This window comes from Armigeres subalbatus, chromosome 1, assembly GCF_024139115.2.
Source record: "Armigeres subalbatus isolate Guangzhou_Male chromosome 1, GZ_Asu_2, whole genome shotgun sequence".
In the NCBI taxonomy this organism is placed as follows: Eukaryota; Metazoa; Arthropoda; class Insecta; order Diptera; family Culicidae; genus Armigeres; species Armigeres subalbatus.
In genome coordinates this window covers 156,030,108-156,102,196 of record NC_085139.1, presented here as the reverse complement: position 1 = coordinate 156,102,196, position 72,089 = coordinate 156,030,108, and the positions used below count along the sequence as shown (strand labels likewise).

The 72,089-nt window shown below is 39.3% G+C and overlaps 2 protein-coding genes across 6 annotated transcripts; both read right to left on the bottom strand.

The window, feature by feature from the left end:
* Positions 1-2,026: 2,026 nt before the first annotated feature.
* LOC134206653 (uncharacterized) lies at positions 2,027-4,459 on the bottom strand. The gene has a single exon (XM_062682380.1). The coding sequence runs from the start codon at positions 4,457-4,459 to the stop codon at positions 2,027-2,029; it is 2,433 nt and encodes an 810-aa protein (XP_062538364.1).
* An 11,060-nt stretch (positions 4,460-15,519) lies between these two features.
* Positions 15,520-66,144, bottom strand: LOC134205358 (uncharacterized). Of its 5 annotated transcripts, XM_062680541.1 has the most exons (10): positions 65,962-66,144; positions 65,346-65,389; positions 28,556-28,984; positions 28,033-28,233; positions 27,858-27,977; positions 27,601-27,786; positions 18,007-18,115; positions 17,680-17,939; positions 17,457-17,519; positions 15,520-16,633 (listed from the first exon to the last, which is right to left on the bottom strand). In XM_062680541.1, exons 3-10 carry the CDS (start codon positions 28,932-28,934, stop codon positions 15,774-15,776), a joined length of 2,178 nt encoding a protein of 725 aa, XP_062536525.1. In that variant the 5' UTR covers positions 28,935-28,984; positions 65,346-65,389; positions 65,962-66,144; the 3' UTR covers positions 15,520-15,773. The 5 variants fall into 5 exon arrangements, with proteins under 5 accessions (XP_062536525.1, XP_062536524.1, XP_062536526.1 ...); XM_062680540.1 differs by lacking the exon at positions 65,346-65,389 and having other exon boundaries at positions 65,962-66,143; XM_062680542.1 differs by lacking the exons at positions 17,457-17,519; positions 65,346-65,389 and having other exon boundaries at positions 65,962-66,143.
* Positions 66,145-72,089: the final 5,945 nt, after the last annotated feature.

The window sequence follows — 72,089 nt, the reverse complement described above, 5'->3', positions numbered from 1 at the left end:
TGGTTCTATGAAAATATGGAAAGCCGATTGGACTGATTACGATGCACGTAAGCGTCGTCGACTGAACCAGCAACGATTATCTGAGAAAGCTAAGGCAAACAAAAAGAGGTGTCAACGACGTTATGCTGAGCAATTTAAGAATGATGGCAAGAATGATCGTAATAAAACTAATAAATTTACGACACCAAGTCCACACATCAGAGTGCCTCATTTTATTAGAACCAGTAATAATAAAATGACAACACAACGAAGCCACTTCGCCCTTCGTGATGACGATAACCATTCTTTTAACCTACCGATGGACAGAGAGTTACTTGCAGCTGCTAAGGAACGTTTTTCACATCCGCCTCCAACACTGTATCGACCAATTGCATTCCAGAGAGGAGAAATTCTGAACCCGTATCCTGCTTCTGACCGTCCAACGACATCCAATACTCCTAATCAATCACCAATGCGCTTGGTTGGGACCTGTGCTTGCCAGTGTTTTTGCCAGAATTGACGAACTCCTTAGAGGAAGGTATTGAATCTACATGTATTAAATGTAATATTCATAGCATAAGTGACGATGTTGGCCTTGCCAACTAATTGCACGAGATGATTTCCGATATAATAACACCAAAGAGAACAACCGAATGAATGGGTATTACGTTCATTGATCAGAGTATTATTATATTCCTGTAACATTTTACAATATACGTATAGTTAGGTCCAAGATAGTTACTTTTACAATTAGTTTCAGTTCATTAAGTTATTTTGGCCAATTATCACTTACGTTTAGTTCCACCATGCAGGGTTCACGGAATAGGTACAGTCACAGTGTGTCGAATAGGCTAGGCGGTTACGGAATTCCTACTGATGATGCTTATGCATTAATATCTGTAACTAAATATCCGTACTAAACAACATCGTGGAGTACTTGTACATATTATTCAACTATTTTTAATTACCTTTGCATGTAGGTCTAGTGTATCGTAGGTTTAAGGTTAGAGATAATTCAGCTGTATACTTTTACTATTTAAGAGAAGAAAGTTTTCAATAATTTCAATTTAGCACTAATTCATAATAGACTATTATTACCTTTAACTTGAGCTATGTAAGTCAACCGAAGATGTAGAATATATAGATTAAGTAGATTTCACTTTTTAGTTCGAGCTAACATTAAATGCCCCGAGACGTTTCTATTGACGAGTGATGTTTTAATTGTACAATACCTCCCCAACCTGTGACATCTATCCAACGATCTCGGGCGTGAGGTACGAAATATACCTACGTACGTTGGTGTGAGCAAATGGTGCATATTGGATGAGAAGGTGCGCATGTACGGCAGGGCCGTACTCAACACTCCCAGGTACGACGATCCTCTGGTCGGCTTACAGTTCTTCGCGCCGTACATCCAGTACAGCCAGCTTGGCTACCGGACGCTCGAAAACTCCATTGGCAGTTCGTACGGTTGCTGATCTGATCTGGTTGTCCTTCTGATTAACGCTGGTTCCGATTACCTTACCCTTGGGCCAGCAATTACGGGGAAATTTCGGATCGACGATGATCACTATGTCGCCAATTGTGATCGGCTTTGTGTTCTCGTACCATCGTGTTCGTCGGGTGATCTCTGGCAAGTAGTCGGTGAGCCAGCGTTTCCAAAACTTGTTGGCCAGCTGCTGAGACATTCGCCAGGTTCTTCGTAGTGCGGCCACACTGTCGTCGAGGTCGCAAAATGGCTTAGTACCGTCTGATGACCCCAAAAGGAAGTGATTTGGGGTGAGAGCGGGTGCGGATTCGTCGTCGACCGGAACGTGTGTCAGTGGTCGAGAGTTGACGGTATGCTCAACCTCGGTCAACAGACTGCGTAGCACCTCATCGTTCGGTTTGTGTGGAGGGCGGATTGCCAGAAGATTTCGCTTAACTATACCGACCAGGCGCTCCCAGCTACCGCCCATATGTGGGGAAACTGGAGGGATGAACTTCCAGGTTGTCTCGCTGAACTCCTTCATCAATTTTTCATGGTTCAATACCGCCGCTGTTTCTCTCATATCTCGCGACTCGCACCGATGAAACAGGTTCCTCGGTCACTATAAATCGTTTTAGGCGTACCTCGGCGTGCCACACAGCTTCGAAGACTCATGATGCATGAGTCGGTACTTAATGTGTGTACCACTTCTATGTGGATTGCACGAGTAGTCAAACATGTCACCAGCATTCCCCAACGTTTCTCTACTCGGCGGCCTACAACGACTTCCATCGGTCCGAAATAATCAACACCAATATGGGTGAATGGTCGAGCGAAGGCGTCGAGTCGCTCTGGAGGAAGATCGGCCATTATAGGTGGCTGTGGAGCAGCACGGAGATTCTTGCACTGTTGACAGTCATGACGTACCTTTGCATAGGTCGCTCGTAGTCGAGGTATGGAATATCTTTGTCGTAATTCATTGATAGCGGTCTCGTGATTTTGGTGGTTATATTTATTATGATAGTGGGCAATAATAAGTTTGGTGGTGTGGTGGTCACGTGGTAGGATTATCGGGTTCTTGGCCTCTTCGATGGCCGAAGCACAGGCACTAATTCTTCCGCGCATCCTCATCAATCCTTGGTTGTCTATCCATGGGGTCAGCTTAAACAGTGAACTATTCTTGGGAATGTTTGCCGCTTTATGTAATGCAGCTATCTCGTCCGGGTAAGCCTCTCGTTGGGCTTGGCATATCAAGTAGCGTTCAGCAGCCTGCGTTTCGTCCGTGGACAATGGTCCGCAACGGATTGGGATTTTGTCAATCTTCAGGCGACAGTTTGTTGCGAAGCGATAAATAAATGCAGCTATTTTGGTCATTCGTTTCCAGCTGGAGACGTTGATTACTGGATCTGACACGGTAAAGTGGGTTAGCACACAGGGTCGCAGTTCGGTATCTGTCGTGCTACCTTTTGCAAGTTGACACGGCCAAGTTTCTTCTCGTTTCCGTAGAAAGTCCGGACCGTTGAACCATCTGGATTCAGGGGTCATGTCTGGGAGCTTCTCCCATTTCGTGCCGTCGTCAGCGACGTTCATCTTTGTCGGAACCCAACGCCATTGGTTTTGATTTGTTGTTTCCAGAATCTCGCTGACTCGGCAGGCGACAAATGGAGTATACCGCCGATGATCCGAGTTTATCCAGCAAATTACATCTCTGGAATCTGTATGATAGATCCGCTTGGTTACAGTGAAAGACAGAGAATTAAGGACCGCCTGGGAAAGTCTTGTACCAATAACTGCAGCCATGAGCTCGAGCCGAGGAATCGATAGATATTTTAAGGGAGCGACTCTTGTTTTGGCGGCGATCAAACAACATTGAACTGATTCATTTTGTATGATGCGTAGGTAGCACGCTGCAGCCATACCGTTTTCGCTCGAATCAACGAATGTGTGCAATTGTGCATTATTATACCCGTATTCAGATCGAGAGAGAAAGCACCGAGGTATTTGTACCTGTTCAACCTGAGGCAAGATTTGCAACCAGCTTCGCCACTTAGCAAAGGTATTGTTGTCGATCTTTTCGTCCCACTGAATACCACTACGCCAGATTTCCTGCAGCAAAATCTTCAAGAACATAAGGAGCGGCGCGATGAGTCCAAGCGGGTCGAAGATCGTCATTAGGACCCGGAGAACCTCTCGTTTTGTAGGGTGGATGCTTCCTCGCCACAGGTCTCGATCGTAGCGGTTCCAGTTGATTTTAAAGGTGAATGCATCATCAGCTGTACTCCACCACATTCCCAAAACCTTTTCAGTCTCCATTTCTAAACAAAGGTTTAGGTTCTTTTCCTCGACGTTACTTCCACGTAGAGTTTTTAGGACACGTTGCGAATTGCTGGTCCAGTTACGGATTTCAAACCCACCCTGCGAGTGCACAAACTTGACGTCCTGGGCGAGATTGATGGCTTGCTCTTCCGTTTCCACACTCACCAACATATCATCTACGTAGTGTTGCTTCTTAATAACCTCTACGGCTGCGGGATAATCCTGGGTAAAGCGTTTTGCATTCGAGGTCATTACATAATGGGCGCTACTAGGGGAGCAGCAAGCACCGAATGTCATGACGCACATGACGTATATTGCTATCGTTCCGCTCTCGTCTCTCCAGTAGAACCGCTGACATTGTTGGTCTTCACTGCGAATCAACACTTGGTGAAACATTTCACGTATGTCACCTGTTAGGGCTATGTGATGCTCACGGAAACGGATGAATATAGTAAACAAGGAAGATAGATGATCTGAACCTTTCAGCAGAACAGAATTCAGCGATGTTCCGAATGCTTTGGCAGCCGTGTCCCTCACGATTCTTACTTTTGCTGGCTTATTTGGATTTGACACTGGGAATACTGGAAGATACCAAAGACGTGGGAATGATTGACGCAACTCTTCATCGGATAGCTTCCGTATGTAGCCATTATTCAGATAGTCGGCCATTTTCTTCCACAAGGTTTGAGCAATCATTTCATCTTTCTACGTGCTTTTATCGAGACTTAGGAACCGCCGTGGAGCTATTGCTTTGCTATCCGGCAGCTCAATTGTATCGAAACGCCACAGTAACCCGGTTTCGTAGCGTTCGCCTGTAAACTTGGTTTGCGATTGGAGAAGAGATCGCGCTCGTTGATCGTCGACGGAGAGGATTGCATCATTTGTTTTCATGATTCCTAGGCTATCGATAGCAAAGTATTCTTTGACAACCTGATGTAGATCCTCATCTGCTTTGTGATATTCCTCACAGGAACCGATGTGGTAGACGGAGTGCACTGGGCTGGTTGCAGCTTCTGAAATGCCTCCTCCACACACCGTCCAGCCTAGCCGCGTCTTAATAGCAATAGGGTCGTTGGGCTTGCCTTCGCGGCATTTGAGGGCAAGGCTGAGATGTTGGTTCTTTAGCCCGATTAGAATCCGTGGTCGAACGTTGAAGTATGAATCGACCGGAAGTCCTTTCAGGTGTGGGTACAACGATGATAACTCCTCAATGCTCATCGTCTGATACGGAAGTAGAAGCTCATTTACTGTACGCACGCCACTGATGGTGAAACTCTTGGATCCTTGTTGTACGCCGGCTATCTCCAACTCGATAACTCTTGACTTAACTTCTTGGCGCTGCGCACCACCGGTCCAATGCAGACACAGTGATTTAACTGCGCCTCCCAGTTCTAATTCATCGGCTAACTCTTCGTCGAGCAACGTCAAATCGGAGCCGTCGTCGAGAAATGCATGAGTACGAATCGAACTGCTTTTCCCACGCAGCACTACTGGTAGGTAGCGGAACAATATATCGCTTGACTTGGCTTGATGCGTGTGGCAACCGTAAGCTGTACAATTGGTTCCTGTACTGGGGGGTTGTGAGCTGTCGACTATCGGAGGCGCTATTGCACGAGGTAAGGGCATCTCTGACGCACGCGATGTTGGTCGTTGTGCAGCAAAGCATGGTGCTTGAACTGACATCCATTCTTACCGCATAATTTGGCTCGGCATACGCCATGGTGACGGCAGAGACAACGGCGACATAGTGCAAACTCTCGTATTATAGCCCAACGTGAATCCTGACCAAGTTCCAGGAAGCGCTTGCATTTTTCAATTGTTCTGCAGGTTCCTGCACAAACGAGGCACTGCTCACTAGGAGTGAAACCTTTCCGCTAGGGTCATTAGCTGTCAACGATGATGACGAATTGCTAACGACGTGTGCGTTTACGAATGCATTCCTTTCTTTATTCCGCTTCTGTCACTTCGCACCGGTCTGGGATTTGAGATGCTCGATAGTCACTGTGCTAGCGGCCTCCGCGAGAGAGTAAATCCAGGTACTGAAAGCTGCTAAGTTTACTCCGGTTAGGGAAACCCTGTACTGTGCCCAATTCAGCTTGATTGTTGGAGGTAACTTGCCAACAAGCTGATGCAAGAAGGGTTTTGTTGTACAAGTATTCATCCAGTCCGCAGGCGTCCACGGTCGCACAAAAGTTTTCCACGTTTACGGCAAAGTCTACTAGTGTCTCCAGTCTTTCTTCTCTAATGGCCGGCAGGGAGTGAATTTTCTCAATAAGCGTGTGAACAATAGCTTCTGGCTGTCCAAACATCATTCTTAGAGTCCTTAGCACGCCGGGAACGTTGGAAGGGTGTACCAATCGGCTTTTCACGGCTTCGAAGGCTCGTCCCCGCAGACTCCTCTGCAACCGAAAAATGTTTTCATCGTTCGTGTATCCGCACATGGTCGTTGTATTGTTGAACGTCGCTATGAAAAGAGGCCAATCTTCAGGATTGCCGGAAAACTGGGGCAGATCCTTGGAAATTGCTTGGCGCGCCGCTAACTGTTTCTTGGTTAGCAAGCAGTTGTCTTCCTCGCGCTCCGGTAGGCGGTTGATTTGATGCGGGATGCCACGATGAATGCCACGTAGTTCGTTGTTGCTTTCACTGGGATGGCGGTAACCTTGGTTGACGGAGAGATTAGAGATGAGTTGCGGTAGATCAACGTTGCGATGAACGAGGTCCGGAATTGAACGAGGGGGATTAACGGTGAGATGAAAGGATTGGTGATCAGCGATGGGCTCAGCTGCTAATTGTGAGTGGTTACTGGATTGCGCTTGAGGAAGCCATCCTTCCGTTATGTCCACTTCACTATTCGCATCCGATCCGCGTTCGCTAGCGATCTGCTCCAGTAGTTCGTACTTTTCTTCTAGGTAAGCACGCTCCTGCTCCAGACGTTTCTCGTTCAGAGCCCGTTCTTCTTCCAGCTTCTGTAGCTTCAGCTTGGCGAGTGAACTATTAGACGCTCGACTATTGTGCGATAACACCGAATTCGCCTTTCCTGGTGGCTTCACCAGTATTCGCTCGCGGTCCTTCTGCATGCCTGTATTGACGATAACATTCACAGGCTTCTCTACTCCTCCTGGCAACTGCTGTTGGTCTTGATGGACTTGTTTGTACTCCTGGCCTTTCCCTTTCAACGATTTCTTTTTTCCGTCCTTCTTGTGCTCCTGTTGTCCTGTCTTGGCTGGATTCGACGACTTCGGGGTCAGCAGGTCACTTGGCTGGATGGAAGGGTCACCTTCTACTGCAACGCACTGTTTCTTCTTGGCTCCACCGCGGGAGTTACCGCCGTCGCTTGGATTCGGTTGCTTTTCAGGCGCTTGAACCAGATTCATACAGTTTTCACAGCTCCACGGTTCACTTTCGATGGCTTGAGTCACTCCAACGCAGACAAAATGCGACCACTTAAGGCACTTGTCACATCTTACCATCTCCTCGTTGTCTTCTCCGCGGCATATTCGGCACGAACGTCCAGGAAATGAAGCCTCCGGTTCTACCGTTTCGTCGGTGACCACCACTCTAACACCACCAATTGCACCACTTTCACTACCGCCGGCATTACTGCCTTTATTTGACCGAGCTTTGTTCGACATGACCGTATGCGACCGATTAGATTCGTTATTAAATTAAACGAATATAATAAAATGTTGGCCTTGCCAACTAATTGCACGAGATGATTTCCGATATAATAACACCAAAGAGAACAACCGAATGAATGGGTATTACGTTCATTGATCAGAGTATTATTATATTCCTGTAACATTTTACAATATACGTATAGTTAGGTCCAAGATAGTTACTTTTACAATTAGTTTCAGTTCATTAAGTTATTTTGGCCAATTATCACTTACGTTTAGTTCCACCATGCAGGGTTCACGGAATAGGTACAGTCACAGTGCGTCGAATAGGCTGAAGCGGTTACGGAATTCCTACTGATGATGCTTATGCATTAATATCTGTAACTAAATATCCGTACTAAACAACATCGTGGAGTACTTGTACATATTATTCAACTATTTTTAATTACCTTTGCATGTAGGTCTAGTGTATCGTAGGTTTAAGGTTAGAGATAATTCAGCTGTATACTTTTACTATTTAAGAGAAGAAAGTTTTCAATAATTTCAATTTAGCACTAATTCATAATAGACTATTATTACCTTTAACTTGAGCTATGTAAGTCAACCGAAGATGTAGAATATATAGATTAAGTAGATTTCACTTTTTAGTTCGAGCTAACATTAAATGCCACGAGACGTTTCTATTGACGAGTGATGTTTTCAATTATACAATACCTCCCCAACCTGTGACATCTATCCAACGATCTCGGGTGTGAGGTACGAAATATACCTACGTACGTTGGTGTGAGCAAATGGTGCATATTGGATGAGAAGGTGCGCATGTACGGCAGGGCCGTACTCAACAGACGATGACAGAATCACTGACATGACTGTGGTAGCAAGTAAAAATGATCACGAAGTCCCTAATGAAATTTTAATATACTGTCAAAATTTTAACCGCATGCGAGGTGCTGGCAAAATTAATGAAATTCACAATAAAGTATGTACATGCGCTTACAATATTATAATTGGTACTGAAACTAGTTGGACAGAAAGTATAAAAAATGAGGAAGTGTTCGGTAATAAATACAATGTTTTTAGATGTGATCGAGACCTAATTTTAACTGATAAAAAACCGGTTGGGTTGTACTAATTGCTGTAAATACCGCATTTGATTCCGACTTAATTGAAACGGAAAAATTTAAAGAGTTTGACGACGTTTGGGTAAAGGTTTTGATTGGCCATGAGACACATATATTTGTGTCAGTTTATTTTTCTTCCCTCATTTGCAAAGAAACAATCTTATGAAAAGTTTTTTAATACAGCAGAACAAGTTATGAGTGACATGGATTCAGAAAATAGAATTCACATATACGGTGACTTTAATCAAAACTCAATTGAATTTATTGCAGATGAAGATAATATGTCTTTGCTACTTCCTATCATTGGTGAAAATGAAACTTTACAGTCACTTTTTGATAAATCTAGTCAGTTGGGATTAAATCAAGTGAATCATGTCAGTAACGACCGTAATGTCCATTTAGATCTTCTCTTCACTAACTGTACGGAAGATTTCAATGTTGATAAGGCCCAGCATCTTTTGTGGAAAAACGAACAATACCACACAGCAATTGAATACTCATTAATAATAAATTCTGCCAGCACTCGCTTGAATAAATGTGCATTTGAAATGGTGAATGACTTCAACAATTGTGACTTTGATAAAATGAGAAATGAACTTGACGCAGTTGAGTGGCAAACAATACTCAATAGTAACTTAGATATAAACAGCAGTCTACATTTTTAATCAAACACTGTTTGCGTTAGTAGATGAGCTAGTACCTAAGAAACGCAAAAAGTTTTCAACAATTCTAAGAATCCGGTCTGGTTCACTCGTGAGATAAGAAATCTAAGAAGTCGTTAACAAAAATTCATAAAACATATGAGAAGAATCGAACTTCTGATAATCTGAAACAATATATTGAAATATGCAGGAGCTTGACGATCAAATATCAGAAGCATACGAAAATTATAATAGGATTTTAGAAAATAATATAAAAAAGGATCCTAAAACCTTCTTTAACTTTGTCAAAGAGAAAAGAAATCGGATACTTTTCCATCATGCATGAAATTTAAAGAATTGGTTAGCCATGATAGCCAGGAAATTTGCAATTATTTCATGAATTTTTTCCAAAGCACTTACAAACCTCTTGGTGCTGTTTATGATCGTGATTATTTTCATTATTTACCTGATCAGACAAATGATATTTCAATATCCGGTATTACTGTACATGAAATTGTAACAGCATTAGAAGCATTAGATGCGTCCAAGGGTCCTGGACCGGATGGAATTCCCCCTTTATTACTAAAACAATTAGCTACTTCATTTGTAAAACCATTATTTTGGCTTTTTAATAAATCATTAGCTCATGGAGTATTCCCACATTTATGAAAAAATCTTATCTTCTTCCAATTTTCAAATCAGGCAAACGCTCAGACGTACAAAATTATCGGGGCATTGCAATTATATCATGTATACCGAAATTGTTTGAATCTATTGTGAACATGAAACTCTTTGAACAGGTTAAGCACTTGATCACAAATCGCCAACATGGTTTCTTTAAAGGCAGATCCACTGCCACTAATCTCTTAGACTTCGTGACATTTTCACTTGCTGCAATGGATAGAGGTAACTCTGTTGAAACTTTGTACACGGATTTCAGTAAGGCTTTCGATAGAGTTGACATCTCTTTATTACTCTTTAAGCTTCAGCGATTAGGTTTTCAGAATATTTGGTTAGATGGATTGAATCATATCTTAGAGATAGAACACAGTTAGTGCGCTTCCATAATAAATTGTCTTCGCCAATTAAAGTTACTTCTGGTGTACCACAAGGATCACACTTAGGTCCATTATTGTTCATTCTTTTTGTTAATGATATAACACTCATATTAAAACGCCTTAAGGTCCTTATTTATGCCGATGACATGAAATTGTACATGGAAATTTGTGATGATGCTGACTTAGCCGTATTTCAACAAGAAATTGACGATTTTATAACTGATGCTCAAAAACCTTCTCGATATAAACGTGAAAAAATGTAGCATAATTTCATTTACTAGAAAGCAGATATTACAAAACATTACCTGTAAGCTAGGCCAGGAACGAATTATACGATGCACAAAAGTGAGAGACTTAGGGTTATTATTAGACTCCAAGTTGACCTTTGTAGAACATTATAACGTCATTATTCATAAAGCACATAACATGCTTGGATTCATTAAACGTTTCAGTTATCATTTCAATGACCCTTACACGATAAAAACACTCTATGTGTCCTACGTCAGATCAATATTAGAATACTGTAGCATTGTCTGGTCACCCTATCAAGAAGTCCACTCAAATCGAATCGAATCAGTACAAAAACAGTTTTTGCTTTTTGCTCTTAGAAAGTTAGGTTGGTCAACCCTTCCGCTTCCGTCATATGAATCTCGGTGCCTACTAATTAATATCGAAACACTTAAGAAAAGAAGAGAAGTTGGTTGTGTAACATTCGTTAATGGTTTAATCTCACATCAGATAAAAGCAGAAAGCCTTCTGTCAGGCTTGAACTTTTATGCACCTACGCGTTCCTTGAGAAATCGTGACTTATTTCAACTAAATCTGCAACGCACATCCTATGCTAAAATGGACCGCTCAACTCTATGATGAACATATATAATAAATATTGTGAGGTCATCGACATATCAATGTCTAACACGCTAGTGAGGAAAACAATGAATAGTATTGCATAATAGTTGTCTAGTGATTAAAACAGATAGTGTTTAAGTGAAACAATGTGTTTGTAGTCTACAATGCTTGACGAAATAAATAAATAAACATTTTGCATTTCCAAAGAATAGACAACTTCATATTAGTTATATGAAAACAATAACTACTTGGAATGCTAATATATCAAGATGAGGTTTCACATTTTGTTTATTCTTCAATTACTGCCCAGAGCTAATGACAACAACTTGAACTACTTTAAATGCAAACATATACCAATAGCCTTCCGTTCGTAGGTTGATCTGCAGATCATTCCTATATGGAGTTCATAGACTACCTAGTACCATGGCAAAAACAAAAACTACAACAGACGGTCGATAACTGCAAGTCATTTAACTGCAATTCGATAGTTGCAACAGTTTTACAGTTATTGGACCGCTAAACTTCAAACCGATGACAGACTCAATGACAGCTGCATTGCGCTGTACATTTAGATGCACTTTTATTGCATCTGACGTCGATTGACAACCGTTTGACGTCTAGAGTGCGTTGCAGTTATCGAACGGCATTCGATAACTGAAAAGTAAACATTTTGCAGTTATAGAACGGCTACTGTACTAGGAATGCGTACATTCATTCACATGAGGTTGACCCGATTTTATCACTCCCAGATTTTGTCTACCCCTGATTTTGCCTAATTCGATTTTATCACGTTTTTGACCCAATTTGCCGCAAACAATAAAGATTTTCATGAAATAACTTTCACTGCTTGTAGCTTATTATGAATCATTTATGAGTACCTGTTAATAAGTTTGTAAGTCTCTTCGACAAAAAAATACGGATTCCATTCAGGTATTTTGCCTTGCCTTCATTACGGAGCCCACGACAATGAAAATAACTACTTAAAATACAAACATATACCAAGAAGGAGTCTCACAACTTGCTTATTTTCAAAAAACTGCCTCCATTAAGGAGGTTGATTCATCGACCTTGGCTCTATTTCATAGACTACTTGGAGCACAAGACAACAACAAGAACTACTTGGAATACAAACATATACCAAGATGGAGTCACAGAACTTGTTTATTCTGCGAAAACTGCCTCCATTAAGGTGATTGATCTACAGAACTTCGGTGAGGTTTAATCCCACGAAACCAGTACGCTAGACAGGTGTTTCCCTACTAAGCTACGAAGGACCTCCGTCGTCCTCCGCAGCTTAGCGGGTACTGATGAAACCAAATTCACAGCACCGGGCATGTAGCCGAACTCTCGCAATACATTCTCAGAACTAACTCTCTCATATATGTTTTTGTACAATGCCAACCACGTAGGATGAGTATTTAGTATTATCTGGCTCCTACACACTTACTTCATCACCAACGGCGCTCGATGAAGTAGGGTTGTGTGAGATTGTGCCAGTTGGTCGTCAGATCCCAACCCGACCACATAAGCGAAGAGAGATCGCCTTTCGAGTTCAGTACATTCAAAGTTAATTGCCTATGTTCCGGGTATTGAGCCACCCGGAGTGGAAATTAAATACTATGTCTGAAACTCGATTATGCATATGCATAACATGTGATAGATTAAGTTCGAAAAAGGTATTGGAGGAAAACCGCTACCTTGCGTCCCTCCCAGTTGTTCTTCAATAACTGCCTACAATAACAAGAACTACATGGAATACAAACATATACCAAGAAGCGGTCACACAACTTGTTTATTATTCAATAACTGCCTCCATTACGGAGGTTGATCCACAGACCTTGAATCTATGGAGTTCGTCGACTACCTGTAGTCCTCGACAACAACAAGAACTACTTGGAATACACACATATACCAAGAAGGGGTCACGAAACTTGTTTATTCTTCGATAACTGCCTCCATTACGGAGATAGATCCGTAGATCTTGACTGTATGGTGTTCGTAGACTACCTGGAACTCACGACAACAACAAGAACTACATGAAATACAAACATATACCAAGAAGATGTCACGCAACTTCTTTATTCTTCGATAAACGCCTCCATTACGGAGATTGTTCCGAAGACCTTGACTATATGGAGTTCGTAAACTACCTGGAACTCACGACAACAAGAACTACATGAAAAACAAACATATGCCAAGAAGGGGTCACAAAACATGTTTATTCTCCAATAACTCCCTCCATTACGGAGGTTGATCCACCGACCTTGAATCTATGAAGTTCGTAGACTACCTAGAGCCCACGACAACAACCAGAACTACTTGGAATACAAACATATGCCAAGAAGGGGTCACACAACTTGTTTATTCTTCGATAACCGCTCCATTACGGAGATTGATTTGAAGACCTTGACTGTGTGGAGCTCGTAGACTACCTGGAACTCACGACAACAACGAGAACTACATGAAAAACAGATATATGTATATATATATATATATATATATATATATATATATATATATATAGAAGGTGTCACACAACTTGTTTGTTCCTCATTAACTGCCTCCATTACGGAGGTTGATCCACAGACCTTGAATTTATAGAGCTTGTAGACTACCTGCAACCAATGACAACAACAAGAATTACTTGGAATACAAACAAATACCAAGAAGGGGTCACACAACATGTTTATTCTTCAATAACTGCCTCCGTTACTGAGGTTGATCCACAGATCTTGACTCTATGGAGTTCGTAGACTACCTGGAGCCCACGACAACAACAAGAACTACTTAGAATACAATCATATACCAAGAAGGGGTCACGCAACTTGTTTATTATTCGTTAACTGCCCCCATTACGGAGATTGATCCGAAGACCTTGACTGTATGGAGTTCGAAGACTACTTGGAATCAATGACAGCAACAAGAACTACTTGGAATGCAAACATGTTTTAAGAAAAGGTCATTGGATGACCCAGAATATATACTGTGAAAGCATTATATGCTAAGCACCATAAAGAGCATGTACCGTTTTTGAATTTACACGATAGACCTTTGGTTACGTTAGCAGACCATAAGATCTTATTCCAGGGATTTTTTGGATGACTTAGGCCTTACTCCAGGGGTTTTTGGAGACCCAGAATATATACTGTGAACACCGACTATTCTAAGAAGCGCAATGAGCATGTAATACATTTGAAACTGGTTGATAGTCCTTCGGTTACGTGTGTAGACTCTTAAGCCTTACTTCAAAGATTTTTTGTATAACCATGAACAAAAGCTGTAAACCTTGACAATGGGCAAAAAGTATATGAGCTTCTGTTTCCAAAACTGTCAAAATTATCTAAATCGGTTGAAAATTGTTAAAGTTATGAAAATATCAATTTATGGGAACACGGGTAAATTTATAAGCTCACTACACACTGAGCTCCTCCTCGCCGAACAATTCCTCCTGGCCCAATCCGTTGCCAGTACAAATGGCCTCTATCCGACGTTTACACAGCACCCTCTGTTGACCAGCTCCTGAATGTTCCGACGCTTCTCCTGGACTCCTGCTGACTAGCCAGCATCCTACCGAACGTTCCAACCTCCTGATGAATTCCGTGCGGCGCTACCCAAGACTTACGTGGCCGATTCATGATCCCACTGCGATAATGTCGACGGCCATAACATCCCACTAAGATGGAGAACGGGAATCGTTCCTGGGCCCATAACATGTTGGCAGAGCAAGGGAACCCCCTCACTAAGAATAACAATACTAGAGTTCCCTTTCACTCCACGGCAGGCTACTGACTGATACTCTGCCAGCAGCTGCAGCTCTCTTTTATTCAATATACAATACATCCATAACAATATTCCTTAATCTACCAAAGAGCAACTACAACCAACTGGCGCTTACTGCTTCCTAACCATCTACAATCTGCAGCGAAGCGTCGCACACTACCTGATATTCCAACACGGTGAACCTTATCAAACGTGTTAAGATCAACATTTCTGGTGCCGCCCATTTTGAGCAAACATTCTACGGAGGAGACGTTAAGGGCGAATATTCTACGGAGTTTTTGCAGATTATTAACTACCTGTATAGTGTAGGTGAGTGTATTGAAATGGTGTGGGAAAAATTATTAACTGTCGATCACATATATAATATCATGAGGATATCTCAATTAACCAATTACTCAACACACACTATTTAAACCGAGACCTAAAATCTCCAATTTGTTTTTTTAAGTACCTTTTACCGCAAATCAATGTATCCCGACCAAACAGAATGTGACCGAGCCACTTGCAATTAGATAATCAGCGCATCAATCAATATCATGGTTCTTGCAGATATTTCTTAAATTTGCAAAAAAATGTCTTCTTGGTCTCTAATAAGAGATCTTGAAAAGTTCTCGACGTTCTCAAATCTTTCATCTGAACTGGGGTGTCCGGGCACAGTTCGGTATGCTTTAGCAAAATCAAGACCTGATGTGTTTGTAGGTTCATCTATTACGAATAAATAAAATCATGATACATCTAATATGATAGTTGGTCATAGTCTTCCTCACTTGTATCACTTGAATGCCGGTGATAAGTAATAAGTTACGATAAAACATATAAAAACACTTACGCCGTAAAAATAAAAAAATAGGATTTTGGTACTTTCGTGTCACAAAACTAGATCGGTTGCGAATTACAGCTTGCTTGCATATTCAGAAGACTCGCGCGAGTTACAATGTCATTACTTACACGTTGGTCGGTGCATCCATTGCACAGATTATCGTTTTCATCACGGCTGCTGCGGCCAGCGAAGCGTAGTTTTGCCATTTCTTCGACGTCGTACCGTCCTTATAGTCGGACACACCTTTAACCAGAATGAAACTGTCCCGGCAGTTTCCAACGATGCTATCCAGAACCGAATTCATTTCGACGTCGGTGGCCACGAGTCCATACTCCTGTGAGTACTGTGTTCTAAGACTATCGGATTTGATGACATCATAACCTGATCCGATGGGACCCATATGGAGTCTCGTTTGGGGTAATCCGTCGACGTCATCCTGATCTACCGGGTGCGCTACCTCAATGACATCCTTATTACCGATGTTCATGTACAGTTTGTCTGTATTGGGTGCCGGTCGCGAGAAATCGTTATCGCTCCTATTGCTGAGGTTGGCCACACCTTCTTTGATGTAAACCTCCCAGGGTTTCTTGCCATCATCGTTCACCTGCAGCGATTTTCCAATGGTCTGCAGACAATCGTCGACTGGGTAGTAAGTTTTCAGATCTCCTTGGCCGTTATAGACGTAACAGTACGGCTTGGCATTGATTCTGCCCTGAGCATCCAACGAGCTCTTGATTTGATCGGAAATCGAAGCGATGACGACGTCTCCTAGACGCACGTGCTTTCTGTAATCGGTGTAATGTGGAATACCACCGGCTAAGCCTACGATGAAGACGTAGTCAACCTTTTGGAATGTTCCGAGAAGACGAGTGGTCGTATTGCCTGCGGCTGTCATGGCCTCGCGTGTGCTACCAATCGAAGGCAACTTGGTGCTAACGATACGATGGGCGCCAATGTTGCCCAAAGTGTAGACGTTAGATTCACCTGAAAAAAATATGATTGGGCGTTAGTGATCATGGTAATAATAATTCATTTGACAAAATGTTCATAAATAGTAGATGACCGCCACCAATTTCCAAAACAGAAATGAAAAAAAAATATGTGAATTGTCCAAAGGAACGTGAGCTATGCTCAACCAGTTAGGCTTTGGCGATAATGGTCAACTTGATTTATTTCTTTAGGAAATCTACGCCGCCAAAAGCATTTGGATCTGCCTTTGTTGTAATGTCTCATTCGACAGCAGGAGATCATGGCCTGATTAATCATTATGTTCCGCTGCAAATCGTACTCCGTTCTGGATAATGGCTCTGTTAATTGAGATCCAGCCTACAATAACCATGCAAAAGGAATCTAAACTGTTCTATGTCGACTACTTAGACATCATTGTTTAGTAGAATAGCTTGAAGCTATTTCGCTTTACGATATGTTGATTCTAAGAGCTTTGACGCAACAGACTATGGATCAAACAGATTTAAAAGTTCATACTCTCGGAATCACTGCATATCTTCAACAGAGTAGGTAGCATCGTTGTTTATCGTGCGGGACACGTTAAGCAGAGGGTTCCATCATTCTCGGCCTGCGGAGCGTAGAATGATAGACTAGTAGATAGACTAATGATAGACGAGTTCCAATGAACAAGTCGACAACAATAAGTAGATTGTTAATGTGCACAAGTGAACAATGGGTTGGAAGGACAAACATGTGTAATGAGAAACACACACAACGAAAAACATTTTTTTTTTGCTTTGAGCGTGATTTTGCCAGTAGCGAAGAAAACAGCAACACTATGGTATGCTTGACATCTTACCAAAACGTTTTCTACTTCGCCTCTGTCTTTGCAGGCCATTGATTGGAGATTCGGGGGATGTTCCTGTCAGTATTGATTTGTTAGTATTTCTCTAGTGCTGATAATTGCATCTTATGACACAGCAGTGGCATAACTGATGGTACAACATAATGCTTTTTCATGCTTTCCAATAAATTTGTAGTAGCCCGTAATATGGACAATGCGAAAAGAGATAGGTACTTACCCACGGTAGTGTATCGGACGAAAGTTTCCTTATTCTCCAACATGGCATCGACGGCAAGTTTCTCGCAGTATTGCGCTGTGATTATGGCAATTGTCGGTTGCTTATTGGAAGCGATGGTAGGCATCTGTTTGACGATTTTTATCTCCTTATCGTCGTGGTGGATACGCGTAAACGAATTGTACTCCATCGACTTGATGAGGCCTCGCTCCTTCAGAAGCAGCATAATCTGAAGAACTTCCTCCTCGTCCCAGCCGTTATCCCTAAGATAATTTAAAAACGAAATTTGTATAGACTACTCTGTCTTAGGTTATTGAACGTTGTTCTTACTTGGCTAAATCTTCGGGAGTGATGGGATTAGGGTAGGCCTGTTCAATCATCTCCAGAATCTTTTCTGGGGTCAGCGGAATCACCTCGAATTGTGAATCTTCAAAAGATACTGAAAGAGAGATGGTAGGACCGATTAATATAATGATATACAAAATTACTTTCTCTATTCGTGAGTAAAAAAGTTTTTTTTTTACAATAATGAACAAACACACATTAAGTACATTATGGTGGTTATAAGTTACGAACAAATTCGATGATTTTCTTTATTCTACGAGTGAAAAATGTTCGTCATTGCATTATTCATCGTTGCATCGTTCAAACATAAAGAAATGTATTTATCAGAAAGCCCTTTAGCATACACAACGCACCTTCAGGGCACTGATGAACTCTGTAGAAACTCAAAAGGGGGTAATATGGTCTTATAAGGGAAGATCCATTAATTACGCAAAAATCGACCATTTTCAAACTTCCCTCCCCCCTATGTCACACTTTTTGTTTGAATCATGAAAACTTTTTGTATGGACTGTCACACTTCATTCAACCCTCCCTCCCCCATCTAAGCGTTACGTTAATTTATGAATGTTCCCTAAGGACTCGTTTTTCAATCGTTATTTTGTGGTGGTAGATTTTTGCAAGAAGCAAAATGCTCAAGGCTCCTTAAAAATCATCCCAAGAAGGGGTCTAAGGTATATGTACATATCCTTTGAAGAAGCTGACGAACCTGGAGCTGAAGAAAAGCGACAATACGGAGCATCATTTGCTAACGCTTTCGGATCTGGTGCTGCAGATATCGAATGTTGACGATCCCATCTCGGCGAAGCTACAAATGGAAATGTTGATGAGTTCTTCACTGAACCCCTATTACTACCTGGCGACGGTATTGGAGCAGCGGCAATGGGATTAGGTGCCAATTCAACTGGTCAAGTCAAAGTTGCAGCTGGTGGAAGTAAACAAACGGAGACGCGTTCTTGCTTTCAATCTAAACAACCAGGATACCCGAATGCTGCAGCAGCGGAGTTAACAATGAAACCGAAAACAAGAACCAGCAGTATGCGAAAGAAGCCTTTTTGTGCAAACGATGATTAGTGTCCAGACGTCGCACACGTCACATTGTCTGCATACGTGGCACCGAGATCCGGCCAAGGTCCGAGCATGGTCGAGTGGAAACCAATATTTCCTTTGCTTGGTTGGCAGTTGACGAATCGACGAAATACGTCTGCGCATTGCGCGGATTCGACGGCAGGAGGAGAGAGTTGGACGACGATTCAACACAAGCCGACTGGAGACGCGTGCTGCCGATATTCCGGAAGGTGGCAGCGTGGAAGAACAATGGACCGCCATCAAGAATGCCTTCATCTCCACCAGCGAGAATAATATGGGCGGGCGAACTGCGGACCCAAAGAAAACAATGGATCACCGATGAGACCTGAATGAAGATAGAGGAGCGAAGAGAAGCCAAAGCTGCGATAGAGCGAACAAAAACCAGAGGAGCCAAAGTCTTAGCCCGTCAACGATAATCGGCTCTGGAGAAGGAAGAGAAACGTTCATGTCGACGGGACAAGCGAGCGTGGGCGGACTCTCTGACCGACGAAAAAGAGAGAGCCGCAGCAACCGGGGGCATCCGCCTCCTCTACGATTCTCGTGACGCTTAAGCGGGACGAAGATGAATACAACGATGCCTGTGAAAGACGCGAATGGTCAGTTATTGATCGACCCAACTGACCAGCTGAAACACTGGTTCGAGCACTTTGAACAACTTTTCCAAATGTCAGCCAGGCCACCATCTCCTCGACATGATCTGCCTCTTACGCATCTTACCGCACGGCTAAGGAGGGCCCCTTTTATTGTCTATCCGGAACAAATTTATACCGCTTTTTATACCGAATTGGATTTTTCTCCAGATACAGGCAACTTTCCCAACTTCGGAAGTAGTGCGCTGGATTCGCCTAAAAATGCGCTAAACAACGTATCAACTAGTTTGACAGATAAAACTTCGGAAGAAAGTTCGGTTCAGAAGTCCCGACTTCCGAATTCTAAGTTGTTGCTACGCCGACAATATTTCATAATATCTGGGACACCGCAACTTTCCCGGTCGATTGGATGCAAGGTATCATAATGAAGGAGCTCAAAAAGGGTGACCTGACTGTATGCGATAACTTGCGAGGCATTATGTTGCTAAGTACCGTTCTCAAAGTTATCCTATCCCAGATTCAGGAGAAGATCGTTGCGACTCTCCATTGGCAGCAGGCCGGATTCCATGTCGGAAAATCCTGTGTGGACCATATTATCACGCTCCGTACCATCTACATTATTGTTGCATCGTAATCGACGAGATTGTGGTAGGTGCGATTGACCGTGAACCAAACCGCGGGCTGCTACGACTAGATATGTGCACCGGTCCGATATTCAGCGGCGGCGGCGTTTGGCAGAATTTTGGTCGGCAGCGCCAGCGGCGGTGTTTTCGGCGTAACGTCAAATGCCATTTTTACCGGCGGCGGCATGAATTGGAGTGGCAATTTTTTTTTATTACGTTTCTTTAAGATTTTTTTTGCCTTTTACGGGATATTTTCGAGAAATTAACGGAAGAATCTTTCGAATTTCGCCTGAAAAATTTGATGAACTTTTCCTGATAATTCATTAAGTTTTTCTAAAATTTTCATTTGAAGTTTGTTTCTTCGAAGTCTTCAGAATTCTTTGGAATTACCAACAGAAGCTCTTAGGAAATCCCAAAGAAAATTCTTTAGAAATTCAGCAGATAATTCGTCGGAATTTACATGGGAAATTCTTCAGAAATTTCACGAGAAAATGTTGCAAATTTCTATAGGAACATGTCCGGAACATCCACGGAAAGTTCTTGTTGAGTTGCGAAGAGTATTTTTTGAAATTCACATAGAAAACTATTTATAATTGTAGAAGAAAGCGGCTGGTTAAATTGGCATTTTAACGTTGGCTCGCTCAGTTCTAAATAATTGGGACGGATAGTTTGGCATAGCCAACGTTAAAACAGAAAGTTCTTCAAAATATTCGCGGAAGATTCTAAAGAATTCTCAAGGAAAATTCTTTGGAATTTCCACGAGTAGTTCTCCGGTACTTCAACGGAAAGTTCTTTAGAAGATTGTTCAAAATTTAGATTTCCGTAGAAAAAATCTTTGGATTTCAACGGAAAATAGCTAGCAATTTATTGAATTAATCTTTGGATTCCTACGAGACATTTTTTGCACAGTACACGTTCGATAACTGCAAAGGTTTTCAACTGCAATTCGATAGTTGCAACAGTTTTGCAGTTATCGGACCGCTGAACTTCAAAACCATGTCAAAGTCGATGAGAGCTGCATTACGCTGCACAATCAGGTGTATTTCTATTGCATCTGAAGTCAACTAACAACCGTTTGACTCCTAGAATACGCAGTTATCTTATCGAACGAGATTCGCTAAGTGAAACGTTAACATGTTGCTGTTTTCTAACGAATAGTGTATTGTCCAATGTCCATAAGAAGTTCTTGGAAAACTCCATGGGCTGAAATCAAAATACGGCCGAACTGGTAATTTGGTCGAAAAAGTCGTTTTTCCTAACAGGTCGTTTAACCGAAATGGTCGTTTGGCCGAATAGGTCATCACCCCGAAAATGCCATTTGGCAGAAATGGACGTTTGACAGAATCGCCCAACGGCCAAAGGTCAATTAAGATACTGGGATTCAACCCAAAAATCGTCTAACCAAATCACGTCAAGCCGAATTGAACGTATAATCGAAATTGTTATCAGGTCGAAAATGATTTGTCCGAAAATATATTTTGACCGAAAGCCACATATAGCCAAAAGTGACATTCGGCCGAACTGGTAATTTGGCCGAAAAAATCAATAGACCGAAATGATCAATTGACCGAAAATGCCGTTTGGTAGGAATGGTCATTTGGCAGAAAGAGCCATTTGGCCCAAAAATGTCCTATCTCCAAAACAATCATTTCGGCCAAACGGAATTTTCTGACAAATGACCTTATCGACTAAACGACTCTTTGGCAAAATAATCAATTAAGCCGAAGGACACTTTTTGCAGAAAATGCCATTTTGATCAAAATGGTTGTTTGGCAGAAAGGACATTTTTGGACGCCAATTGGTCTTTCTGCCAAATGACCATTCTTACCAAATTGCATTTTTGGTCAAATGATCTATTCGGTCATACGACTTTTTCGGCCGAACGGCATTTTCAGTCAAATCACCTGTAAGGGCAAACAACTGTTTCAGTCAAATTACCAGTTCGGCTGTATGTCGCTTTCGGTCAAACCATCTTCGACCTAATGATAGTTTCAAATAAACGTCCAGTTTGGCTCGGCTAAATGGAATGAAGTCCTAAAGCCCTGCCTCGTTTATGGTTGCAAACGATAGGTCGAAAATTCATGAATCGATCTCATAAAAAAATCTATAAATAGCATAAGTTCGTAAAAAAAATATATTTTTGTGCTTAAAACATTTTAAGAAATATTTTAGCCTGAGCAACTACGGCTTGAAGCAAGTCCCGTGCGTCTATCAAGACACTAATGGGCGTTTTGAAGTAGTTTGGATTTGAACAGTGTAGTACGTCTCCAGTAGCCTTGCGAGCAAAGGCGTAGGATTGCCTTTCCGAAGATGGCGATTTTGATTATCGGTACGGTTTAGGATGTTTTCGGGTTGGAAACTTTCCCGACACCCTGGGCATAGTGTATCCATTGTACTTGCCACACAAGATACGGCCGGGCAGCAGGCAGGCCAAGTTCTAGTTGGAATGTGGAGCCATTAAAGAAAAAGAAGAAGTTCCGCTTTCAACATGTACCGGAAGCGTTATCCATTAGAAGAGTAGTCAACCGGTTTGGTTTGCAGAAGGTTAAGAGGTCGAAGTATCCTATGGACCCGGGATACTGCAAAGTAGCTGTTGCATCCGGCTTACAGTTAACCAGAACCAGTAGTCAACACCTTGGATTCGGGTGGTACGAATTCAGTACCCATGTCGTCCAGTATACGATTTTCGCCTGGAAATCAATCCATCTACACAGCATAGCAGTGCAGGTGTACTTAGTAACCTACATGCGCACATTGCAACAATTTTGGAAACAGAGGAGCTTCCGTATCCACATCAGCTAACTCCCTGTGGTCAAGTGGCAGTTGCTGTCTTCAGGTCCACCAACACTTGTGACTTGTGATGATTCGGGACGCTTCATGATTTAGAACGATTCGAAGCCAGCGTTGGGCGAGTCTCTCACGTCAGTCATCTAACGGTTGAGATCTGTGAAGAAAGCTTTACGTCTCCTTTTTCTCAACGACTGATTCTTAGGCGGACCGAATGTAAATCATGACCTTTTTGACGTTCATTTGCGCTTCCGGTCAGATGAAGACGCATTTACTGTAGACTTTTGATTTTTTTTGTATTCAGTAGGTGCTCTGAAGATAGTGCTCGACATCTACACTGGAACAAGAACCAACAGTGATGAAGATTTCCGAGCATTAAGTGGCTGCCTACCGAAGATGTGTTTTCCTTCGAGTTCAGCCTTTCAGTGGACAGCGTAAACACCAAAAGACGATTGCTCTCGGACTCATGGCCGTTCCTCGATCCTTACGGGTCTACCTGTTGCTAGAATGATGGCCATAAGGGCATTTACACACGTTGGCGTCGATAATTTACAAAAGACAACAAATCTTACAAGAAAATGTTGTATGGGTGACTATCGCAAAATCAGTTAAAAAAAATAATAAAAGACGAGCCAGCCGCGAGTTGCAAGTCTCTTTAATAAAGACTATAACTATGAATAAAAACAAAACATTGAAATTTTTCAAAATTTAGTTCTACACTAGAAAACCCAGATTAATCCATCTAGCGGTGATAGAGCCTTTCTCGTGTGTAATAAAAATAGTATTTTGGCCATAACTTTTGAGCCCATAGTCCGATCTGGCCAATTGTCAATAGGAAACAATGGAACTGAATTCTGCGTTGAATGCAAATTGTTGCGAGCAATTCGAGTGAGAATAAGTGCTTGATAAATCGCGATTTTTCTTATAAAAAATGTTATTTTGGTAATAACTTCCGAGCTCATAGTACGATCGAGCCATTATTTAATAGGAAACAATGTGACAGGATTCTGCGTCGAATGCAACTTGCGAGCAAATCGGTTGAGGGTAAGTTCCTGAAAAATGAATGATATTTTTGCGCACAGGCACACACACAGACATCGCCTCAATTCGTCGAACTGAGTCGATTGGTATATACCACTAAGGGGCTCCTTTAAAAAGTATGTTTACGTATACTTAGTATACTTCTTCTTCATCTTCTTATTGGCATTACATCCCCACACTGGGAAAGAGCCGCCTCGCAGCTTAGTGTTCATTAAGCACTTCCACAGATATTAACTGCGAGGTTTCTAAGCCTATTTGCCATTTCTGCATTCGTACACTCAAAATAATCCAAACGTCAATATTACGTGAAAACATATGTGGTTTTTTCCCATAACCTTTTTCACGTAACAGCTACGTGAAACGCATGTAAACAAAAAATGAACTCATGAACACCCTGTTTACCAGAGTGCCACGTGATAGCTACGTGATTTTTAGGTGGCATCCACGATATGATGCGGTAGGCTTCAAATGATGTTTCAGTGGAATTTATATTTATTTTGAGCAAAAGACACGCGTTTTTTCGTTGACTATTATTCTCGATATTATCCTATTATTACCCCAAATTTTCTTTCGAATGAAAAATATCATTGAAATAACATAAAATAAACTATTTGTACATAAAGTTATTTCTTTACAATACCAGTAGGTTCTGAAAGAACATTGCGCACTGAATAGTTGATACAGCGTAAATAAAAAAGGTGTAGTTTGTTGCCTGGTAATTATTTTCTCGATTCGATTCAATAAAGTTCCAGCAAATTTATAAAACATTATATTTATTCCATTTAAAAGTACAGTAGAAAAAAATCTCCTTTCACTTGCGTCCTAATTTTGTTTTGCGTCGCCATCCCGGGTTCCCGGAGTTTCCACAATCGATATTATTTAACTACTACAGCAACAACAAAACAATTATTAAACATTCACGCTTAACATAAAAGTAGCTATATCAATTACTTTAGTAAGCTTTTGGCAATAAATTATAATGTATTACAATATAATAAATTCCCAAATTAGAGAGCAACAACTCTTTCCGTCTAAATATTTAGAGTGAATGACGGCATCTGGTGTCAAAATGAACTTCAGACGTGTACGTGATTTTCACGTAGGGTATCCAATCATGGTTTGAACTAGTGAAAATCGTATCATGGTTTGAACCATTTTGAAATCAGTAGAAATTACCATCTCATTGGCAGGAAATGAACCTAAAACAGTATGAATGGCATATTTAGGTATACTGGAAGTGATAGAGTTCATTAAAACATTCGTACATATTGTTTAAGTAATAAAATAAAGCGATTTAGAAACGTCCTGAATTTGCGCTAAATCCCCCCACCAGTGGCATCATTTCAGAAAGCTCATAAAGGACGCATTTTATGACACAGGAGTGAGATCAATATATCAAAAGAACGCTATTTTTATCTGTAATCGATTGACATCATCATACAATTGAGAAACAGTTTTAAATAGTTAAAATAGTAATATTTATACAAGGTAAAAACTGATCATGGTTTGAACTAAATTCGTACCATGGTTTGAACTTGTAAATGCAGTCATGTTCTGCTGCTGTCCGCTAGGAGCGCTGCATGCGCCTAGCTGCAGCATTTTGTTTACATTTCCAATATGAAAAATCGCAATTTTCATATCGATAATTTAGACGATTTTCACTCGTTTCGAGTTACTAATCGAATGCGAGAAGATGAATAGTAAAACAAATTTGCTTTTCTATAGATTTCCTTAGCGTTTCATGCATGTGATTAGTATTATATTTAGGAGCTGCTGGCTGCTGCAGTAGTTCAAACCATGGTACGAATCAAAGTTATGTAATTATTAAGTTTTTTCAATAAAACTAAGCATAAATATGTGCTCCCCGGATGTTTTTAGAAAGATAATGAACTAAGCTTCCATATAAACTAGAAATCGCAGTTCTAACATGTCCCTTTAATGAAATAAATCAACTTTGTTTTGGCGGCTCATCTGAAACCCGCCATTTGGTTCAAACCATGATTGGATACCCTAGAAGTGATGAAGCAATAGGAGTAATAGCGACGGGATGTTTTTTAGATGCTATCTGATGTTCAATAATAGCTACCTTCGTCAGATGAAACTGTCAAGAAGTTCTTTCTAGCAATCTACGTGATTTTCCACGTACCATTAACGTGTGGATTATTTTGAGTGTATATCATGAGGCTAACACGATGATACTTTTATGCCCAGGGAAGTCGAGACAATTTCCAATCCGAAAATTGTATAGACCGGCACCGGGAATCGAACCCAGCCACCCTCAGCAGGGTCTTGCTTTGTAGCTGTGCGTCTTACCGCACGGCTAAAGAGGGCCCACTTAGTATACGAGAAAGGCAAAAACAGTTTTAAAAATAGAAGGTCGATTTGTAACAAACTCCCTTTGGACGATATTTTGCCTCACAATAGGTAACAATGTTCCCTACTAAATAAAGAAACAATATATTATTTCTAAATCAATTTTTTTTAGTGTAAGACTCAATTTGAAACTTTTCTAAAAATTTTTTGTAGGACTTGTCATTTTTCGATCATATTTATTAAAAAAAAAACCCAGATTAATCCACCTAGCGTTGGTGGTGCCTTTCTCGCATTTAGTTAAGACACCAACCTTATATGGGGCTTTTATGGTTCGATGTACCATTTTCTTCATAACTTTTAAACGCAATGACCGATCGTTATGAAATTCAATAGTGATCAACAAGGCTTTGTCCCCTGTCGAATAAAACTTGTTGCGAGAAAATCGGTTAAGGATTACTATACAATAAGTTGTCTAATGTTTTTTTAAGCTTTTGTGCACACACATACACACATACATACACACGGACAGACAGACATGTGCTCAGTTCGTCGAGCTGAGTCGATTGGTATATAACTTAATGGGTCTCAGAGGCTTCTATAAAAAGTTTGTTTTCGGAGTGAAATGATAGCCAAAAAATGGTAAAGGTAGGTTGTCTAGATAAATTTTGGAAAACTGGAATAATTCTGCCACATTCGAATACGATATGGCGCGAAATACGTCTTTGAAATAATAATAAATTTTGTAATTATATTGAGAAAAATATAAATAACTAACTGAAAGTGAATGAAAGTTCAAAACATTATCGTACTTAACATATTTATTCATCTCACATATTAATAAAATGGAAGAATAATTCAGCTAAGAACAATACTTGAAGCATTGTATATTCCGGTATTGCATTGCAGCTTTCAAATGAAGACGAACACAGTTTAACAGCAAACAAACAAAATGCGTCAAGAATTTTTGCCAAACACGCTAACAACAAACACAATTAGACGCACACAGGGGTTGGTAATAAGGGAAGGTTAGCCAAAAGGTCATTAGGATTGGACGGATACAACTCCACGCCGTACATTATCGGTTAGACTGTTGCTGTTGTTATACATTTCGAGCCAAAGATTCTTCATCATGACCTCACCGGTTGGATCAATCGGGTCTGATTCAGCTGGTTGGTGAACTGGAGAAGGATGTATGCTATTGGAATGACTTGTGCAACTACCACCACCACCACCGTCGTGACCAAGCGCTCTACTACAATCGCTATGGTTGGAGTCAAAAGCTTTGTTACAATTGCCATAGCAAAATATCACATGTCCGGGACGAGCTTTGCGTTGGAAGTTTTGTCATTAAAAATAGGAATACATAGAGAGTTAACAGAAGTATCATATATCTTACGTGGTCGCGATGGCGGCGCTGACGTTTGCTCCAGTATTCGAAGTTCCACTTCGACGGCCTGGATCTCGTTGTAGCCTCTCTGTAGTTGCTTCATTATTTTCTTGATGAATCCGACGTAGTCTGCAAGTGGGGCGCTGTGAGATAAATAAATTATTCAAATCTATGGACTGTATACCTCGAGGAAACTCTTTCGGGCTGACAAGCTCACGGAAGAAGTCCTGTGCCACGTGAGCTTGTACGTCGCCATCATGAAGCCAATCCCGGAACCAGAAGCGAATTTTGCGGGATTCCTGCGAATGCTGGCCGGTGTTGGCACTGACTAGAAACACTCGGAACTCGAGACTCAGCTGTGCGGGAGTACGTTCTGCATTTTGACCTAGAAGTGCAAGAAGAAAACGAATAAATGATCAAGCCATTGTGTTTGTCGTTATTTTTTTAAATGCTTTGGAGGTCTCTTTTCCTGCTATTAGTATATAATCACGCAACAAATGGTTTATTCAGACCACCCTATTTATACCTATTACCTATTTATTTGACGGGAAACTTGAAATGATCAACTATACAACAGTTTATTATTTGTTGATTTTTTCAAATTTTATAAGAGAATTTGTTATGCAATCCTAAATTTGAAACGATGCGTTTCTCCCGGGCAGCTACCCCATATTTAAAATAACATTAGTCGAAAAATCGGTACCCACCTGCAACGGCATCCTTATTGATGATGATTCCTCGATGGTCACCACCGGCCACGTGAGTCCTCTCGCCGACCTGCTGCACTAGCTTCCGCTCAATGAGCAGCACCGTCGAGTTGGCCGTTTTTCCACGTGGTGTCATCACGACTTGTTCATCCGCAGGCGGCAGCGTCGGAGGACTGGCACTGAATGGCACTGTCTGACTAATTTTGCCACCGTTCTGAATCGGTTCACCGTTGTTGTTGTTAGTATTATTATTATGGATATTGATATTGTTGTTGTTCTGGTAAATGTGTCCCCTGTCGGCCCCATTTAGCGTCGGTGACTTTTGCGGCTTTGGTGGAGGAGGCGGAGGCATGGTCCTCGTTGGAAGTGGAGATGCCATGGCCGGGACTGCGGGGTTGTGGTGAGACGAAAGATGTTTTATCTATATATCTGCAAGGAATAGAAAAGGGGAAAATGTAAACCCGATCTGCAGAAAAATCATAGAATTAACACTAATAGATGATTGAAAGTCATATTAAATTAAAAAAAATCCAAAACGGTTAAGAACTTAAGAACAAATTTGATGTTGAATTTTGGTGAAAAATCATGTTCATCATGTTCAAATATGACCAAGTTCCTGTTACATGAGTAAAGACATCATTAAGAACGGTAATATTTTTCATATGCTTTAAATTGTAGATATTGAAATGTGTTAGTAGAGCTTACTTGACTCTATAGCTAAATTTCTTACATTCTACTCCAAATTCCCACCTTTTTTAATGACATCTTCATTTTTGTTTCTGCTTAATTGCTGTGGCTTTCTGATATCTTAACAAGAAGAAACAATTTTATTGAAGTAAGCTTAACAAAAGATGTGTAAAGAATGGCTATTTGATTACATATATGAAAAATCTAACTGTCTGGACCCGGGGGATAGCTACCGGTTACAGAAGTTGATTATCCACCTCAGTTTCATTATATATCTAATTTAATGATCGTTTTTTTAAACTCTAGCTAATATTAACCATCTCCACATAGTCAGAATGCATTCGATTGACTTTAATATTGTCGATCCAAACCTTCTAAAGTAAGGCGAAACATGATGGAATTTTTGTTGAATTGTACAAAGTTTTCAACAAGTGAATCTGACATTCCATGCAGGTAAAGGACTTTTCAATAGCTTTCTTTTGTACTACATAAAATGATGTAGGGACCTCTGAAAACTGTGGATCTCCCCCTATTCTTAAAATACCTAAAAATGTGGCATGATTTTTTAAAAATATTATATTGGAATTTTTTCGTTTTTCAACTGATATTCTACTGGCCTGCCAAATCGAAAGAAGAAGGGGTAGATATTAAAGATGAATTTCACGGTTAGTTTCGGAGTTACGACCGCTTGTCACGAATGGTCCCGTACCAGTGAAATACACGTCCTATCGCTTGACAATCGGATACGGTGCATGTTTACACCCGTAAACAGAGGCATTTCGTACAACCCCCTTCTCTACTTTAGTAGCAGGCGAAAAATCGATGTCTCTTGAAATGGAACTGTTTCGTGTACGCTTTCTTCCGAAAAATATGCCACGACTTGGAGGGATTAACGATTAACCTTCAACCTTTGATTGGTAGCTTGATAATGGGGAAATTTTACATGATGTTCAGCAATACATGATACAAGTTGTAGTGTCGGTTGAATCGTTGATTTACAGACATTTGTAATTTATTTAGCTTCGCCAGCGGAAACGAAACGTTGTCTCTATTTGTTTGACAAAGCACTAACTTTTTTGTATGGTGTTACCACATAAAAAATGAAGCTATTTAATTATAATAATTACTAAAATTTGTTTTTACTTAATTTTGTGGTTGAATTCTAGCATCATTTACTTATCATATTCGCATACATATTTGGTCCATATGAATAGGGAATCCAGAAAAGAAAGGACTGACATGCGATTACAGACAGCCTTGTGATCGAAATAAGATCAGTGGAAGTTGGAATTGGTTAAAAATTGTTGTAGGCCGCCAAAATCTTGCACCACTTCTGTGTGATCAAATAAGAACAAAAAGATGAGCCTAACGAGATACAAATTATAGATGCAAAAAACCTGTTGATCAAACTTTCAAGCGGAACTCATGAAATGTTATGCACTGTTGAAAGACACGAGATTTCGACATACCCAATGATAATTATTGGGAAGTAGGGTATCTGTTCCTATATCAATAACAATAAGGCACAGTGCACATAAAATACATTGATTTCTCACCCAATTATCAAGTACCGTGAGGATAATTATGCTCAATTCACATAATTTTTAATTGAGAACAATTTGGTGACTTCAAAAAAGCAATAAACATCACATTTATAAAGTATTTAACTGAAAAACATCCTCACCACCATGCACCCATTTCAATAACATTCTAAAATAGTTAATCCTATGCCTGTACCTATTTCAATAATACTACTTCCAACAAAAACTACGCACACTATTACTCATGTGTATACGTAACGATATGATTGCAGTGATGCCGAATTCTCCAATGTTTTTTATGTATGTAGGAACAACTGAAATGTTATTAGAAATATTATTACAATATTTCAGTTTTTGTTGCAATTTTCCATCTTATCAGTTCAATTTTATGTTTGTCATAATTTATCTTTTCGATATTCCTTATTTTGCAGTTGAGTTGAGTTGAGTTTCACATTAAAAGTTCATTCAAGCCTTTTTGAAATAAACTCGAAGTCGGCAACCCTTGAGGATACAAGCAAGATGTAAACAGTTTGGAATACGGACAAGGATAATTGAGACATAGTTCGAAATAAACCTATATCAAACTATAGGAAATCGCGTTCTTTTTTCAAATATAATTATATTAATAGTTAAAATGTGATGTGCTTAATGTCTTCTGAAGTGAATTTCACATGTAAACATTTGTTTTAGCTTGAAATTGAGTGGAAAACAACGTTGTGAAAACAGGTGTATCTGCTAGTAGCAATCGAGCAGTGCATCAAACCAACAGCTCAGAGGTAAGAAAATGTGTTTTATAGTTTTGTTTTTAATAATTTGAGTCTTGTGAACTGAAATATAGCTTAAACGGAATTTTAAATAATATTATAAACATTGAAGAATGTTGTCCATTCATTATTATATACGATCGATGTGAGATATTGTATTTAAATCGATTTTCAATTGGGTTTATTGACGATTGTGATTAATATACGGGCTGTTATTAATATGGGAGCATTTACCCTAATTGTCATTTCTTTACGTCGCATTGTGTCTGGCCGCAAACTTTTGAGTTTTCTGCTTGGCGTTAAATGCATGTAATAAACCTTACACAACTGCTCTGCCTTTTCCATCTCCAGCCATTTCCCAGCGAACCAACGAAATGCAATGTACGGGTTCTATTTTTAATTTAAAGTGTATTTTTCGCACCAAGCTACCCCAATTGAAATCAAGGAAAATCTCACGGTTGAAACGGCCTGTTGCTGCTGTCCGCAGCATCATAAAACTGACGGGTACCAAGGTTTAATGAGGCAGGCGTGTGCCGCTTAAACTAAGTGAAGTAAGGTTTTTGCCTCTGTGGGCAAATCATGCCAATGGATTTCGCCGTTCCAGAAGCCACCTACTTTATATCGAAACAAACAAATTTCGTAACATGATCATGATTGGTATTGGGTATTGGTTGGTTGGGCATAATGATTCAATCTAAAATTAAGCAGCGGAGAGGATGAATAACAGATTAGTTTTAGACATTCAAATCGGGAGAAATTCAACACAAATTTATTTCAAAACGGATGAAACTAATGATCGCCAGTTTGGCGAATGACATCGACGTCATTTGTGTAGATCGCAGAGCAGTGGAAAAGGCTTTAGTGCTTTTTAATTAGGAAACTAAAATTATAAGGCTGATCATAAACTCTGTCAAAACTAGGTACCTGATGATGGTAGGGAGACTGGGTAGACTTGATTCCCTTTTCTGAATTCCTATGTATGACAGTCAAAAATAAATAAACATACGCGATTTCCACACAGACTGTCTAAGAAATATGGTATTTAACTTTACTGATGTATGAAAGTCCTTAAATTATTGTTGTTATTAATACACAATCGATTTTTTAGAGTGCTGTTAAAAATCGACTTTTCAAATTTTCGGGGGTAATTGATCCCTCTCCAAGAACTAGCTTTGATAAAATTAGAAAGGTGCCCTCAGATTTTTAAAATATTTTTCCTTCAAAATACGCAGAATTTTTCTTAATGAATTCGACAGCACATACTATTTTAAAATTTGGGGAGACTGATCCCCTTTTTATGATATCTACGCAATAAATATTTTTTCCTGCCAAAACTTCATCAAATCTGTCAAATCTACAAAAAAATAGAAGCCTGAATACAGATTTATATTTTTTTGAATTTTTTCGCCAATTTTTTGTATGGGTGACTGGTGACTGGATCAAGTGTCCCCATATTGAGGCGATAACTTCAAATCCAAATATCCTAAAACTTTGATGGAATGTTGACATTTTCATCAGTACAGATCATTAAGCATATTTATGGCTTTGTGCTGTGAAAAAACGATATCTTTTGGTCATTGTTATGAAAAGTTGTTCAAATTTTGCGTGGCCAATAAAAAAATCTTTGGGAAGGTCGAAACATACAAAAGGCCCTGCAGAATAAATAAGGTTGTCAATCCAAAAAATAACTCATCACATAAAGGTCATTTGTAGAGGATCTATACTAAAAAATACACTAGAGCAAAACTACTTTAGTTCTCGATAAAACAGGGGGTGATCAAGTCTCCCCGGGGATCAAGTCTCCCCACCTTCCCCTATAGAGAACGGGACAGTCCAAACAATGTTGGTCCGGAGGTGGAAATGTCGACGAATTTATATATCTTAGGGTTCCCACATTCAAATACGTTACAATATGTATAATGTAAGGTTACTGCTTTTGGACTTGTTTCTAATTTTTGTGATTTTTTTTAGCAGTGAGCACGCACTGTGAAAACATGTTAGCAAAGCAGAAAACACGATATCGATGCTGAATTCTTTTCTTCGCCATGAGATGAATATACATTCAAACCATTGGCGTAACTAGCCTCGATGCCTAGGGGGGCTAAAGCCCCTACATATATTTTCTCTATTTTGAGCTTCTTTTCAAAAATTCTTGAACATTTTACCACCTCACTAAGCTATTTTAGTGGCAATTTGAAAAATACGGTCCAACCAACGACTCAAATTGATAGCGTAGTAGCGCTAGGCTTGGTCCCGTCTCCCGCACACTGAAAGGACAATATGTGACGAATCGTTGTCATGTTCCCACCGGTAGGTAGTGGACATTTTTTTGCATATTTCATAAATATTCTATCCACCTCAAATAAAAAAAATCGAATTATCACAAAAAAATAATGCAACATTCCTCCAGGGATTCCGACGGGAATCCTCCAAGGATTTCGATGAGAATCCTTTAGTGATTCCGACGGAAATGTTTCAGGGATTCCAATGAGAATCTTCTAGAGATTCCGAATGGAATCCTCCAGGAATTCCGACGGGAATATTCCAGGAATTCCAACGGGAGATTCCGTCGGAAATCCTCCATAAATGTTCAGGGATTTCGTAGACAATGTTCCAGGCATGTAGAAGCAAATCGTTGAAGGATTCCTAAGCAATATGTCAAGGGATCCCGAAGCACATCGTCGAGGAACTCCGAATTAATCCTCCAGGGATTCCTTAAAGAATCCTCCAGCGATTCCGAAGGGAATCCTCAAGGCATGTTGAAGCAAATCGTTCAGGGATTCCGATGCAAATCATCGAAGATTTCGAAGCAAATCATCGAAGATTTCGAAGCAAATCGTCGAATGATTCTGAAGCAATTCGTCGAGGGATTCCGAAGTAAATCGTCCAGGGAGTCCGAACTAAATCTTCGAGGAATTCCGAAGCAAACCGTCGATGTATTCCGAAGCGAATCGTCGAATGATTACTAATTAATTCATCGAGGGATTTCCACGAAAATCGTCAGAGGGATTCCGAAGCAAATCATTGAGGGATTCCGAGGCAAAACGTCGAGAGAATCCGAATTAAATATTCAAGGGGTTCTGAAGCAAAACGTCGAAGTCAAGACAAAATTTTCAAAACGACTTATCCGCTTTTGTAAACAAAGATTCAAACGACGATTTGACGAATCTGATAGCTCTCCCACGCAAACCAACACCATCAACAGGTAGCAGAAACCTTCACCTACCTATTGGTGGTGTTGGTTGGTCGTTCGAATCTTTGTTTACAAAAGCAGATAAGCCGTTGTGAAAATTTTGTCTTGAAGTATTCTTAAACAAATCGTCAAGAAATTCCGAAGCAAATCTCCGAACGATTTCGAAACAAATCTTTGAACGACTCTGGAGGAGTTCCGAAGCAAATCAACGAGAGATTCTAAAGCAAATCCTCCATGGATTATGAAGGGTATCCCCCACAGATTCCCAGAGGTATCTCTCAACGATACCGAAAGGAATCCAGTGTGAATTCTTCCTGGAATGCTTCGATGATTTCGAAAGAAATTCTTTAGAGATTCCAATAAGACTTTTTCTCGGATTCGGATAAGAATTCCTCTCGGATTCGATATGAAGTCTTTTTGGTTGCTGATGGAAATTATGAAGAAAATCTAGCTGCTAGGCAAGCAAAAGTCTGCTGGAAAACTTTCACTCCAGTCCTTGAAGGTTGACCGCATGCCTTTGTTGACTGCTTTCAAAGTACCAAGTGCAATTTCACTGCCACACAGAAATCCACCCACTTACGAATAAGATGTTAGGATCATATTGACCCAGAAATGTAAATGCTTATAATGGCCACCGGGAAACGACTTCCACGGGGACCTGGTCGGTCATATAAGGGGAGCACAAAAATCGCTCCAGTTAAGCCCTTTGATCGCTAATTCTTCATAGATTCTCTTAAAACGGTAATGTATGGTCCATGAGAGGGCTTCCGACGAAATTGGCCACTCCTGGTACATGCAAGGTGCCCCCGGGGAACCCGTAGAAAGAGACATTTCCGTTTTAGCACTAAAAAAATATGCCGTGCGGCGACTCTTTCGTCATGATTTTCAACAAAATAGATGGTTGTGCGCTCGAAATCTATAATTGACCCCATTGGCCACTCTTAGAACCTATGAGGGGCATCCGGGGAATCCATAGAAGGGGACATTTCCGTTTTTACACCAAAATATGCCGTGCGGCGCCTCTTTTGTCATGATTGTCCACCAAACAGATGGTTAAGCGCTTGAAATTGATAAGTGACCACATTGGCCACTCTTGGAACCTATGAGGTGCCCTTGGGGAACCCGTAGAAAGGGACACTTGCGTTTTAGCACCAAAATATGCCGTGCGGCGGCTCTTTCGTCATAATTTTCCACAAAATAGATGATTATGCGCTTGAAATCGATAAGTGTCCACATGGCCACTCTTGGAACCTATGGGGTACCCTTGGGGAACCCGTAGAAAGGGACATTTCTGTTTCAACTCCAAAATTCATGATTTTCTACAAAAGATGATTATGCGCTTGAAATCGATAAGTGACCACATTGGCCACTCTTGAAACCTATGAGGGCCCCCAGGGAACCCGTAGAATGGGAGATTTTTATTTTAACCCTAAAATATGCCGTTCGGCGGCATTTTCGTCATGATTTTCCACAAAATAGATTATTATGCGTTCGAAATCGATAAGTGTCCACATTGGCCACTATTGGAGCCAACGAGGTGCTCCCGGGGAACCCGTAAAAGGGTACATTTCCGTTTTAACATCAAAATATGCCGTGCGGCGGCTCTTTCGTCATGGTTTTCAACCAAACAGATGGTCATACGATCGAAATCGATAAGTAACCACATTGGCCACTCTTGGAACTTATGAGGGCCCCCGGAGAACCCGTAGGAGGGGACACTTCCATTTCAACACCAAAATATGCCGTGCGGCGGCTCTTTCGTCATGTTTTTGAATCAAACAGATGGTCAATCCCTCGTAGAAGGGGGGCCCCTCATAGGTTCCAAGAGTGGACCATGTGGTCACTTATCGATTTCGAGCGCATGGCCATCTGTTTGGTAGAAAATCATGATGAAAAAGTCGCCGCACAGCATATTTTGGAGTTAAAACGGAAATGTCCCATTTTACGGGCCCTCCTTAGCCGTGCGGTAAGACGCGCGGCTACAAAGCAAGACCATGCTGAGGGTGGCTGGGTTCGATTCCCGGTGCCGGTCTAGGCAATTTTCGGATTGGAAATTGTCTCGACTTCCCTGGGCATAAAAGTATCATCGTGTTAGCCTCATGATATACGAATGCAAAAATGGTAACTTGGCTTAGAAACCTCGCAGTTAATAACTGTGGAAGTGCTTAATGAACACTGTCCCAGTGTGGGGATGTAATGCCAATAAGAAGAAGAAGAAGAAGTCCCATTCTACGGGTTCCCGGGGGGCCCTCATAGGTTCCAAGAGTGGCCAATGTGGTCACTTATCGATTTCAATCGCATAATCATCTATTTTGTGGAACATCATGACGAAAGAGCCGCTGCACGACAGATTTTGATGTTAAAACGAATGTCCCCTTTTACGGGTTCCCCGAGGGCACCTCATAGGCTCCAAAAGTGGCCAATGTTGTCACTTATCGATTTCAAGCGTATAATCATCTATTTTGTGAAAAATCATGACGAAAAAACCGCCGCACGGCATATTTTGGTGCTAAAACGGAAATGTCCCATCTTACGGGTTCTCCGGGAGCACCTTGCATGTACCAGGAGTGGCCAATGTGGTCACTTATCGATTTTGATTCAAGCACATAATCATCTATTTTGTGGAAAATCATGACGAAAGAGCCGCCGCACTGCATACTTTGGAGTTGAAACGGAAATGTCCCTTTCTACGGGTTCCCCAAGGGCACCTCATAGGTTCCAAGAGTGGCCAATGTGGCGACTTATCGATTTCAATCGCATAATAATCTATTTTGTGGAAAATCATGACGAAAGAGCCGCCGCTGTGGAGTAAATAAAACTGTAAAATTTGGTACATTTGTACCATACTGAAGCTCATTTTTCGTCATTGCAAAAAATAGCCTTGTACAACTCGTTTTTTACAACGTCGATTACGTCGATTTTTTACAACTTGTTGCACAAACTACTATTGTAATTCGGTTATAATTTGACTGTTTTATAAGCATTTTCATTTCTGGGTTAATATGACCCTAACATCTTATTTTTTTGTGGGGTCGTTCCTGTCGCACCTTAAAATACTTTTTTTATGGCAGATGCTTCATTTCCACAAAATATTAAAAGTCAAGAAATTTCAGAACGATCGGATTATCAGGTAAAAAGTTTTTCTACTTTGAAGTTTCGTTTTGGATTATATTGACCCCAACATCTTACTAAGGTTAATCATATTCATAATGCTCATACTATATAATACGGACTATTCATTATTTGTTTCTACCATCTCACAATCAAGAAAGCAAATCATGCGGCACAAAACCATATTTCATGATTACAGAGTTTACAAAATGAATTAACCGTATAAATTTGGCTAAATGAGATTACTGTGATTTCATTGCGTAACAATTATTTATTTATATTCTTTATATCTTTATGTCACTATTGTTATTGTACAATACATATTGGTGACTACTGCAAATTTAAATTTTAAAATAATTTAGAAATTTGAGTACATGTGGTTCAACAATTACAAAATTTCAATTTCAATTTCTAGGAAAGAAGAGGTTCCTCGAGAAATCATCAACTCATTAAAATATTTCTACTTACCCAAATCAAGGATGCAAGTAATACCACATAAACCATGTTTCTTGATCACAGCGATTACAAAATCATGAAACTTACAAATTCAGCAGAGGAAGATTGGACTATAATTTCATTAATTAATATTTTTAGAAATGTGTTCACTATAATTATTATATCCTATATATTCGTTTCAGCCGTTATATATTTGAAAATACCATAAAACATGTATGTATTCTGCCATTTTTATAATCTCCTTTATCTGTGAAAACTGTTTCGGTTTCGACCCATTTCTTAAGCAGATGACAAGATTATTGCAAAATAAAAACACTTGTAAGGACGTGGAGGACGTTACCTTCCAGTGCATCGCAGTAACAAGTGAAATAATTATTTATGGTATGCAAATATCATAAATACCGGCCACCTTCCCCTAAATAAATGCAAAAAAAATGTGATTTAGTAAATTACCTAGAAACATTGGGATCTATCTCCACAAAGCAGCACTGACTGGTATCTGGTTGAATCTGGGTTTTGTCTAATCACTGGGCGTCGCCTAGGAATGCTAAACAATTCAGTGTACTTGTTAGAGATATGAATTGTGAAGTGAGTGAAACCAATCCCGAATAAATTGGAATATTTATCCTTTACATATGTTTCTTAGTTCAATCATTTCTATTTCTGGGGAAAAATTGCAATGAACTAATTCATACATAAATAAACTAAGTGAATCAGTATCAAACGAATTACGTAGGTTGATAATGGAACCAACTCTGCAACAGCATTAACGACTGATTCTCAACTTCTACTTGAACTGCGCAAGTAAACTTCTAAATTGGTGCTTATTTTTTCATTTGTAAGACATTTCACTCTTCCCCGTATCTCATCATATCGTATAAAATAATGATCCTGCTGTCTGAAAGTGCACTTCTATACAAAGTGCATAGTTTGTCAGCACGTTAGAGTTCGTTACACTTTCAAATGAACTGTTGAGGATACTCTGCGTCTGCACTGTATATGGGGCGATATGATGATGCAATTTACTGGGGTTCTCGCTCCATTCGAATAACGAATTGACATAAAAAATCACGGGGCTGTTTTGAGCTATCTATGCTTCAATGATCTATACATTGAGAAAATGTGTTATAACTTTTTGTCAGATCCTATTTTTTTTAAACTTTTGATTTTTTTATGCTATAACAGAATTTTGTATCATTATTTCAAACATTTGCAAAGAGTCATGAAGGTTCGAATAAAGTGATAAATTGTCCTGTCTGACGTCTGTGTGACTAACTTTCGTACCGTATGACTATAACGTGATAGTATGCTATCTAAGGAAGCGCGTCCCATGACCCGTCTACTCTGCTATAGTAAAGATTCTTTGTTAGCTACGTGAGGCTCTTCAACAAACCAAAGGCAGACGGGAAAGTAATTAACGTCAACTAGGCCACGGTGATGCAACTTCGTGCATATTTTATTTCCACTACAGCTTGGGACGCAAGAAAACGAGTGGAATTTGAAGAATAATTTTAATATTGTAATGAATCATTGAATTTATTGTATTCATGGAAATGTTTCGAATGTAACTACCTTCTATCCCACAATTCCAAATTTAAAAGTTTCATTCATTTATAGCCTATCTTTCAGTTACTCGATAAAACTTTCGAATCATTATAAATTTAAGCAGTGTTTTTATTGCTTTTTATTGCCACACATGTATTTTCGCCATACAATAATCCGGACATTATTTTTACTATTTTTGTACATTTTAATAAGCATACTGTAGCATATCATGCTTGCGGTCCAAGCTGGAACTTTGAAGCAAAGAAATTTAATCACATTCTCTAGCACGAAGCGGTAGTATTTCTGTTTCTTTATTCATGGCGCCGGTCGTTTTCCCGCTTTTGATTTTCCATTTTCTTGTAATCTTGTAATCTTGTAATATCAACGCACCCTCTGACCATAGCCTATCTGCGTTGTATTTAAATACCACTGAGCGATACGTCTACTGGGCAACACGTCCGGTGTGCACTGCACTAAGATCTCCTTAGATGCAACCGGACCGAGATCTTACTTAAGGCTCCCAAGGGTCCGTTTCGTTGTGATATGTTGCCATAAAATAGAAATATATGCACTTGCTTTTCTAATCTACGGCAATATTTAAATTTACTAATGATATTGATTAGTGACAAGTAAATTCATTCATCGATCAGATTAGAACGAGCTCAGTGCAATTAAAATATAAACGCAATACTTATCTGCAATTCACAGAAGATGTTGGGATTGTCCTTGAAGTAATCACGTTGTGAACACAGACTTCCTGTATTGACGGTGGTTGTTATGAATATGAATACCACTGCTGATACCGGAACAATAAGATTTTCTTCATCACTGGTCGTCTGGAAAGAGGTAGATAAAAGAATTGGGCCGCTTTCACTCGCCGGCCCGCAAAACATTAGTAAGTAATTAATCTTACTACAAAGACAAAAATACAGTTCTAATAATTCTGTCTTATTAATGGATATCACACATGCCCACCTGATACTCAACTTAACCAAAAACATATCCTCAATACTTAATAAAATGATAACTGTATATAGTTTCTATTATTGTCCATATATACCTACTATTCAATCTAGGATTCCAAATCGGATAAATTAATTCAGTTGCTAACTAAAAGCTTATCCTCAACGCTTTGGCTGTCAATAGTCTCCACAATATGAACCTTAAAGGTTATAACTTTGTTCAATCCTACATCTGTTTATATTAAAACTCAATCCTAACTGCTCCGAAACCGCTTTCAACACATAACTGCCCCGAGCACAGCCACTAAATGCGACCCACAGGACCCCAATCGAGGACGGCCTACACTATACCGTTGTGAGCTTACACCCTCTCCTGGGCTGTGCGACGCTGAAAACATGCTCCTAACGTTTGATGCCTAAAATAAAAATAATTAAACTAATTACACTAAATCTTACACTTTTGATCGAACCCGGCTGACATTCGCGTTAAACAATGTGTTCCATAAGTGCTGATCACTCATGATAACGCCCTGAATCGGCGAATAAAATTCAGTTTAACGCAGAGTTTAAACCCTCTCTTGCGCTAAGTAATGCTGAAAACCTAACTTCTAGGAATTTGATTCGTAGAAACAAATTATACTGAAATTGATGCGTGGCAAAATAAGTTATACTATTAGCTAATTTAGTTAAACCCTGACTACCCCACATTATACTGGCCCGTTTGGAGTCATCCAGTGGCACTTGGTCTTAGCATTCGTTTTCTTTTTAAATTCTATAACAATTCTCCACGCTTACCCCCATATTAGTAATATGTAGAACGAATGCTTGACTATTACTATACTAAGTATAGTAAAAGACCGGAAGTAATAATTGGGCCAGCCACCACCTTCCCGCTTTTGATTTTCCATTTTTACTTTTATTTGGCATCGACATACCTAGAAGGAACTTCTCACGTAGACAAGAAAGCAAATGAGTCTGAGTTAATTCCAAAGTAGGGTATCATCGTGACATTTCAATTGCTATTTATTGAAGGTCCAATACAAAAACAAATATTGTCTCGTATTAACCCAAGTAATACGAACGACACCAATCTAGGGAGCGAAATGCAGAGCAGGGGCAGCCCCAATAATTACGTGACGCGCGCTGGAAATCGGACACCGAACCACGCGATAAATAACACGGAACCGTCGGAACGAAGGTGCGGTCACACATCGCGACTGGAATTACCGGAAACGAGTCAATCGGTTTAGTTTGTAGCACTCCCTTGAGATCCTAAATGTCTATGGAATCAGTTTCATTCATTTATACTATATATGAAAATACATTTAGAATTAGGATTAGGTACAGAACGATTTTATTATATGGGCTCTCGCGCCTGTTAGAGATTAGAGGGGTGAAAGTTTGCTTGTTAAATTCCTAGTCACATAGGTATTAGTACTAGTTCCACTCTTTATGATAGTACGGCTAGGCTTATACAGGGGTTAGACAAAAAGGTTGAGATAGGTAAAATTATGTCGAAATTCAAATCATCATAACTTTGCGTACAATAATCCGATTTTGATAAAATCAGGACCATCAGAACCAGACGCTTTTCTAGTATATTGCCCTCCTGCAAAACCTAAGATTGGTCCTTGGCCACCGTATATGTTCCAGGTTTTCCGAAGGTATGTTCAAAATGCATTTTTTCCACTGCTTGTCATTTTATGTGACGTTTACTTTCATCATGTTTTATACTTTCTCCAAAAACTAGAACTAATATGCCGGCCAACGGTGGCTGTAGATCGAGAATCCATCAAAACTACGCAGAGATATGGCCATTTCCGTAAAAACGGTTCCGGGAACATGATGACAACAGATCGGAATAATGCAAATATGAGTATTAGAGTGGGGCGTCATGGTCATTTTTTCAAATCAATGGTTTTTCGAAGCCATTCTGGGTCCTGAACAACTGTGCAGAATTTGGGACCGATTGGTTGCTTCCTCGCTTTCCGCATCGCGTTTGAAGTTTGTATGGAAATTAGTATGGGAGAACGTATATTTTTGCATTTCTACTACTAGAGGTATCAGTGCATCGTAAACCAAAAGGCACATTGCGTTAAAGTATAACCCAAAGGATGCCGAAAAACTTTGCTGAAGAAGGCACGTTGCTGGAACGTCCACGAAAAAAGTTATAACGCTTCGAACATTGAGTGTTCAAACCATATGCAAAAAATCGTTTATTCTGCCAGCACTGCCGAACTACGTAGACCAATAATTTATCTGAGTGTTATTTCAAAATAATTGATCTTATAGGGCTTTAGAACTAATGGAAGCTATCCGGAATCATTTCACAAAGAAAAAAATCCGACAAGAAGGAAGATGGGTTTTGCCCTTCGATAACCATAGGTCGTCCGGTAGTGCTGGCAGAAACATTGATTTCTTCCATATGGTTTGAACAATCAATTTTTGAAACGTAATAACATTTTTTGTAGACCTTCCAGCCAAGTACCTTCTTCGACAAAGTCTTTCGGCATCTTCCAGACTATATGCTAACGTATTGAGTCACGTGATTGATGATAAATTGAAGCCGCTAATTGCAAAAATGTAAAAAAGTACGTTTTCCCATACTAATTTCCATGTAAATTTAAAACACGATGCGGCATGCGAGGTAGCAACCAATCGAGCCCATATTTTGCACAGTTGATTGGGGTCCCAAAACGATTCAGAAAAACCTTGATCTCACTTGATCGGACGAAGTTTGCGTTTTTCCATACAACTGCGCCCCACTCTAATGAGTATCTAACTACATGGCTCTGCGAGACGATGATTACAGGAACATTTCCAGAATGATAGTGTCCATTGCTACCCTTATAGCAGGTTCCAAAGGCATTCCAGGAGGGGCCGGTTTTGGCACCGTCTGGAACTATGCATATATGAGTGTCAAAATTCATGTTTTCCCAAGACGATGAATATAGGATCTTTATTAAAGATACATTATGGTGACTGTAAGACTCTCTGGCCAATTTGTAACAGGTTCCGGGTGTTCTGCGAAAGTGACATTTGTTCAGGGTGTATGGCCAATCCCCTACCGATTTCACGAAAATGGTCATATCTTTGCTTATACCAAACGAATCTTCGATCTGCAGCCAGCATTGGTCAGCTTATTAGTTCTAGTTTTCAGAGAGAGTATAGAACATGATGGCAGTAAACGTCAGATAAAACGATAAGCACAAGAAAAAATGCATTTTTAACATACCCTCGAAAAACCCGGTACATCTCCGGTGGCCAAGGACAGTATACTAGAAGAGTTTCCGCGTCCGAAGGTCCCGGTTTCATCGAAATCGGATCATTCTACGCAAAGTTATGCTGACTTGAACTTCGACAAAATTTTGCCTATCTTAACCTTTTTGTCTAACCCCTGTACATGGAATGTGTTCAATTTAAATAGCATTGCAGCATATTTCTTTAAACTAATTTTATTTCGGTTCAATCAAAGTTAATTGCCTATATTCCGGGGATTAAACCACCCGAGTTGGACATTAATTTACAATGTTATGAAAACTCATATGTGAATATGTACATTATGTGGAAGATAATGATTTGAAAAATGTATTGGAGGTAACCACTTTCCCTTCGGTGGGACTCGAACTTACGACCCTACAGTACGCTAGACTGGTGCTTTAACCAACTAAGCTACGAAGGACCTCCGTCAGCCTTCGCAACCTAGAGGCCTGAATGAGCTCGAGATTCCCAAATTGGACGCATAGTCAAATCACTCGCAATCCATTTCTCAAACCAACGCTGCCACATGTGTATAGTGCACGTTCACATTAGAGGAGCGTGAGTATTCAGACATTTAGCTGCCAGACATTCTAAATACTTACGCTTCTCTAATGTGAACGTGTACTATACACATGTGGAAGCGATGTTTTCTCTTGTTTCGGACAGCAGAACGATCCCGCGATCTGCCGAAATATTGTGTTCTGCATTGCGCGGCCGGTAATAAAGTTAATCTGTTTAGTGCGGGTTTTCTCTTGTTTTTTAACCGTCATTTTCCAGGATGCTTTCAAGTATTGGCTACGCAAGTATGAGATTAGATTAGTGCGGGTTCTCTTGTTTCAGACAGCAGAAATATTGTGTTCTGCAATGTGCGGACGGTAGAGTAGCCATCGAACAAGTAAGTGCAGTGCGTGTTTTAGTCGTCGGGAAAGAAATAAAATATCTATATTGTGTTCGGTGGCTCATGCGCATGTCGTGCGCGGTCGAAAAAAGCGCGTTATTCAATAGTTTGCTGTAGCCATCGAGCAAGTAAGTACAGAGTGCTGCGCTTCCGTGCGGTCGTCCAAAACGCGAATCTCCTCAGTTTTCATATGCCACCGGGCGTGCATGTTTTAACTTTTAACTCGTATTAGTGTTATTTCCCATCCCATAGATCGCATCGCTTACCAAAGTGAATCCAGATAAATTATCCTTTGTAACTAAAACGATATCCTATCCCAAGACAATCGTGGAGATGCAGAGGTATACTCGGTCTCTAGTAGCAACAAGAGTCGGACTAACAACCCTTCCATTCCTATATGACCGTAAGGACGTGACCGGCGCCGTTATTAACTTTAAATATTTGAGCTTCCGAAATGTGTACATTGAGAATGGGTAACTAATCCCCAGCCCCATTCATTGTATTCTCTGTAAAATTTTGCAAGTTCAGCCAACCCAACAAAGCTGAATGACCCAACAAAGCTGTTAAATAATTCAATCCTTGCTGATCAACAGCAGCAATCAGTGAACGGAGAGGATTCACGCCAGCTAACTTATAGCCAGGAAGTAGCCAATTTGCTGTAACATCCCCGAACACCAAACAACCAAAGTAACATGACCGATGTACAGCCGAGGAATCCAAAATGTTATTAGTTCAAATTCAACATGTTATGCAATGTTGTGTACTTCTATAATAGCTAAATAAATCTCTCCCTCCTTGCCAATAAATGAAATGGGAATCAGAAAAATTGATTATTTTTTTAACACTTTCAAAGCATAGTTGCTCAAGCTCTATTGATTTTTGGGTCAGAATCCTGAGTTTGAAGCGTAAATTCCTGCGAAAGTTTTAAAGAAATATTTTCAGAATTTTCAGCAGAAGTTCTTTGGAAATTCGGCAGAATAATTTGCGAAATTTAGTCCGAATTTTGTGCAGCAAATCTTCCTTCAATTCATGTAACAAGTTTCTCTAGGAGTTCATGCAGAAATTCCAACATCAATCTCCGAGAGTAAAAAATTCCTGTATAAATTTATCATCGCTACTTGAATTTCTGAGGAAATCGCAAAGTGAATTTTGCGGAAAGTTCTCAGAGAATCTTTGCAAAAATTCCTTCGGGAATACTTTCCAAAAATTCCTCCATGAATTCCAAAGGAAATCGTCTTGCAAAATTCGGCAGACACCCCTTGAGGACAACATTCTGGGAATTCTTTCTTGAATTCAAGGCGGCATTCTTGCATTCCTTTTATTGTAATTCCTGCGGTCCTCGCTCAAATAATTTCCGCGAAAATTCCTCCAAAAATGTCTTTATAACTTTTCAGATTTTAAATGCTACAGAAATTCTCTTAAGGCTGTGGAAATTTATTTATTGAATTTCTTATAGGATTCTTTAGGAGCTTTCTTCGATATTTTTCTGTTGGTAATCCTGTAAAAATACTGTCGGAGTTATCCGAAAATATCGCTGAAAAATAACTGTTGTTTTTCCAGAAATAGCTTTTGAAAATCTTCTTTTGAATTTGTGAACGATTTTTTTGTGGAAGCACTTATTCGTTTCAGATGAATGCTATGAAAGCAATAAAAAATGTTCGTAAAAGAAAAAAAACAATCAGAAACTAACAAACATCTCGTAATTATGACATAAATTGACATAATGAAAACATGTGTTCATGTCCTTTAATATACATGTTTTGTATACGTCATGTTTTAGAATGGATTAAAAATGACAATAGCGTATTTCTCCTCCTAACAGTTGTTTAATGAATGCTTAAGGGGCAAGCCAGAGTAAACGCGACGAGCGATGCGACGCGACCCTAAGAGTATAATGCACGCCATTGAATAAGGGTTTGGACATATCCAAGAATAATGTGAGTAATAGACTTCAAACATAAGTTTTGTTCTCAACAACATTTGCTTTGCTTAGCTTAGACTGATTACAGATATCTATGGTTGCTACCCCGTGGTTGACCAGAATTAGTGAAATTGCACAAAGAATCAACTGAATATTTGATTGGGATTGTTCAAACATTCTCATGAGTGCAAGTTTCAATGACTCAAATGTTCAAATAACCAATAACGGCGCCGGCCACGGTCTTGTAGTCAGTTGGGAAGAGGGAAGGAATATAAGTAGGGAGTTTTGATAATTGAAGACCGTGTTTATCTCTGCGTCTCCGCAAAAACCACAGGAAGGATTATCAGTTAGTCGGTAGGCATCGTTGGATCTGGATTCACTCTGATAAACGATACGACCGTGCTATAAACAGAATGATTTTTAACTAACAATGATTCGGCCGCACAAAGCAGAACAAACTAACTATTTGCACACTGAACCAGAATACGATCAAACGCGTGCTAATTGATTTTCTTCTCGACCGCACAAAGCACAACAATAACAGATCGTTTGACGTGTCTTTGAATAACACACGCACTGTGCTTGTTTGCCCGGTGGCTACTACAAGCTATGGAAGATCGCACTTGTCTCTAGTTTTGCTCTGAACAACATTTGCTTATGAAAATAAAGCCCACCCAGAAAGACATATAACTAATCTTCAAATAAACCTTAGATACAGTATTTTACTTAACAAATTTTCACCTAAAACTAAATCCGCGCGAAACTTTAAAATCGTTATGTAAATCCGCACCAAATCCGCGAAAACCGCGTATATATCAAACAATTTGTCAGTTTTATTAAAACTTTTGATTATCAACGGTAAACACCGCAGCACCCCTTAAATTTGCATGAAACGCATTTAATCGCCATTTAATAGACAATTAACTTTGAGATGCATTACCCGAGCAAAGCTTGAGAGCAAATCGATAACTAATTTTGTTGTTGTGAAACCCGAGCAAAGCTTGAGAGCAAATCGATAACTAATTTTGTTGTAGTGAAATCGTCTTATTTTGATAACTCAGGTTGATATCCTTTTGGTCGTTTTAACGGTTAAAAGATCAAAATCTACAGCAGAAAAATCTTACTGTGACATCAAATCGAAAACTATTCCTGCTATCGATGAGAGCAAATCGAAAACTAATTTTGATATTGGTTCCGATAACTAAATAAGTACACAGCTTGATGTCAGATCATACAATTTAGAAATCAACAGCAAAATGAGATCAAAATATGTTATCAGTCATGATGATTCATGTTTGAAAACAAATTATGATTTCAATTTGATGTCGATATCAAAATATGTTTTATTTTTGCTCTCATTATGATGTCAGGCTTTGCTCGGGGAAATCGCCTAATTATGATAACTCAGGTTGATATCCTTTTGGTCGTTTTAACGGTTAAAAGATCAAAATCTACAGCAGAAAAATCTTACTGTGACATCAAATTGAAAACTATTCCTGCTGTCGATGAGAGCAAATCGAAAACTAATTTTGATATTGGTTCCGATAACAAAATAAGTACACCGTTTGATGTCAGATCATACAATTTAGAAATCAACAGCAAAATGAGATCAAAATATGTAATCAGTCATGATGATTCATATTTGAAAACAAATTATGATTTCGATTTGATATCAATATCAAAATATGTTTTCTATACGCTCTCATTATGTTTTCAGACTTTGCTCGGGTAACCACTCTAAGTCGAATCCAACAGTTCGTGAAAGACATCATCACCACTGGGAAATAAATTTAGAATTTTTAAGCGAATATTCTAAATTGCCGTATACAACAATTTTCATCTTTTAAGTCACGCCAGTTTTGTTCAAAACCAATGACATAGGTAATCAAAGAACTGGATGTGTAGAACGGTTTCGAGACTCGTGTTATTTTGTTCTGCTGTGTGTGGTCGAAAAGTTAATAAATTGGTGCGCGATCGAACATGATTTAGATGGTTTGTTGTGCTGTATGTTTTTACACATTGAAGGTGATATTAATCCCAAATATCATCTTTTGGTTAGGTCTCCAGTAGCCTAGCGAGCAAAGGCGTAGGATTGCCGATCCGCAGATGGCGATTTCGATTCTCGGTCCGGTCTAGAATGTTTTCGGGTTGGAAACATTCTCGACTTCTTGGGCATAGTGTCAGCGATGCCGGATTGCTTCAACATCAGTTCCGTAGATTGACTCAAACATTGTGGCTGGCCCTATTTCGGCGATCAAGGCATAGAAATTAGATAACAACAAGACCACTAACCGTCAAAATTTATAGATACTCGTCTTGTTATATCCTAACTTTCATTAAAAACCAAAAAGATAGAGATTCATAGGCACAGTGCCCTATACAGTTTTCCACACTCGCCATAATGGCAGTTGGCATACATATTTTTGACAGTAACTGTTTCCAACGCTGAGACTACCATTATCGAATTATATTTATTAAACTCTATTGAACTTTTCAACATAGAATCAGTTTATTATAATGAACTTCTCATTTTTCAAAACATTTTAAATTAGTGTTTAGTGCTAACAGGTTTGAGCGTTCTTGAATATCGACCCTACATGGGAACAATCCCGAGAAAAGTTGTCCTATTTTAAAGACGGAAATGTTCCGAAACAATCAGTCACTACGAAATAAGAAAAGATGGCATTGGACCTAGCCCAACGCAATTCCTAAATTGGATTGCTTCACAAGGGGGTATAAGAGTGAGACTGTACAAATAAAAAAATCTGGATCTATTGATTGCGCCCGTTTGAAGAGAAACCAGTTACACTATGTCACTGATAGTTTAGTTTCCTCAAATTCATGCAGATCTTTTTTTCAGTTTAGGCAATTGATTAAGTTTTTATCACTTCTTAGGAGATCATCTGGACCCTTAAAATTAGCACTGCCGTTACCAGAGTTGTAATGTTGCTTCACCAGAAATTTGATGTTATTATTTCATTCAAAATTTGGCGTCAGCAGTAAGTGCTACAAGGTCAGAACTGGCCCAGTGCAGAAGTAAAATAAAACCATATTTCCGGATGTGAGCCAGCCAAGGGCTGCTGAAAGCCTCCTTAATAAAGATACAAAAAAAAAATATTTTGATACTGAAATTCAGTTTGCAAACCAAAAAAACGCATAAAAAATCGAGATTACAATCCATCCATTACCGTACTTTTATTTAATTATGGAGTTCCTCCAGAAATTCCTTGAAAAAAATCTAGGATAATTCACCCTGGTATTATTTCATACATTTATGCAGAAATTCTTTGAAAAGTCTTCCAGACATTTTTTTTTGTAAATACTTAAAATAATTCTATGGGAAATACCTCCAGGAATTAATTCCTCTAGATATTTCATAACAAAAATTTCCAATTTTTTTTTTAAATTCCAACAGGACTTAGTAAAACATCTTCTGCAAATGAATTCAGAAATTTCTTCGGAAACTTCTGATGGAGTTTCTTTCGAATTTCACAAATTCCGAAATAGGAAATAGGAAAACTTTAGTAAGTTCCGTAAGGAATTCTAAGGATTCTTTAGGGAATTCCTCCGAAAATTCCTTAAGTAATATTTCCAGAAATGTCTACAGGAATACAGTCAGAATTAATTTAATTAATTTCTAAGGAAATCTCTACAGCGAAAATACCATTTCCTCTGAAATTTATCCAGTACTTGATATGGAATATCTCCAAAAAATTATAGGACGAGACTCTAGGAACATCCGATCGAATTACAAAAGGAATTTCCAAAGGATTTTGTGAAAGAATTTTCAGCATTCTTAAATTTCTTCAAGAAGTCGTTTGGGGACATTCATCCATGAATTCTTCCGGAATTTCCTCCAGGGATTTCTTTGGAAAATCCGCAGGAAATTACTCCAGAAATAAATCCAGATTTTTTTAAAAGAAATTCCTCCAGATATTTTTTCTAAAGTCCAAAGAAGGACTTCTAATAATTCTTTCGGAATTTTCCTTAGAACTTTCTTCAGAACTGCCTCCAGCATATTTCTGTTGGAAAACCTTAGGAAATTTTATGTGGTTTTCCTAGAATTATCAGAGGAAACTTTCATAGAAACTTTCGAAGAAACCTCTGGCGAAATTTACAAAGGCTTTTCCGGAGGTATCCCTGGTAGAATGTGCAATGGAATTACTGGCGTTTTTTTTAATTATTTGGAGCTCTTATTTTTATGTCTGCCATATCTTAATAGAACTATCAATTCTATACTTTTGCTCTAATTCTATCATGAAAATGTACATCTGAGTTTGGAACATTTTTAGAATTTTCATATTTATGTATATTGCGTTTAACCTCACGCAAGAGTAATCTACTCATATCATAAATCTAAGAGATTCGAATGTTTTTGTATTGATTCGGTGTATGAATACGCCATTTTTCTATGCGTAAATCCACTTTGAGACTGACATATGATATAAACAGAAGGTTGAAAAAAAAAATCCGAAGCAAAACACCAATTATCGACTTCCAAATCGAATGCTGAATGCCGATAGAATGCTGCAAGGATGACTGAACTAACAGAATTGCATTACGTTGAAAATTAACGTCCACTCAGGACAAAACAATTCAAAACTATTCGAAGCTTGGCTTGCCAGTTCGAACAAGAATGACGACATCGCAAACCAACCATCGATAATTTTAACCACATGAATCAATCAGACGAAGTATACGGATGGCAGTGAGTGGCATTCGTTTTTATGTGGTCAAGATTTTTTAAAGTAGAACTTTTACGATCTCGACTGTTCCTATCGCATTCGAAAGCGATAGCCGTTATCACCGAACAACAGTGTAAAAAATATGAAACATCAACCGAATTCGACCAGCACCATTATGACCCGATTTAGAGGGCAACCTGTTCTATCGAGACAAGCGCGTCATACACTGGAACAGCTTTTTACGCAACTATGCCCATTTATTCAAACTCTTCCGATTTACTCCAATTTTTACAACTTTCCAATTCTGATTTGATGTTTTTTTTCGATTTTTGTGGATATATATTTTAAAATGGGAAGACCAGGATGAACGAAAGACAAACCGCGTAAAAAGCGACCTCAGTGTATGCCGTCTCATTTCTCTCATGGTCAAGTAATTGGCTGAATCGAATCAATTCTAATTGTGCGCCGGAGCACCATAGATGTTTTCTGCTGGAACAGTTGGCTAATTTGTAATTCAAATATCCAGCAAGGTGTTGCGGCTGTCCTATTTGTAACTGCATAAATGTCTCATACATTAATCTATATATCAGTTTTTGATCAAATTTCGCAACAATTTGAATCTCCATGAATTTTACGGTCATCCAGCTAAAAACGGTTTCAATCTCTATGGCATTATACGTATATCATAAAGCGGACATATATGACATACAGAAACACATAGACAGACATTACCTGAATCCGCCGAGCTGAGTCGAACCTATGGGCCTTCTACCAAAAAATCACTTTTATGGACTTTTCGTTACACATATGATATGAGAAAGATAAAAATGTATGAGAATAATTTGAATTGAATGTCGACCACCAAAAATACGTGAGACTATCTAGCGATGACTAGCGGTGGAATTAAATTTGAATAGTTAACAGTGCTGCCCAGAACCGGGTGCAATTCTCGATAGTAGCGCGTATGGCTATGGGTTCATATATAGAGCGAACCGAACTGAGCAGAATCAACACCCCGATTCAGATTGGCGCGATGATGTCATCATCAAGTGCGACATTGTGTGCTGGACATATATGCAATGGGGAGATACGGTCGTTGGTTGGTGGGTGCAGGCTGCCGTGCTCAGAACGGAAAGCACAACAAACGACTTGTCTGATACCGAGAGTAATAACTGCTGTTCGAGGTGAGGCTTGTTTGATTTTTTCCATGCAGGTGAGTTTTATTCGAGCACAAATCAACGATGCAAGTCGCACCATTGGGAAAATGAATGTCATTGTCATTGGTAGACAACTGTAGCATTGCTCCATGGCGGCTGACGAATAACCACCCGGTATTGTTGTGTTCAGGTTATGTAAAGCGATTGTTATAAAAGGCCAGCTAATAGTTCCTATTTAGCCACGATTAACGAGATAAGAGAGCTATTATAGGTAGATTAGAAGCAGTGTTATAAAATACCGTTTGTAATTATTGGACTAATTTTGCAAGAACCAGAAGCTTAAATTATGTTATATGATAAACTTGAAATTCAGACTTGTTGGGTACAGCTAGCTACAAAACATATAAATGTGCAAATGGAATGGCTTTGAAACCTCACAGTTAAAACTGTGGATGAGCTGCGGAATGACCATTTGGAACATATAAAGGCAGTTAGTAAAGAAGAATTGTTCAATTTATGTATGGACATGTGTTTACAGGCTTAAGAGACAATTTCATAATATTCTATATCTATATGATTCCATTGCTCGGATAACTCGTTTCCTATACTTTTAAGGTTTCAGTACATATAAAAGTTTCAAACCAAATTCAAAATTTTTATATGTGTCTGACTGAAAAATGTGTTTCTTTTATTCCAATAATTTGATTATTTAGGAAAAAAAAAGGAAATTTTCATACATAAAAAACAATTAGCCCTTAGTGATAAACAACCCACCAGCTACGTAACTAGAGAGTTACTACGATGATATTTCTGGGAAAATACGTACAGTCACTCACAGCTAGCATCATAAAATTTTGCCAACGTTTACATGTCAACATTATCATAATCTATCCAGCCAACGAGTAGTCGATTTTTCGCATCTTAACTGAATCACCAACCAGCAGTAAATAAACACTGCATGGCATCGCATTCACGCCCCTCATTATTTGTTTACATCCTACCAAATGAATACGGAAATAACCTTCACCTGTTGGTTTTGTGCGGGCATTTATTCGTTCACTGATCACAAAATATCAAAGTCGGAAGAGCTGACTGGTGACTGTTTAGTTGTTGAAGCCGGGAGGTGATGACGCCAAAGCCGGTTTCGCGTGTCATCATGGGATCAGGTGAAGCCTTCTACGTATTCAAATCAGACGAAGCAGACAGAGTACATTGAGGCCCAATGATGAGTCACTCAAAGAGTGGAATGACTCTGGCTGACGATATTATTTGCAGTGCATTCAAAGTTGAAGCTTTTTTTTTTGGGAGAACAAGCATTAAAAAAAATATTCCTCTGCCATAAAAGACGAGTTAGTAATATTACGATACGTAAGGAAAGGAAATTGCGTTAGTTGAGTGGGGTAGGTGAACAGTTCGAGGATTCACCATGGAAAGTGACGTAGTGTATGAAACATTTTAGAACAGAAGTAGTCAAAATACTACCGAACTCGCCACCGCATTAGCTCCGTATCTAATGGGATTTAAACAACAAACTGTTCAACAAAAAGTTAGAAATTTCCAAAAATGAATTCATGTACATAGTTGTTGGAAAATAAGTCAATCTCTGATTAAATTATTGGAACCATCTCTCCCTTTAGCACTTGCACTCGATACACTTGTGGGAGAGAAGAGATGTACCATACTAAATCTGTATGACAACAACACAATAACCACAACTTCTCACTAATATTCCCTTTCTCACATTATTACGACTACGACTTGAAATTCTTTGTAGCGGTTACCTCTGTGGTGTGCGCAGAGAATTTTGAAGTCGTATCTTATTTAGTTATACTTATCATATCATTCAGGTAATGGCAAGATAATCGAATACTTGAAGTTGTTCGTGATGTTTGGAGTAGCAACGGAACGGCTATCAACTTGCAGCAAACTTGTTCACGATTGGTAACAGTTTATAGATAGGGCTAGTTTTCTCTATACATCGTTTTTACGTAAACTACGTCTAAGGAGAATGCTCGGATACAGGGCGCAAAATGAAAATGTCAAAATGTCACATCATGTCAGATTTCAAACGTTAAAAGCGCCATAATCTTTCGATGGATTTTTAAGATTTATCAATCAATTCGCAGACTTTCCACCAATTTGCTAATTGTACTTAAACTATTTATTATCAACGTCAAACAAAAATTCTTTCACGCCCGGTAAAAATATCAGAACCAACCAATCCCTTTCATGCATCACCAACACGTTGGCTCAACAAGTACTAATTTGACCGTCTATACATCGTTCACCGCTCGAGCTCTCTAGAAAAGACAACAAGTGGATTTAGTTTATACCGATTTCTCCGCAGCATTCGATAAAATCAACCACAAAATTGCTATTGCTAGGTTCGGACGTCTTGGTATTCTGGACCTTTCCTCTGCTGGCTCGAATCTTATCTATGTGGTCGGCGATTCCATCTCATCATACCTTTCTGCTACTTCAGGTGTACCACAAGGTAGTCACTTAGGACCTTTAGTTTATCTCAACGACGTTCATCAGCTTATAGAATCATTTAAGTTGTCCTTTGCCGACGACTTCAAAATGTTATTGAGGCCGCTAATGCCTATTTCTTGGAAACTCAACTAGACGTGTTCATCGAATGGTGTGAGATAAATCGTATGGTACATAATGCTGACAAGTGTTCAGTTACTTCATTCTCGCGCAAACGCTCCTTGATTGACTACTGCTACAAAATTAGAACAACGAATATAAAAAAAGCGTCATTAAGGATCTAGGCGTACTATTAGATTCAAAACTATCTTTCAACGATCATGTTGCATTCGTGTCCTAGAAAAGCTTCTAAGATGCATGGTTTCATTTTCCGCATATCTAAAGACTTCAGGAATATCCATTGTTTGAAAGCACTGAATTGTTCCTTGGTAAGATCGATTATGGAATTCTCTTCTGTTGTTTGGGCACCATTTTACAAAAACGATATCCAGCGTATCGAGGTAATCCAACGCAAATTTATTCGTTTTGCGTTACGGCATCTCCACTGGCATGATCCAAACATCCTACCAAGTTACCTTGACCGCTGCAAGCTCATTGGGTTAGAGTTGTTGAGTGAGCGTCGTGATGTATCCAGGGCTATATTTCCGATCTTCTTCAATCAAGAATTGATTCCTCCTATTTGATCTCTCTTTTGAACCTTAATGCGCCTTGTCGTCAGCTTAGGTTCAGTTCTTTTTTGTTCCTCCAGGGTGCTCGTACAAATTATGGACATAACGATCCATTCACTAGTATGAGCCGTATCTTCAATCGATGTGCTACTGAATTTGACTTTCACCTTTCTCGTCCCAATCTTCGGAAAAAGTTTTGCCGAATACTTGCCGCTTCTAACACAAACACCCTTTGATAAACAGTTAGTCAGGATAGACATTAAGTATTCTATAATTGTAAAATTGTAATAGTCTTAAGAAATATTGTATCTGTTGGAAATTGTAATTTCTGTTGATATAAAAGAAGAGGAGGTTTTGCGCCCGCTTGAGGAAGGGATTTTGCTCTACTCAAGCGGGCTTTTCCCTGCTCCAAATAAAGAATAAAGAATAAAGAATAAATCATCACCAACACGGACATCAGATTGATGTAAGGTACGCATTTTTTGGCCCACCGCTTCATACACGCGTCATTTTCGTTCGAGATTTAACGGCGAGCGGACCGCGGAGATTTCACGGAGCATGTACCAGCCGGCGTCCGCAGCCGGCGTCCTTTATCAGGACAGGACCACCATTATACACAGTTTTACCGAAAATGTTCAACAAAGTGAAAGCGAAAATTCATCCAACAATGGCGGCCGTCGGCGGTGGTGAAATCTTGAAATTGAAAATCGTGAAATCGATTGTATTTTGCTCACATGCTGTTTGTAATTGCAAAGACGCACAATTTCAAAAATCGGTTCTTTGTTTGATTTGCCGTATTTGAATTTGATGCTTGCGAAAAGATTTCTCTTTATACTGCTGAATGGCTTCAGACGATTTGCAGCAAAAAAATCCGACTGACTCGTCTCAAATCAACTATCTTCCGTTCAAAATGGTGGTCACGTTAAAGAAATTTTTCATCTTAAACCAATTATTTTTCGTTTCAAATGGGGGTTTCGAAAAGAACCGACTTACGCTTCTTGAAACCTTGTTAAGAATTAACAAATACGAACTAGAAATTGTTTGTTATTTGCGAGAAAATTTCACTTTTAATCATTAACTGAGTGACTCGCGCTCGGGAAAGCAGTTTTCTCATACCCAATGAAGTAGATTAATCAGAAAATGTTTGTTTTATTTTCAATTATGCGTCTATACAATTAATGGGGTTAGAAGCAGAGGGGTGTAAGTGGCATTTTAATCAAAATTGAGATGACTACAGCAAAAAATACTTTGGATCTAGAGCTTTGCGGCAATATGTTGATATAGTTTGTACGATGTTTATAAAAAAATGTGAAAATTTACAGAAAATTAGTATTTTTTTGAACTTTCATACAATTCGTATGAAACGAAAAAATATTTCATAACTTTGCACTCTCTCTCTCTTCTCTCTTCTCTTCATTGGCATTACATCCCCACAGTGGGACATTGCCGCCTCGCAGCTTAGTGTTCATTAAGCACTTCCACAGTTATTAACTGCGAGGTTTCTAAGCCAGGATACCATTTCTGCACTCGTATATCATGAGGCTAACACGATGATACTTTTATGCCCAGGGTAGTCGAGACAATTTCCAATCCGAAAATTGCCTAGACCGGCACCGGGAATCGAATCCAGCCACCCTCAGCATGGCCTTGCTTTGTAGCCGCGCATCTTACCGCACGGCTAAGGAGGGCCCCTAAGAGGGACTTTGCACTCATTTTTCTCAAAACTAACTTTTTGTCACTTACACCCCTTTGCGCTTGACACCCTCAATTAATATCAGCAACCAAACGATCATCCGAATCTAGGGAGTAAATTTAAGTTTCTATCATTGAATGGAATCTACCCTGAAGAAGCCTGAGACCTACCCAGAGACTGCATAGCCGAAACGTAGCATAACCACCCTGATCAGTCGAACTCCTATCATAATCATTGAATGGCTATATACACAGCAATCACCGTCGACTGTCATCACTGATGCTGTTGGGATTGATAACGATGCAAAGAAAATACGGTTAAAAGCAACTTTTCCGTTTCAAATGGGGGTGCCGAGAAGAACCGATTTATGCTACCGCCATCGGGGGTGACAATGGGTCATCTCTCTCACCGGCAGCCTGGAGGTCGGATAGCAAAATCGTTCGAAAAGGTCTCTTATATTTTAGTCTTCTTGCCCTCAGATACTTTCAATCTATTCTACAAGGATTCTAAGTACTTGAAACAGTGACCCGACGACGGTACTTGAGACCTTGTTGAACATTTACAACTACTAACAGCAACCAACGGATTGCGATAACATATCACTTATCATATCAGATTTTTCTTAGTGCATTATTATTAACAAAAGCAATTTAAATTTAGAGAAATTTTCACCACATTACTAAGCGCAATCTCAAGGTGACTGTGGAAAATTGGATAGCGTCGTTCTTGACTTCTGTTGCGGCTGTCGGCAGGTAGATGTGACAGAAAATTATACACAATGATGCGCCTTTCCAAATATTAACCACAATCTAGCAATAAAATTTTATTTTCCAATGCAAAATGGTTACAGACGCTACCGCAGCGATAAATTTACTGCCGCAGCCATCACTGATGCTACCATATTGTCATCAAATTCATCATTTCTCCACTGTAAAGAATATTCGTCAAACATTCATTGCCTTCCATTGTCTTCCATTTAAAATCTTGATCCTGAAAAGGACCACTTTATGCATCTCGATACACATTCGCTGACGATCGTTGCGGATGGCAACTCGATGCTTCACCACGATTTACAGAAAATTTCCCTTGAATACTGCTGATGAAGGCTACGCGACGATGATTCTGCAGCAACACGCCGACGAGCTCCATCGATGTCGGTGCAATCCTTTGTACGCAACAGACTCCTCACGTCTGCCACTGATGCCGATGACGAGACTCTCCGTAGAGTCTTTATGTCTTTATTATGTAAAATAAATGGGAGACTTTTAAAAAAATATCAATCAATTACCAATCCAAACAGTATAAATCATTAGTTTTCTGTGCAGAGAGCCGGGAACCGGGTCCATAGGCCCAAGTAGTGATTTACCCTATAGAGTAGACATGACTTGGTGAGCGCAAGCCGGTAGAAGTAAGCGGCTCTTTACAGCTTCGAACGCTTTCCCTTGCCATGAACGTTCTTTGTATCAGGATGACCGCATTTATTTGACGAGTCAACATCAGGGCTGGTAGTGACCCATGCAGGTCAAAATAGTGACTTTAGTGACCAAAGCTGACGAAAAAGGGACCAAATAGTGACTTTCAGTTGCAGAAAAAGTGACCAAATAGTGACTTTCAGTTTCAGTTGCAAGTTCAATGAGACGAAATCAAACTTTTTTCGTAACTTGTGGCGGAAAACATCTTTCACTCACCACTCTTTTCTCTTAAGCAGACTCCAAACGAGAGATATATTAAAAATACTTTTCTAATCAAACTTTTCTTCAATATTTTCACTGATTAACCGGCATGGCACTCACACCATCAATCTTTTTCTTCAATAATCAAGAGTTTGTCAAAAAAATTCCGTCGCCTGGGGTCTGCTTTAGAACGAACTCAGAAGAGAAACGAAAATCGTACACGCTAACTTTTATCTACTCAGTGACTAAGTACAATTGTATTGCCCTCTCTGTTAATCCCAATTTTATTAAATATCAGTCAAAAGTAAGACTACTCAAAACTATGAGCAGTCTTGTGATCAGATCAAATTTTCACGCCACTGGAAGTGAGCGAAAGATGGTTATCACTCATCATAAGACCTGTTTTTCTTTTCCGAAAAAATGATTTCTAGGCAAAAATCTGCGTGAATGAGCATTCTCTTCTTGTGAGAATGAGTGAAAATTACGTTCACTGGATTAGCTGAACACCTACTTAAGAAAGATGCAGAGAACTCTACAATTTGTCATATGTGCCACGGAAGTTATTGGAATTTTAAGTGCAAAAATAACAACAGTACGGATCGTTTTGGTAGAAAACGAAACAAAAATTATGAAGATTCAGGTACAACGAGCCTGGGATTGAACGCACGACCTGCAGGATCATGCTCTCTGAACTTTTAAATATTTTTCCTCCGCAGATTTTCCAACTTGCAGTGCGTATTCATGAACGATTTTTGCCATGGAATTCGCATGCAATCTTAAAAATTGGAGAGCCTTGATTCTCTCTCTATGATATCGCCTCAAAAAAAAAATTTTTTTTTTAGAGTACACCCTTCATTACACCTGTCACATCTACAAAAAAATAATCAAGCGGCAACAATTTATATTTTCTTGAATTTTTTTGCCAAACTTCTCAAGTCTCAAGGATCAAGTCTCCTCATAGTGTGCCAACCAATCAAAATCCAATTATCCGGAAAAAGTGGTGGGATGTTGGCATTTTTATCAGTGAAGATCATTTAGCATATTTACGGCTTTGTGCTTTGAAAAAATGATAGCATTTTGTGATTATTAGGAGAAGTTGTTCAAATTCTGCGTGGCAACTGAAAACATCTTTAGAAGGGCAAACAATAATCGAGTAAATAATCAAATAAAAAAATAGCTCGCCAAATAACGATCATTTGTCTAGAGATACTATTATACTGCCGTGAAGCGCATGTTTGTCCCATATGAACAGGAAACCCAGCAAAGATGGGACAGATATGCAATTCACGGCAATATAGCTTATGTCTTCCAAGGGATCAAGTCTCCCAACCCCAAGGAATCAAGTCTTCCCACCTTCCCTACTGTATAAAGTTTAAGCTTTAAAACAAAATTGGAATCGGCAGGTCTCCTGCTTGCGTGACTGTATACCAATTTATAAATTGTGACATGAAACACCTTTAGTTAGCTACTGGTGAAATGCCAATAAAAGCAGCGAGTTAAATGGCTGGCACAGTTTCTGAGCGATCATTTTTCCAAGATTCGTAATTTCATTTCCGCCATGGTCAAAGCATCAATCGACGGATACATAAAGCTTTATTTAAAAAATCCTAATCAATAGTTTCAAAATAGTTGAAAATAGTGACTTTTTGCGAGAAAAAGTGACTTTAGTGATTTGAGGTCGAAAAAGAGACTTTTAGTTACTTGCCCGAAAAAGTGACCAAGTCATTAAAAGTGACCCGCTACCAGGCCTGCAACATACACACTGCAAAATAAAGGCAAGTCCTCTGGGTTCTATGGATTATTGGAAGGCCTCTTGGCATGAACTCTCTTGCCATCAACTGATATTATGTTGGACCTACAATATACGGTAATTAAATCGCTGAAGCAAGATTCGTTGGGGACTGTGTATCCGATGAAGCTTGGAAAAAGTTCGGAGATGATTACGTGCTTTGAGCCTTCGGGATAATTGTTAAAACGACGTTGAACCATGCCTGCGTAACCATATGATTGTTGTCAAAGATAAAGCGAGATGCATCAAACCTACCTCAAATTTTGAGTAAATTCAATATTCTCAATTTTTAGTAGATTAAGGTGTACGATGGGTAAATTAAACTCAGCTTTGGGTAATTTTTTTTTGCTCGTAATTAAAGGCAAACTATCTAGTGCGAAAATAATCATTTTACTCAAAATTGGGTTATTGGGCCAAACTACGGTTTTGAGCGAAAACAATCCACTTTTGGGTAGTTTTGGGGTTCCGTGTAGATGATCAAAAGCTTAGATTAATAATACATAGATACACCACTCAAGGTGAACATCGGGCAACAAAATAGCAGCGCTGTTCACACAACTACACCGGTCATTGGGTGAACTAGTTGCTCCTTGCTCATTTCACGCTAACAAGAAACAAATCGAGAGTACTTTTTCAATTGAGACTATTTGTTGAAAGGATGTATTATATTTTTCTAATGTCGAATTTTTTAATTCCCATTGCAAACGTAGATTAGCAGCAGTTCCAGCATAACTTCTGTTGATTTTTTATTTACACAGGTTGAATTTAGTTTAGCACTAGTCTAAACCCCAAAACACGTAGTTTTACACTGTGCTATTTTACAGTTTTGCACTTGATTCACCAATACAACTATGTTGGAGTTGCCAAAACAATATGGGTGAAATAAACAAGTAGAAGGGAAAACAATCCACAAAAAAAAAACAATCGTTCTATAGCTAGTACAAAATACCTAAGAAATTTGTTTGGCAAATTTCAGAAATTTCAAAAGGAATTCTTTCTGGAATGGTTTCAAAGTTCTTCTGGAATTCGTACGAAAATTCTTTCCATTGATTGTTTTGAGAGTTCCTTAAGGAATTATTTTGGGAGAAGTTCCAGGAATTCATTCAAGAATTTTTCCAGAAAGTCATTATAAAATTTGCTTAGATTTTTTTTCGTGAGTTCTTTCATGAATTCTTTCAGAATTTTTCATGAAATTACTTCGGAAATTCTTCCAGGATTCTTTTCTTGAATTATTCTATGTATCCCATGTATCCTTGTTGAATTCTTCCAGGAACTCATTGGGGAATTACTTCAGGCATTAATTCATAAATTCTTCAAGAATATTCCAGGCTATGTTATAAATGTCATTGGCATGTCACTTGACTTATTTATTCAGAACCAATATTTTTGTCCAAAAGTACATGGCTCTAATACTAAATCTGTGGTTAGAGAGTGAAATCTCTCCAAAATGTCACCTGTCATTTGTCATAATGTAATTTGATTTACATTTTGGCTCGCGCCTCAGATTACGATTTAATTGCTACAAGCTCGTCATCATTACTGAACTGTTTTCTATATACTTTTGAAAAACTATAGCTAAAAAAACAAGTTCTAGGAAAATTATACAAATGAATGAAAACAAAAAACATTTTACAAGGAATTGATGGTTGATTTTCAAAAGTAATTTACAGAAACAGCTCCTGTAAGATTGTCAGGAAAACACCATTTAGACATTTCAGGAATATCTGCAATATTTTTAGAAAAAAAAAAAATTTGTGAATAGCAATATCAATTAACAACTTGAGCTAAACATTTTACCTCGTTTTATTGTCTCAGTCAACTCTTTGACTTATTTGAGGTTAACTTCCCAAAGAACTCAAAATTTATGAAGCTTCTAATTATTTAAAAATCCGAAAAAAACGAAGAATAGGTTAATTTGTGAACTAGCCTGATGTTGGTTCAAAATCGAACGAATGTTCAGCCAAACCTAAAAAACAACATTTTGACGATTTTTAGTTTTAAATTTTGAAAATAGTAAGAGACGTCAAAAAACATGGGTTCTTTGGGATAATTGACCTTAAACATATCATCGGTTGAGCGAATAAAAACAAGAAGGGTCAATTAGAAATTCGGGAGAAATCTTAGGTACATTTTGCTGATTGGAAGCCAAAATACATGTGATAGGTCGTTTGGCCCGAACTCACAATTGTAACCAACCAGGATGAATGAAGACTGCATTCCTTCTCGAATACAACCTGTTGTGAAGAAATCGGATAATGCTAAGTACCCAAAAGTGTGTCTCAATATGTTTCCATATATGTAAATTTTGAACTATTGTACTTTTTACTACATGCGAGTTGTCATGTTATGAAATCTGATGTGAGTCCTGGAGGTTTAAGTAAATTTTATTATATTTTGAGTTGCTTTAACTTCAATTAGGGTAAATGGGTTTGACCGTGCAAGTGTTAAATGTCAATTTGAATTGTCAAATCAAAATGCGCCCGACTGCTCTGTTTCGGAATGCGCACCCCACTGTGTTTAGTTCACCCAACGACCGATAGAGTATTGTTTCCTGTGGATTACAAGCAGGGATGCCCCAGTGAGCAATCTATGTATTAATTATCTAAGTCAAAAGTTTAACCTAAATTATTTTCAAAAAGATATCATTCTGATATTTAAAAAAATATTTTGAGAAAAAAATCCCATATCTTGCTGTGAAAAGTTTTTCATGATTCATGATTCTTTTTTTGCTTCATTATTCTTCTAGCGTTTGAATTGACAGTTGAATTAACAGATACATTAGAGCCCCATACCGTTGAAATGCAAATCTATATACATAAAAATGAATTTCTGTCTGTCTGACCCTTATAGACTCGGAAACTACTGGACCAATTGGCGTAAAAATTTGTATGCAAAAGTTTTTATGGCCGGGAAGGTTCTTAAGATGGTTTGAGACCCCTCCCTTCTTTGGAGAGGGGGGCTCCCATACAAATGAACCAGCAATTTCTGCATAACTCGAGAATTAATCAGACAATAAATCAATTTTAGACGAAACAAAGTTCGTCGGGTCTGCTAGTTGAATAATAGATCCCGACCAAATAAAAATTACACGAGGGTTTAGTTTATTTTTGCGGAATGAATGTAAAAGCCTCGATACTCCTAAATTAGCCAAATCAGGGGTGACAGATTCAGGTTGGATCCGGTACCGATTTTATCACGTAGTCGACTCGATTTTATCTCGTCCCGATTTTGTAAGGTTTTTGACCCGATTGTCACCTCAACATTTTTTGAAAATTTTAGTCGTTCTTTCTATTTTTGTAAATAATACCGCAAACAACTACAGGTAAAAAATCCATTGTTGTTTATTATTAATATTTCTAATACTTTTTTGCCTAATGAAACCAAGACTTGAGTGAGATTTTCTTAGCTTGTTTTTTTTTGTATAGAAATCGTTTTTGACCATAACTTTTGATTCCATAGTCCGATCTGGCCAATTTTCAATAGGAAACAATGGGACATGATTCCCCGTCGAATGCATTTTGTTGCAAACAAATCGGATCAAGATAAGTGCCTAAAAGATGAGTGAGTTTTATTTTGCGCACATACATACACACACATACAGACTGACATCATCTCAATTCGTCGAGCTGAGTCGATTGGTTCTTCTTCTTATTGGCATTACATTCCCACACTGGGACAGAGCCGCCTTGCAGCTTAGTGTTCATAGTGTTCATAGCCACATACATTCCCAAACTTATACTTTTCATTAGCTTATGAACTTTATTAGCTTTTTAGTATGAGACCATTCATTAAGTGGCATAATGAATTGCATTGGTAATTTCTAATGGATTTTTGCCATAACTTATAAGGTTTTTTATTTACGTGTATATTTTTTATGACATAACCTTCACTGCTTGTGGTTTATTATAAATCCTTTCTGAGTACATGCCAGGGATTTTTTAAAACTTTTCGACAAGGGCACATATTTGAATAAACTGATTCATATTTGTGAAACTTTTTTTTTCAATTTTGTCGCCATTCACCAAGGGAGTAATAAAATCGGGATATTACTGCATTTGCGTTTTGTTCTAGGGAGAGTTTTAAATTGCATATATAGAATTTGATCAACAAAAAATCAGTTTTGGTTCAGCCGGGGTTCATTTAATTTATATATGTATATCGATTTTAAGACAGGTACATGGTACAATTTAGTTTCTAAATTAGTTTTTGAGTTTCCTCAGAGCATGTTCTTAAATTTAAAATACAATTTGAAAATAAAATAAAATAAGTATTATTCATTCATTTCAGGGTACTTACAAAATAAGATATTAATTTGAACCGCTCTTGTCCAAACTGCGATGCTGAAAAACGCACATGAAAATGGTGTAAAAACTCAAACAAAAAGGCACATCAAAGGTGATAAAATGAAACGTTGCAAATATTTCGTCTTCGCTATCACTAAAAAAACACCAGCTCGTTACAAGTAAAGGCTGCGCTACGCGAATTACTGATAAAGGCTTCCTACTGTACCCTACGCGCGAACGTTCGCTACAAAACCGATAATATTGCACACACTTGTATCAACTGAACGTGATCACTTTGCTGTGATCAACTTCTCTTCTATTTGAAATAACATCGAACAAGGCTCACAGTTCGCTCTCTTAGCCAACTCGCCTTCAACCCCAGCCGATTATTATTTAGTGCGAATGATGACCAAATTTCCAGAATGCAAACACTGCGCGCAGCGCTAAAAATAAACTTCCTCCATTCTATAACACTACGAGACGAAAACGGCTGAAATCAAGCCAAACACAAGCCCGGCACTTGCCCAAAAGGGATACAATGAATGAAACGTATCGCACGGATAGATTTGAATAACAATGACTGTTTCCGCACTTGAACTAGTGGCGTCGAAAAACAACAATACACTCACTTTCTTCCAGTAGGTATAGTACTTCCGTTTTCCCGGAAAACAATCGCAATAATTTGCGTGTTTATTAGGCCAGAGATTAAACTTTTAAAATCTAGCGATTACTGGCGAGTCTGCTAGTTGGTGCGGTACGTAAACTGCCCACCGTGTGCGTATCACGCGACGATTCTCACTTGACTAATGTCCGCCAATGATACACAGCTGAGCGTTGGTGAGCGCAAACCGTCGCGGCCTCTGCGATGGGGAGAGCGTTGTTTTGTGTTTACTTTTATTTTTCGGTAGCAGAGAGTATTGCAATTCATAACAAATAAATAGCGGTCAGATAGGTATGTGCATCATGTTTTGTGGGATATGTACATCTTCTCTACAATATATGATTAGGGCTCAAAAGCCAAACGTAAAAAAGCCTTGTTTCAACTATTCTGAGCAATGATGGCTCGTTCACGCAAACCTACATTAAATACTAACAAAAAGAAGTAAGGTTCCGCTCCTTGATCGTTTGCCAAAACGAAGAAAAATGGGCCTTATAAGCCGTAAATCACTATTGAATTGATGCGAGATTCTTTATTTTATTCGAAATGGGAAGAGTATTAATGATTCATGAAATCCCGTAGGAGTTCTATTGTACCCCTTACATTACTGCTAGTGTAGCTTGATAAGGATATCATGAAGTATACCGTAAAATAGTGGTAGGGCACAAGTCTAACTTACTGAAAAGTGTGAGGTCGATTCCCAGTAGTATGAAGCGGAAATTTTCATAAATATTATTCACCTACATATTATTCAGTCTTCAGTGTTGTTTTTCATGAATATTTTGAATGATAATACATTTTAGTACAAACTTTAGTTAATAATTAAGTTATTGCAACATATTTATGGGTTCATTACATACATGTAAAAAACATATTCAATTTTAGCATTAGCATTAGCATTGAGCAATTCGCACAAATTCGTAGGTGGTACAAGCCAAGACTATTGTACGAGAGTAGAATCACTTTCATCCGTTACCACAGATAATAATTTGGGATTAATCACTACCTTTTAGATGGAAGCAATACACTCTCCAATAGTCGAGATTTGTCCTGGCCACGTCCTTGCAAATGCTGAGGAAGGGGAAGGATGGTTAGTTGGACACCTATTTAAGAAAGATGCAGAGACCTTTATAGGTGCCACGGAAGGTTTTGGGATTGTGTGGAAGGTTATAACAGTAGGAATCGTTTTGGTAGAACGTGAAACACAGAAAGAACTAAGATAGAAATACAAAGTAGGAATTGGACGAGCCTGGTGTTGAACCCACGACCTCCTGCTTAAACGGCAGAAGCGATAGCCACTAGACCACCGAGCTCGTCTATATGTGTTTTTACATCGTTTTGGTGTTTTTACAATTTTGTATAGAAATATTGTAACTATTGAAAACAATGAGGCAGTTATTGATTCACATTTTTTATTGTTTTCTACTTATTTCGGTTATGCCAAATAACTTTTATTCTAGAATTTCTATCAAAGTTGTTTCCTTCCTTCAGGTTTCGTGTAGCGGGAAGGAAAAAGTTAAACAAAGGTAGGAGGAATATAGTGCTACATATAACATATTTGCCGAAGAAATAAAACATCCCAAACCCTTGCATAAAAAATTGGCCATTGTTCAATTGCGTTTTGCAAATGACTGCGTTTTGTAAGAAACTAATAACATCCATTTAGAGGTTTTAATCGCTGCATGCACATCTACGACACATCTACAACTGACGGCCGTCTGCCATTCCACAGCGTACAAGCTCAACCCACATTAACGATGACGCATTCGTCGCCCCTTCGTTTTAGATATAAATTCGAAACTCAGCAATGGAGGAAACCACGCGTTTAATGAAAGTATTACGTCATGGTTTAAAACGATGAGATCATGGTTATTTTCTTTGAACAGCGACGATGAATATTACCATTGGCTTGCGGTGGTCATTTTGAGGTTATGCTAAACCGTCAATATAGCCATCTGGTAATCAACGAATGTTGGAACTTCTTGAGCCTGTGTACGAAAGATTTTCCCTTCCCTGTGTTCCCCTAGTTAACATCGTCACCCCTGATCAATAAATCTAATCCTATTCAGACAGGATTTATTGCAAGCATAGCACAAAGATAATACGTTTCTTTCCCTCTATGCTTTTCTTATCGGAGCAACACTTACCGTTTGAATACATGTTGCAACGGTTTGTGATACCTATGCAACAGCGACGTTGCACGATGCCGGTACAAGATTTTACAGTAACATCTCGATTTTGTAATTTAGTGAAACATAATCACTCATATTGACTATCATATGAGAGTAGCTGGTAATTCTGAAAATGAATTTTCCATAGGGAAACTGTTCCGTTTTCCATCTCATTGAGCATATATTCATCTCATCGCAAAACAAAGAAATACAGCACCGAACTCGTTGCTTCTTTTCGCTAACATCCGTGCTCACTGCTGAGAAAAATCACAAAAAAAGAAACAAACCAAATTCCTTTTCATTGCTTTGTTTTTGATAAGATGGAAATTGATGGATGGGATAAAAGATATTTTAGTTACTAGATAAAGATTGTCGCTTCGGTTCCCTTTGTTCTGCTGTCCGGAACATGTTGGGTACCAAGCTGTCAAATCGTATGGATTTTCCTTCTTTGACATTTAGCTCCCCTATCCTCGCCAGCAAAAGATGTTCCGGACAGCGACGACAGCGACAATCTTTATCTGGTAACTAAAATATCTTTTGATGGGATGGATGGAAGCTATGAGATGAAGAGCCGAACCGTTCCCCTAAATAAATTAAAATAAAGAATAAATAATTGCAAAATGTTCCATAATTTATAGAGATAATGAAAATGGACCACAAAAAAATAATAGAAAGCATTAGAAAAATTTCCTTTGATTATTGCTAATTTTGTTTTATTTATGGAAATTTTGTATTTTTTTACATGGAAAATTTTGTTTTTTTTATTATTTTTATTATTATTATTTATGCAATTTTTGGGTTTATAATTGTCAATATCTACTTAGTTTGCGTGGTTTGCATATATCTTCTTCTTCTTATTGGCATTATATCCCCACTAGGACATTGGCGCCTCGCTGCTTAGTGTTCATTCAGCACTTCCACAGCTATTAACTGCGAGGTTGCTTAGCCAAGTTACCATTTTTGCATTCGTATATCATGAAGCTAAAACGATGGTACTGTTATACACAGGGAAATTGTGGGCTTCGTGGCCGTGCGGTTAGCGACGTCAATCGTCTAGATGCATGTGCTGTGGAGTGTGGGTTCGATTCCCGCCCCGGTAAGGAGAAAACTTTTCGTAAAGCGAAAAGCTCTCCACTGGTCCACTGGGGTGTTGTGTAAATGTCCTGTCCGTTGATTCATGCTAGATGTTAAGTGTTCAGTCTGGTTGAAGACGGTGATTCTGTCTTTTTAAGAAATCGAGACAATTTCCAATCCGAAAATTGCCTAGACCGGCACCGGGATTCAAACCCAGCCACCCTCAGCATGGTCTTGCTTTGTAGCCGCGCGTCTTGCCGCACGGCTAAGGAGGGCTCCAGGTTTGTATATATACGAAAATATATTGGCATAGAAGTTGGCCAGTTAGATCGTGTGACGGAAAATTCTATTTTACAAGGAATGATGTCAAGGTTTATCTAAATGTTTCTTTGTATACAATACGCAGGTATTCTCCAAAATTTGATGTTTGATGTAAAGTGATATGAGGTGACACAAAAAGTTATATATGGGCCGATTCCCACGTAGCGCCTTTTAAACGCCACGTGCATGCGGCGAAGTGGCGTTAAAAAACCTAGGTAAATAGCTGTAACGCAACGTCACCGCGTCGATGTACACCTGCGTTATTATAACTCTGTGTGACCTTTTCGTGTTGCTGGCGAAAACGAAGCGTCCAGGTGAAAAAGACAGTGCTTTGTTCGCTGGCGTTGGTTCGTTTTTTCAATAGTCGCCGTGAGAACGGAAGAGTTTGCTGACTGAAAGCTGAAGCCCAGTAAGGAAGAATTTTCCAAAAAAAACCAGAACCGAAATGTATTTGACTTAGCGTGCCGATTCTTTTTAAAATTCGAGACCGAGAGGAAGAGAGAAAACTAAGCGCGACGGATAATAAGTTTGGAGAAATTTTCATCCGGTGAAGAAAAAAGAGAAATTGCCGAGAAAGTATCGTTTCCGCTGTTGAACAACAGGAATTATTCGACATGGAAAATTCGTATGCAGATGTTTTTGATACGGGGCGACTACTGGTTTGTAGTGGTAGATCCAAAGCCGGATCCTGTCACAACATCATGGAGGAAGGCAAGCCAGAAGGCACTGTCAACAATCGTGTTATTCATAGAGGATAGCCAGATGCACTTGGTGAGGGACGCAGACACGGCGCAGGAGGCATGGTACTAGTTGAAGGCGTATCATGAGAAGACAAGCATGACATCACGATTGTCGTTCCTGAAGCGGATTTGTAACTTCAATCTTGGAGAAGAACGTGTCGAAGACCCCGAAATGAAGAAACATCTGTTCGAGCTTGAAGAACTTTTCGATCGCCTGCAATGCGTGGGTCAGCAGCTAGAACCGTCTTAAGCAATGGTGCTCCGGACTCTACCTGATTCATGTGACGGATTAGTGACAGCGTTAGAAAGCCGGAAGATCTGACAATGGAGATCGTGAAGCAGAAGTAACTCGACGAGTGGCAACGGATGACGTAACGACTATGCGATTTCAAGTTTTGAGAACGATGAAAAAGCGTTGAGGACATATGCAAAGCAACGGGAGGAGAGAATTTATTTTATTGTGGAAAGCCAAGACATTTCAAGCGGAATTGTCGCCTGTTCCTAAAGTTGCAAAGGATGGACAATTGGAGGTGCCGTCGAAGCAAAGCAAACAAAAGAAAATGATAACCCGGTTTGTTTTTCGGACAAGTAGCATCAGCAAAAAGGGCGTTGGTTAATTGACAGTGTCTGTTCGTGTCATATGACCAATGATAATGGCCAATGACCAATGGAGTTCTTCCGAAAATTGAATGAGACCGCAAAGGCTGAAGTTGTGTTGGCTGATGGCTCTGTGGTGAAGTCTGTCGGTATCGGCGAATGGTCCGTGAGGTGCGTTGATGGCAATGGAAAACTAACTACGATTTGGATCAAAGCGGTGTTGCATATATCGAGTCTGTACTTTGGAGTTTTATCGGTTCAAACACTGCTGGATAAAGGTTTGAAGGTTGAGTTTGGATCATCGAGGTCCAGCATTGATCCGTACAAGGAGGTAGTGGCTATTGGTGTAATACGAGAAATTTGTTCCGAGTTGAAGTGTTAATCGAATTGGAACGAGGTGGTCAAGTATATGGAAGAACCTGTGTTGCGAAGAACTAGGGCAAAAGCGAAGGTATGGACTGTAATGATAATAAATTTGATTGTTGATGTTGGGGATTGCGAGGTAGGTTGTTTAACAATTAGAAGCAGGCTGCAAATATCGAGGAGAAGTGTTGAATTGCTACGATATTTTTGCACTTGCATCCTTTTGCTGGCGTTTTGGCTCATTCTCCCCTCACCATAGATGCATAAAATGAAACAATAGAAAACCATAAAATGTATTCAGTTCATACTCAATCGGTTACCAATAAACAGCGGTTTTATTGCCGGGAAATTGTATCTTTTCTTTCTGCAACTCCGTTTCGGTTTCCCCCGGTCTCGTTGGACATTCCATTGCGCCTGTTCCGTGCTAATTATTTCGGCGACAGATTCCAACACAGAATGGCCGGATGTTATTCGACGTCAGCAAAATCCACCAATTCTTCGCAACAATCGCCTCTATCAGGGTTACCAGAGTGAATTTCCTCCGAAGTGTATTCGCCCAGCAAACCAGCCGTCCGTGCAATCGAATCATGGTGCAATGTACAATCGTTTTGCGCAAAATTTTTGCCAACCGCTAGCTGTACAGCCGTAGTCTAGTTCAGCAGATCCGCGGATACGGTTCGAAGCCCTGCCATCAGATGGGACATTGTTTCTTCCAGCTGTTACGCTAGAAGTTTGCTTCAATCAGCGTCAGCAACAAGCGAAAGAAGCAGACGCACGCTCGTTCAATGCGTTAGCACCGGAACTGAATCCGATCATGCAACGCAACGGTCAGC

Excerpts from the sequence above, each read along its gene's own strand:
- LOC134206653 (XM_062682380.1), bottom strand. The coding sequence starts at position 4,459 with ATGATTGCTCAAACCTTGTGGAAGAAAATGGCCGACTATCTGAATAAT.
- LOC134205358 (XM_062680541.1), bottom strand. The coding sequence starts at position 28,934 with ATGGCATCTCCACTTCCAACGAGGACCATGCCTCCGCCTCCTCCACCA. Across the intron at positions 27,978-28,032 it reads CCCGAAAGAGTTTCCTCGAG|ACTACGTCGGATTCATCAAG; the intron begins GTATACAGTCCA and ends CCCCACTTGCAG. Across the intron at positions 18,116-27,600 it reads AGACCCGATTGATCCAACCG|TATCTTTTGAAGATTCACAA; the intron begins GTGAGGTCATGA and ends TCTCTCTTTCAG.